This window comes from Apodemus sylvaticus, chromosome 4 (genome assembly GCF_947179515.1).
Source record: "Apodemus sylvaticus chromosome 4, mApoSyl1.1, whole genome shotgun sequence".
Lineage (NCBI taxonomy): Eukaryota > Metazoa > Chordata > Mammalia > Rodentia > Muridae > Apodemus > Apodemus sylvaticus.
Genome location: NC_067475.1, coordinates 84,683,950 through 84,756,038, shown reverse-complemented (window position 1 = coordinate 84,756,038; position 72,089 = coordinate 84,683,950). Strand labels below are relative to the sequence as shown.

General features: G+C 38.6%; 2 protein-coding genes across 3 annotated transcripts in view; both read right to left on the bottom strand.

Moving 5' to 3' along the window:
• Window positions 1-13,561: 13,561 nt before the first annotated feature.
• Rbm46 (RNA binding motif protein 46) lies at window positions 13,562-43,510 on the bottom strand. Of its 2 annotated transcripts, none has more exons than XM_052180291.1 (4): window positions 43,360-43,510; window positions 42,120-42,587; window positions 40,834-41,616; window positions 13,562-13,761 (listed from the first exon to the last, which is right to left on the bottom strand). In XM_052180291.1, exons 1-4 carry the CDS (start codon window positions 43,508-43,510, stop codon window positions 13,562-13,564), a joined length of 1,602 nt encoding a protein of 533 aa, XP_052036251.1. The 2 variants fall into 2 exon arrangements, with proteins under 2 accessions (XP_052036251.1, XP_052036252.1); XM_052180292.1 differs by lacking the exon at window positions 13,562-13,761 and adding an exon at window positions 18,178-18,233.
• A 24,563-nt stretch (window positions 43,511-68,073) lies between these two features.
• Lrat (lecithin retinol acyltransferase) overlaps window positions 68,074-72,089 on the bottom strand; it is a 6,868-nt gene continuing 2,852 nt past the window's right edge. Inside the window, exon 2 of the mRNA XM_052180296.1 lies at window positions 68,074-68,606. Within this exon, the coding sequence (XP_052036256.1) occupies window positions 68,451-68,606 (156 nt within the window). The 3' untranslated portion in view covers window positions 68,074-68,450. The remainder of the gene's footprint in view (window positions 68,607-72,089) is intronic.

The following is a 72,089-nucleotide window of genomic DNA, read 5'->3' as shown; positions in this document are numbered from 1 at the left end:
GTATGGGGGGGTGATTGTCCAGTCTCAGGAGGATTGGCTGCTTCTTTGCTATCCAGGATTTGTAGATCCATTTGAGGTTAGGTCAGGAGAACAGGTCCAGTAAAAGCTGTCTGCATCTGGAGAAGCTAAGAGGAGATTGGAGCATCTGAAGGTTGCTTCTCTGGAGCTGTCCTGGATATGGCAAGGGCCTGGACTTAACAAGATGTTGGAACACATTAGTATGGGTAGGGAATAAGACAAAGTACATTTGGGAGAAAGGAAAATTTTTCTTAAGATGTACAACTGAAACCCAGAGGAATCCCACCCTTTGGAAAGGTAGTAAAGTGGGAACTTGGGCAGATGTACTTATCTGGATGGAGCCTACTTGGTCCATGAGCAGTAGATCTGGGTAGGTTTCCTGTAGCTAATAAGTTTATTAAAGAGATAACAACATGAGTTAACCACATGAACAGTCTTTAAGATGAGCCTTTATGGATCAGAAGAAATAGAATTGAAGGTTGGGACAGTGACAGAGCAAGAAGAAGAAATATGAAACATTTAATGGAAGCAGAGTTTAGGTAAGGAGATAACTGTCTAGTTGTCAATGTAGTCAGAAGTCTGAGGAATAAACAATAACTTAGCAGTTATATTATTAAAGAATGACAGATTCCAGTAGCCAGCAGTTCTTTGTGGTCTCTGGTCTCCATGGCGGCTTTGGCTGTCAGTCTGGCTTTCAAGCACAGAAGATGCATGGCTTTTTCTCTGTGGAATGGATAGCCATGACATGAGAAATGGCTTACCTTTGTTTAGCTAAGTCATTTGACTCAAGGTATCTGCTGCACTCTTTCAGGCAGCATCCTGTGGCGGTGTCCATCTTTCTTCTGAGACCTCCTGGGAGAAGCTGTCAGGCCTTTGGGAATTCTGTCTGTCTTAAATCTAATAACAAACTTCTGACAAGATTGAGCGCAAGATAGAAGAGCAATAGTTAAGAAAGAATAGGAATGAGAATCTTAAGTAGCTTTGACAGGTTGCATAGGTAGAGGAAAGTATATTGCCTTGGTTAGTAAAGATGCTAGAATCAGAGTAAGAAATCTGGCAGCAATAGATTAAATTGTGGTGACAGAAAATGATTTTGTCTAGGCAGATTTAAGCTCGTTAATATCAACTTGAGCACACAGGCTATAGGAACAAATGAGTTAAGGGTGTGGGAACACAGAATAGGTGAGGTTCAGATTCTTTATCATTTACCAGACTGTTAATTTTAAAAATATACAGTCGAAGACAAGTAGTGCCCACTGGGTAGGGGAGGGAGTTGTTGACTGCAAACTCAGCATCCTGAAGAGTGCAGTAACAACTAAAAGGCAGCTAAGTCAAAGAGCCCAGACCGTGGTGAGGGCCTTTAGGAGCTGAGGCTTTAAAAGCCAGAGGAAGTGTCCCGCCTGGTCCAGGATTTGGTCTGCGACTGTAAAAGTCAATGAGGAGGGGGAAATTCAGGATTACTTCTGGATTAGGATACACCTGAGGGTGGGTCTAGATGTCCTAAGCAGATGTGTGGGCTAGGCATGAGAGGAAACCCTTCGTTCCAAAAGAGGTTGGCCAGACTTCATTTGAAAGCTAAGGGTTATTTACTATTATGGTTAATGTTTATTTAAATTTCTAATCTGGTAGAGGGAAGAACCTGACAGGTAGCACACATACTTGTGGAAGCCAGTGTAATTGACTGTCATGTTGAACATTTTGAACCTCTTGGCTGTGGGACCCAGTCTCCCAACCTTGTTTCTCCTGTCTGGTGTGGCTGCAAGACCAGTCATGGCCTGCTGTATTAACAGCAGAGAACATTGAGAGTGATGGGAGGGAGACCGCACAGTGAAGAAAAGGGAAGACAGGGTGGTAGGAAGAAGTGGTAGAGCTGTGAGAGAATCGGGTACTAGAATTGGTGGAGCATCTCAGTAGCAAGTGTGGACCTGGGCATGGGTGTGGGCTGTGGCTAGGCTTTGGCAGATAATGGCCCGAGAAATCTGCCCTGTAGCCAGTGGAGTGGGACCTTATGGTGGTGGGGGTGGGGCACAGCAACGGGAAAGGAGTGCAGGCTTGTTGTGGCTGAGAGTGGTGGACTCTGAGAGCGGAGGTAGTGGGACCACATGGCATCGCTCGGCGGGGATGGAGGATGGAGCGTAGCCGATTCTGAGAGCCTGGAGAGACCGCGCCATGGGTAACAGTTGTGCCGCCAAAACCCACGGCGGCTCTGATGGTAGAGGTTGTCAGCTGTAGCAGGGACGGTTAGTGATCAAGATCGCGCAGGCGCAAGGTGGGACTTCCTGCCAGCAGTAGAAGTAGGAAGTTAGGTAGCTTGCACTTGCTGGAAAGTAGCTTGTTTCGTATCTTAGCAATGGGCGGGAAGGGGGAGCAGTTGTGGCGAGGGAGGGGGTCTGGCGCAGGCTGCGAGGGTGGCGGCTGCTCTGGCAACCGCAGCCAAGACCGGGCACCTGGTAGCGCGTGGCCAGCTCTCCATGAGCCCCATGGCCGACAAGCTGGCGCGGAAAACAAGGGGAACTAGTAGAATAAACGCTGCTGTCCAGCAGCATGGGTCCAACCTCTGTGAGGCTGTGGTTTGGCTTGTTTTGTATCCTAGCAATAAGACGCAGGGGTGAATTAGATAGCCGCGCCCGGTGGCACTTGCTGCTTGGGAGATTGCCACCGCCACCAAGTTCCACCAGGAAGGAGGGACGGAACAGTGGCGGTCCTGCGGGGAAACACGGGAAGTGCAGCACCATTCAATCCATGAGAGACTATTGCTCTGACCAGTGGGGGGTGTAAGACTTACCCATCCAATCTTTGCTTGGTGAAGGAGGCTTAATCAAGTATATCCCATGGTGTTTCTCATCTCGGGTTTCGGCACCAAGATGAGGGGGCTTAAAACGGGAGAGTATAGGGGGTTAGGGGAGTGTGGCTAGGCGGCGTGGGGGAAGGTGTCCAGGCGGGCCCTTGCCTGGGCACCTCTGCCCCGGAGGGACCACACACACACACACACAGGCATAGTATAGAATAGAGTTTATTCAGAGTAGGGGATGGGAGTTAGTGGTAGAGAGAGGCAGAGAGAGAGGGAGAAAGAGTGAGAGAATAGAGAGAGTGGAGTGGAGGGGGGAAGAGCCCAAGGGGCAGAGATGTGAGAGAATGTGGGAGAGTGGAGAGCAAAAGAGAGTGAGGAGGGGCAAGTAGCCCCTCTTATAGTGGGCCAGATCTCTGGGGTGGGGCATACCTGGCTATTGCCAGGTAGGTATGGGGTGGAGCTTAGACAAAACCTCAACAGAAAGAGGACAAACACACACATCAGACCTCCTTCCTTTCATCTGTACCACATATTCACAAACTATTTTGTCTCTACCGTTTCTGGGCTTTATTTTGCAATTTTGCTTCTATCAAATTCATACTATCAGAAGGTAAGCAAGAGACCAAAAGAACACATGCTTGACAAACCACCACTCAGGATTAAAGTCAACCGACACCAGAGATTAAAAAGCCACAGCAAGGTTTGTCTTTTGCAAATTCAATTTCCAACTGGGATGGACACAGCCAGCCAGCGAAGGCCCCATGATGCCAACTTTATTCCTTATTAGGTTGCATCGAAATTATATAATGAAAATCACTGAGGAAAATGCTCATGTGACCAAGAGCTTTTTTTTTTTTTATGTGTGCCTTAGGATACCATAGCAACCATCAAAAAGGACCAAACAACAACAAAATTTTAAGTTGGCCCATGAAATACAGGTGTGAAATGTTCCTTAGGATAAATGAGGGAGGCTGAGGAATTAAGAAAGCACTTGCTGTTCTTCCAGAGGACCCAAGTTTGACACCCACATCTAAAGCTCACAACTACTCCTAACTCCTGCTCCAGGGGGTCCACGGCCCTGTTTTGGCCCCCACAGGCACCTGCACAAATGTGTACAAAGCCACACGTAGTCAGGCACATAATGAAAAACAAAAATAATATTAAGAATTAAAATAAAACTTTAAACAAAACGGGGAGAGAAAATGGCACAGATTCATTACAGTTCCAAAGGACCAAGAACTGGGAAGCTATGGAGTGATTTTCAATACAACCCTGAGGCTAAAACAATAAATGCTAATGTACTATTCAAAGAGAACCAAACAGAGAAGTGAGGGCTGCTTTACTCTACCCTTTTTATTCTACTCATAGTCTACTAGAGCACTCTTTGCACACTAGAAAGGAAGATACAGCCTCTTGAGTTACCCTCCCTAATACATACCACATAATGCCTAACCAAGCAGCTGGCCACTACAGTCCAGTAGAATTGATACCTGGGGATAATTATCACCCTGTAGATCCCTGTGGACAGTGCCAATCATTTCTATGGCCTTAAAAGCCCGTTGGATGTGAGATGGTTGCTGACTTGACTTGCCTCCTGTCAGTTCCTATCCCAAGAAACCACAGTCAGGTTGCTATGCTGCATGAAATCCTAAGCATGAGTTGCATGTTGTTACAAAGCCCATAGTTTTCTTCTCACTTAATTGCAGACATGCTGAGGTATCTAAATGCTAAACTTATGTATAAAGAAAATGCTTTTATTTTTGTTTTGTTTCAGGGCTGCCTGCCATGGTTTGGCTGAGAAATTCCTAATGGAGGAAGGGTCTATGGAAGGCTTGTGCTTGAGTTAGAGGGAAAGAAAACATCGGCTTTCCAACTGTGTGACACTTGCCTCAAATCTCTGGAGTTTGAGATCTTCCTCTGTGAGGAAGAAAGCTAATTCTAGTTAGTTCAATCACATTACTCTCTTACATTATCTTGCTAACAGTAGCACCAGGCAGCAGCACATCTTTCAAATTAGCATTTCAACAGCCTTGACAACTGAAGTCCCAGAGAGTAACTTACTGAGAGTCACAGCTTCTGTTGCCCACTGAGGTGACTATGAATAGGTTCATGAAGGGCCCTGAGATTTACAACAGCTAACTGGTGAGTTTCTGGCACTACCAGATGAAGTCAGCTTTGATAGCTTCTCTTTCATTTCCTTATAGTGATCACAAAACTTCTATTTCCTGTATAAAATGACTTACTGTGCATGTACACATTGGCTTCTCTTTTTTGTGACCTACACAGGCTTTTTACACTTAATTATCATCAAACTGAGGTTATTAGCATATGTAAGACCCACTATTACTTTATTCAAAACAAGATAAAACACTAAATCAATTTTACTGATATGTTAGTTGTAAAGATAGCCTTATTGTGAGAAAATGGACTGAATGGACATTTTCAAACAAAGAACTACAAACAGCCAATAAACACATGAAAATACGTTTCATGTCTACACTCAACAGAGCAACAATGAAATCAAAATTATGAGAATCCATCTTATTATAGCCGGATTGGCTACCAACCGAAAGTAATAGATGCTATAGCTGCATAAAAAGACAGGAAGCCAACTCTCATTTACTATAGATAGAATGTAAGATAGTTAAGCCATTGTGAAAACTCAGTATAAAGTTTACACACAGAGAGAAGTTAAAACTGAAAAACAGAACTACAACACTGGCTATAGCTCAACAGTTCCCGAGTCCACACTGAGAATAAGATCACCTGACTATAAAGATGTTTTGGGTTTTTTTTGACTATTTCATGGAAAAACATTTATTTGATCTATTCTTTATTTACATTTCAAATGATTTCCCCTTTTCTGGGTCCCCACTCCCCGCAAGTCCCATAAGCCCTCTTCTCTCCCCCTGTTCCTCCATCTATTCCTTTCCACTTCCCTGTTCTGGAATTCCCCTATACTGTTGCATTGAGTCTTTCCAGAACCAGGGGCCACTCCTCCATTCTTTTTGGACATCATTTAATATGTGGATTATGTCTTGGGTATTCAAAGTTTCTAGGCTAATATCCACTTATCAGTGAGTGCATACCATGATTGATCTTTTGAGACTGGGTTACCTCACTTAGTATGATGTTCTCCAGCTCCATCCATTTGTCTAAGAATTTCATGAATTCATTGTTTCTAATGGCTGAATAGTACTCCATTGTGTAAATATACCACATTTTTTGTATCCATTCCTCCACTGAGGGACACCTGGGTTCTTTCCAGCTTCTGGATACTACAAATAGGGCTGCTATGAACATAGTTGAGCATGTGTCCTTATTGCATGCTGGGGAATCCTCTGGGTATATGCCCAGGAGTGGTATAGCAGGGTCCTCCGGAAGTGTCATGCCCAGTTTTCTGAGGAACCTCCAGACTGATTTCCAAAGTGGTTGCACTGTAAAGATGTTCTAATGGCACGTGTTAAGTACCAACGGGAAGGTGGCTGGATGCAGAAAATGTGCCATATAGCTTTATATACACTATAGAATTTTTTTTTTTGGTCAGAGGGGAAGTATTTGGATCTATAGATCTCATATTAAGTGAAACAACCCAACCTCCCAAAGATAAATGTTTATGTCTTCTCCTCTTTGTGAAATATAGGGTTTGGGAACAAGATGGAAATGAAAACAAAAATTAATGGAATGGAAACTGGAAAGCTGGTGAGCTTCATGTGCTTGTAATCCAAGCATGTGGAAAATGAGAGAGCCAGGATCAAGAGTTCACAGTTAGCCTCAGCCACGGAGCTCTGTGCCAGCCTAAGCTACACAAGACCATGTCAACCAACCAAGCAAACACACACACACACACACACACACACACCTGCGTACAAACACACACAAACAAGATTAATGGGGTAAATATGAACATTAAGTAACTACATATATGTAATAGCCAGGTATGCCCCGCCCCAGAGATCTGGCCCACTATAAGAGGGGCTACTTGTTCCTCCTCTCCCTCTTTGCTCTCCCGCTCTCCCACACTCTCTCACCTCTCTGCCCCTGGGGCTCTCCCCCCTCCACGTAGTCACGGCCAGCCTCCACTCTCTCTACTTTCTCTGTCTCTGTCTCTCTCTCCCTTTCTCTCTACCTCTCTCTACCACTAACTCCCATCCCCTACTCTGAATAAACTCTATTCTATACCATGTCTGTGTGTGTGTGTGGTCCCTCAGGGGCAGAGGTGCCCAGGCAAGGGCCTGCCTGGACACCTTCCCCCACGCCGCCTAGCCACACTCACCTAACCCCCTATACTCCCCGCTTTTAAGCCCTTTCACTTAGTGCTGAAAGTCCTTTCAAATATACACTAGTTTAAAAAAATCTGAGGAAGCAGGATAACCCAGTGCACAAAAGCACTGGCTGCTCTTCTAGAGAACCCGGGTTTAGTTCCCAGCAATCACATGGCAGATAACAATCATCTATAATTCCAGTCATGGATCCTGGCCTCCCAGGGCATCACAAGCAACATAAAGTTAAAAAGAAAAAAAAAAAAAAAAAAAAAAAAAAACCTTCCTGGGCTCACAAGATGGTATGTGAGGCAAAGACACTTGCTCCCAAGTCTGCCCACCTATATTTGATAACCTGAAATCACATGACAGAAAAAGAGAAGCTCCCACAAACTGTCTTGGCATCTCCTTAACACAATATGAGTGTTTTTAAATTTAAGCATCCTTATTTGGGAGGCACCTGAAACAGAGAGAGAAGGGGAACTGACTTCTGAGCCACTCTCTTTTTATGGCAATGCTTTATGTCCTTGCTTTCCCTGAAGTCTAGAAAGTTAGATATATGGGCAGTCCAGCTGTGAGTGTGACCTAGGGTATGGCAGAGCCGCTGGCAGACACTTTAAACCTGCCTGTTCCTCTCAAACTGCATAGGACATCAATAAAATTAAAAAAAATATTAAGTTTTCTCCTGCTACGAAAACACCATATGCCATTACCAACGATCCCGTAAATATGTTGGAAATTTAATTCATGCAAACTTAAGAATTCTGTAAAACTTCCCAGCACTGTCTTTACAGGCTGCCTTCTCCATAGAGGTGGGGGAGAAAGCAGGAACATAAGGAGAGAGGGAGGAAAGGGAGGAAGGATCTGGCCTTTATTTCTTTTACAGAGTTTTTCAAAAATACATTCTGAAGCCTAAAGACTACCCTTAGTAATAGATAGGAAAATCTAACACAAATCAGTTTTCCTTATTTATGGACATTTTTCACAGTAATGGACTTTTACCTGAAAAGACCTATGTACTGCGTTGCTTCCAATAGCTACTTTTTCAAATGTTACTTGTTTGCCTTGTTTCACTCAAGTTGAAGAATCTTGCCAAAAGCCAATTTTTATTAAATTAGAAAGGGGGGAAAATCAATGCTGGGCACAAAGTAATCATGCATATCTTGTAAAGGGCTTGCAATTCTACCCTGCTCAGACTTCAGAGACCTCAGGAGCCCTAGGGAACTTGAATTTTCTCTGAAGCCCACTAGACAGTAAATACTTACCTTGGGGTTTGAATCACTGATTAAATTAGTAAATTGTTCTTAAACACTTCCTAGGCATTATGGGTTATGCCCAGTGACTGAAGGTGGAATCTAGCAAGCAAGCCAGGTGCAGTAGTACATACCTTTCATCCCAGCACTCAGGAAGCAGATCTCAGTCTGTGGCTAGCCTTGTCTACATAGTTCCAGGCCAGCCAGAGCTACACAGTGAGATCCTGTTAAAAGAACAACAAAACTGGGATTTGGGGGCAAGATGATTTTTGCTTTGAACGAAGATGGGATTGCATGTTAACAGCTGCAACCTCATTCAGTAGAATGAGTCAGACAGTAAAACAGACATACAAATGGTGACCTGAGATAGCAACTCCAACTTGCAATCACAGAGGACTTTAGAGAGATTGGTATCTAAGCAGAATATCAAGACAGAATTCTAAGAAAGGATGAGAAAGAAAACGACCCTCCAGGTTGCAGACAGCCTTGCGTGGTCTGGATCACAGAACTTCACATCCTTTCCCCCCAAATTGCTTTTGCCATAGTGTTTGTCCCAGCAACAGAAAGTAGAGTACAGCTTTTCAAAGCTGAGACCTCAGTTCCACCACGGTACCCACTTAGAGACCCATTGGAAGTTACATCCTGAAGAAACTCCAAGAAAGCTTGACCTCTGGACATTTGGGTAAAACTGGGAGAGGATTTCCTAATGTTAATTCTCAAAAGCTTACCTTTGTCTGAGAAACAGATTTAAGGGCCACAGTATGCAGCAGTATCTGTGTGGCAGCAGCAGCACTTCAGGTGTCTGCTAGCCCTATCCCCACAGCCAGCTCACAGCCTCCCATGACTGGGCCACCAACCACTCAGTCCTTTTGCACATTTCATCTTGGTCCTGGCACCTAGACATCATCTTCCTAGCAAATTCAGACCATTCTCTGAGATCCTATCATGGTATTAAAACTTCTATTACTGAAGAGTGTCCATGGACCAACCTATTAGACTAGCCTCCTTGATCAAGGCCATTTAAAAACTTGCCACATTCATCCTCTTTGAAATTCAAGGGTAAGCCTAGAACTGAAGACTTGGAGGGTGTACTGGCTGGTTTTGTGTGTCAACCTGACACAGGCTGGAGTTATCACAGAGAAAGGAGCTTCAGTTGGGGAAGTGCTTCCACGAGATCCTGCTGTGGGGCATTTTCTCAATTAGTGATCAAGGGGGAAGGACCTATCTGCTTGTGGGTAGTACCATCCCTGGGCTGGTGGTCTTGGGTTCTATAAGAAAGCAAGCTGAGCAAGCCAGGGGAAGCAAGCCAGTAAGAGACATCCCTCCATGGCCTCTGCATCAGCTCCTGCTTCCTGACTTACTTGAGTTCCAGTCCTGGCTTCCTTTGGTGATGAACAGCAGCATAGAAGCTCAATAAACCCTTTCTTCTCCAACTTGTTTTGTAGTCATGATGTTTGTGCAGGAATAGAAACCCTAACTAAGACAGAGGGAAATATACAAAGGTGGGATTGGTTGGAGGGCCATGCTGTTGAGTCTCCCAAGAGCTGACTCTACAGTCTTCTGAGAGTAAGCTACTAATAGGGAGAAAAGCTTTGGCGATGAAGGGTGTGTGGGGAGGTATCCATGTCATGTCTGAGAAGGTCCCATTCTTCTGAAACCATGGTTTAAGTAAACTGTTAGCTTTTCTTCCCTGAGTCCATTGGTCCTAGCTAGATTTTTATTAACTTAACCAAAACTGGAAGCATTTGGGAAGAGGGAACTTTAATAAGGAAAAGGCTCCCAACAGACTGTCCTGTGGGCAAGCCTATAGGGTATTTTCTTTATTAATGATTGATGTGGTGGGCCCAGCCCATGGTGGCGGTGGGGCCAGCATTGACTCCTGGGCAGGTTGCCCTGGGTTGTACAAGAGAGCAAGCTGAGCAAGACAGTAAGCAGCTTTCCTCACATGGCCTCTACTTCAACCCTGCTTCTAGGCTCCTGCCTTGAATTCCAGCTCTTACATTGATGATGGACTGTGTTGTACAAGTGTACAAACTCGTCCTTCCCCAAGTGGCTTTAGGTCCTGTTTTTTTTTTTTTTTTTTTTATGCAGCGATAAAAACTGTCATTAAAACAGGATTTCTGTCAGAAAGGAATTACAGAATGAGAAGTTTGTGCTGTACCACATTTAAGATCTGTTGTAGCAATATGGTGCATAAGCATACAGCACACACTTCCAGAGCCCCCTGTATAAGACATGGCAGGAGGTGTCTAGAGAAAAAGCACCTTCTGGCCCTATGAGTCTGGTTTACATACTGTTTTTAATATGGTGTGGGCAGGGCTGGGTTCCTTTTCCCGTTCTTGAATAGGACATTTAACCAGCTACATCATTTCATGCGACAGTAGGGAGTTGACTGACTGAGCAAGACTTGGAACTTTGAAATTCCCAGAAGCCAGCTGAGACAGCAGGAAATCTGTGTGCAGCAATTGTTCATTTCCAACTCCCTCCAAAGAACTTCCCTATTATGGGGACTGAGCCAATCATCCTCATCTCCTCTCTCTCCCACTCCTTCACTCCAGTTGTTGAGATGAACAGCTTTGCTCTACTCACCACTCAACCATGTTACACTCAAGCCTACAGCACAAGCCCAAATGACCATGGATTTGCATTGGAAACTCTGAAAACATGAGTCAAAAGACACATTCCCATTTTAAATTTCTCAAGTATTTTATCAAGGCAACAAAAATTCTAACAGATTATGTTAATGAGGATTGCTATAAAAATAAGTGGCTTGTGAGATAAGACACAGAGTTACCTTGGTTACAGGTAAGTTGAGTTTTAGATACCCAGGGGACATTTGAATTAGAAACTAGCTTTTTGTTCAGCTTGTCAATATTATAGTTAATATTTGCATTTTGATACAAGCTATAGCTCTTTCTTGCCACATGTGGTCTTTTAAAATTGGCTTTACCAGCCTTTTATTATGGCTTCTAAACTTTGAATCATTGTTGTTAATGGCCTTATTCATTCTAAAAAGTACTAAAAGTTGTGGGTTTTCATCCCAAACCTCATCAGCACTTTACAAAAAAGCTGCATACAATATTTCATAAAGGTCGTCATTCAGACAGCTTCTCAGTCCCCTGTAGCATGTCTAAGATCTATCAACAGTTTGTAACCTATTAAAAAGGCTTTCACTTGGGGCAAAGGTCATATATAATTAACCTTTTTTACAGAAATTAAGGCAGCATGCAATTAATTACATTCACTAGCCTAGTGTAGCCTAGTGGAGTCTCATGCAATATGAACAAGATTACTACTCATCCATACCACTGCACAAATCAATGTTTAACGTAAATGCTGTAATTGTGACTAAGGGGGAAGTAATGAAAGTTGTGCAAAAAACCAAATACTAAAATAATACAAATATATCCCCCAAATATCAACTACTCTGTGACTTCTTAACACTTGCCAAAGTTTTAGCTTTAATATTATAAGAATTGATATCAAAGCTTACACACTTAACATGTCACCATGGGTCTTCAAATATTGTGTGAGTGATAGTTCTCTAAACTGCTGGGTTCACCCCAGAGTGAAAAAAATCTGTGAGAATATGTATAATGACATATTTGAGCTATTACTAACATTTCTATGAAAAACTAAACATCTCTTCTTCCCATGGGTGGTCTCAGGGCAAATGAAAGCATTCCCTGCATGTTTTGTTTTCTGAGTGGATAATTTGCAACCCAGAGCCCAGCATTTGACGTGTGCTGTGAGCAGTCCGCAGTGTTAAGGTGCCGCCCATGCCCATCTCAGTGATAAAGTCTGAATCAGTGCACACAGCGAACAAAGGCAGCACATGTGCTTCATGGGGAATATGTTTTCTTTAGCAGTGAGAAAGCTGGCTTTCACTTACTCTTACTCTTATAACACTCCGAGAGATATTTCAAATTAGGCTGATAGGAAAATTAGTTTCAACTATTTTAAATTCTATGCATGCAAATCCTGCCTCTAGTGCTTATACAAAGGTAATAATTTGAAATATAAACTATCTTGCCAGGCAGTGGTAGTTCATGCTTTTAATCCTAGTACTTGGGAGGCAAAGGCAGGTGAAAGGCAGGAGTTCAAGGCCAGCCTAGTCTACAGAGTAAGTTCCAGGACAGTCATACAGAGAAACCCTATCTCGAAAAACAAAACAAAAAATCTGTATCAACTATGAAAAATATCACTATAACTATCCATGTTCTAATAAACTGATGAGGTCAAAATGGTCTAAATTCATTCATTATTCTTTAGTAAGAAAGTGTAATTCTTTGAATCTACCAACAAAACATTTGTACTGGCACTTGAAAGTGATTTTGTCTTTACAAAACTTTTTCTCTTTATATCTGACACTTTGATCTCATGAAAATGGCAAACCTAAGACACTGCAACTGTTGTTAACCTGGCAAACAAAAAGATGTTCTCAAAGATGAGAGGTGTTTGTGTGTGTGTGAATTTTAATAAAAACAAAACACACATTAGTAGTGCCATATATTTAATGTTGAAGAATTTGAAGTATAAAAATTAAACAACACATGATTTCAACATTTAAAAAACATTAACACTTCGTATGTAAACAATGTAATGAATATCAAAACATAAATGAATTATAACTATAAAAACCTTAAATATATTAACAGCAAAGTTATAATTTATTTCTGAAACAAATATTAACTAAAATATTTGCTTACTTTCAAGGACCACAATGGTAGACTGATTTTTCATTACTACTGCCAAAAATTTGCATCTTAATCTTTTTTGTCTCATCATTTCTTTCTACATAATAGTTAGATGCTTCTGGTTACATAACTGTTTCAAACTCCACTATAGATAGCGATCCTTGGTAATCTAATCTAGTAAAACCACTGTCTTTAAGTACTTCAATATTTGTAAAATGCTGTTTTACAAAGTTGTTATACAAAAAAACAAACTACTGGAATCCTTTCAAGCTTGGGAATTAGAAATCCCCAAATTAAAAAAAAAAAAAACAAAAACAAAAACAAAAAAAAACAGTAGTAGCTTGCTATCACTGAATAACTTTTAATTGCATTTCTGAAAATCCTACCAATTTTGTCATTCTGAATTATAGCTGTTTTTTAATATGTTAAAATATTTGCTTTTTAAAGTCAAATGTGCAAACCCAATTCTAAAATACAACAGTAGTTTAATTTTCATGCCTTATACAAAGAAAGGTTTATACTACTATATCCAGACTTTCTTCAGAAGAATGAGGCCTGATTGGAGATATATAGTCGTTGTCCAACATGGCTGCCATTAGCAAGTGATATTGTTGGTGACAAGGGATAACTTGGATAAGAATAAGGCCTTGACGTGTAAGGAAGCACGCTGGGAGTCCCAGAAGAGAGGGTAGCGCTAACAGGGGAAAGACTATTTATTGAGCTGCGACGGAAATTGTAGTCTGTAAATAAATATATGAACAATTATGCTGCACATCTTTGTGGACACAAATTTAATTCAAAAGACAAACATTCAAATGACAATCACGTTTTAACATAATGTTCTAACATTTAAATACCTGATGATACTGTAATGGTGGTGGATTACTATTGCTGCAGTGCAAACACCAGCAGTTACATTACATCAAGTCAGGGTTCTTTCCTTAACCAACAATACTGTTTGAAAGGTCTTACTACAGTGCATTTTTGGATACCTTTTTCTTTTTAACACAGAAAAGGAGAACCTCTGATTTCTCTTTAATCAACAAAAAAAGTTTCTTAAAGTGGATCTGACACAAAGGGTAGATCATGAAGAAAAAGATAAAAGAACAGTGAATTCAGTTTCTTTTCTTTTTTTTCCTTTTTTTAACCATATTAGGTATCAAACCAGCATAAGCATTTGCCCCTGGACTTCTGGTATAAACTAACTGTCCAAAATTTCATTATTTAAATGCTGGTACAAACATTCATACAACCAAACATCAATTTAACATTAGAGTCTCACTGGTACCATAAAACAGTAAAATGAATCATCTCTACCAAAAGAACGTCAAAAACCATTATCAACTTAATAGTATAGAAAATTATCCAAAATTAACCAAATTATTAAAACAATTATATTTGAAATATTAATTTCAAACAAACGTTCATCTTATGTACCAATAATTTCCTGCTTCCTTAATTGTAGTAATTCTGTATGTGTGTGTTTTGACCAAATTTGTAGATCCTGTACTTTCCAAAAACTCAACTATGCTCTTTACTACAGCAGAAGTCAAAGTGGTGACTGTGTCTGTAAAATGATCATTTTAAAAAGTTGTGCTATTGTTGGAATGGAAGAAATGGAATAAGATCATTTAATATACAGGTCAAGCTTTCACCCTCCAATATCATTCACTATGAGGTCTACAACACATGAGCATTAACTTAATGTTATCATGAAACTTAATGTTTAACGAACAGGAATGAGACCAACTGCAGGAGAATAAGCTCAAGCAACATCAGAAAGGACCTATTTAAGAAAAAATAAAAAAGTGAAAATCAGTTGTAAGTAGGTTTCATTGCTAGCATTGTAAAACTCTAAATTTAAATGAATGGTACCACAAGGTCAATAAAGCAGATTGTTGTAAGAAAATATAAACGTGTTTTGAAATATCCAAAGCAATGTTCAAAATATTTCAGGTATTTTGAAATGAGAAGTTACTTTGAAATCATTTGCTTTTCTAACGTGAGCTTTATTTCTTCTTTTAAAGATTCTGCTTTACCCAAGGGTTAAATATTACAATATTAACTGAAACATTAGTCTACTATATATTAATGAAGACTTTAAAAAGTTCTGATTCTTTCCTGCTGAAGATTATCATGCAAATACAGTCCCTTAGCAGCCACAGACTCACTAATGTAGTAATCAACAACAGGATTTAGAAGTGACTTCAGCAGATAGGAAATATACTTTTCAAATAGATATCATGCTTTCTTTGAGTTTACATCCATTCAAGAGGTAACGGAGGCTACTTGTAAAATGTGAGCTCAGAAGATATTTCCAGGAGAAGATTTAAAAGCAAGCTCAATAGCTGGCTATGAGCATAACGCTTAGTGCTTCTGGCAGTCTTCTACCATATAGATTTATACAAACACACATTACCTGCTATAGTCTCACTTAAAAAAGTACATTATACCAAATTAAAAGTTTACTCAAAATATTATTCGTGTAAGATGATATGAGACCACTACTAGGGAAATAGGGCAAGAGAAAGCCTTCAGTTAGATGCTTGTTATGATTTCACAAGCACTTCATAAGTGAACCCCTATCCTTAAAACCACTATGAACATAAGTATTTTCAGAAAAGCATCTGGGTGATTAGAAAACACAACACATGTCAAATAAGATATTAAGTCAAATTTAAAGACAAACTGTATAGCTGAATAAACCTAGGAGTAGGTATACATTCCTTATATGCAATTTACATATAGAAAAGAGAAAACACAAGAAAAATGAACAAATGAGTTAAAGTTCCAAGCATGTTCATATTCAACCCTACCCTGTCCCAATTTTTCCTCTTCAAGTACATCCTCAACTCTTCAGCTCCCCTATTTCAGACCCAAACTGATCTGTATACCCTTTATAATGAGTGCTAGAGAGCCAACATCAGAGTTTAAATTTTATACTTTATGTAATCCATGTCTGGATACTTAAAAAAGGTTCTATTTACAAACAGTAGAACACATATGCCTTCATTTAATTTTGATAATTAAATTCTGTAGACCAGCCTAGCCTCAAACTCAAAAATCTGTCTGTCTCTGCCTCCCAAGTGCTGAGATTAAAGGCATGCACCACCACTGCCGGGCTCTAATAAACTTTTTGAAAACCTAATTCCAAATCAAAAACTTAGAACAGGCTTTAAAAAGTCTTTAAGTCAGATTATTTCAATTCATATGAATGACAAAAACAACAGTTGATTTAGATAAGACAGATTCATAAGTTCATAGGTAAATTAAAAAAAAAAAAACAGTTAAATCTTATAGATCTCCTAATTCCTAGGAAAGTACTGTTTACATTTGGCCAAGCTTTTAGAGCAATCTTAGCAGAATATTTGAAAGAAAGCATCTCAAAAAGTCTCCAAAGGTCTCCATTTTTAATGGGCAGGAGAACAAAAGTCAAATCAATGTACTATTCTCTTAAGCAGACTGGATATGACTTGAACTTAATCTATTTCCACAACTTCCATTCTCAATGCATGCAGCATCTCATATCCTTCTGTACCAAACTTTTTTGTAATTTCATTTGCAATCAACCATGAGATGTTTTAATATGATAGTGATTTCTTCCCTTCTCTCTCTCTTTCTCTCGCCTCTCCCTCCCCCTCTATCTCCCTGGGCAGTGTGTCCTGTATCCCAGGCTGTCCTTTCACTTGCTGTTTACTCAAGGATGGGCTGATTTTGATTCCTTTCCCTCCTCTTCCCCACTACTGGGAAATTGTAAGATAACATGACCAATAAAAGTCTCTAGAGAAAAAACTTAGCACAAAAACAAAAGGATGAAGGAGGGCCACATGTAAAGAAATTATGCAAGTCAAGCAGGATGGCGCATGCCTTTAATTCCAGCACTTGGGAGGCAGAGGCAGGCAGATTTCTAAGTTCGAGGCCAGTCTGGTCTACAGAGTGAGTTCCAGGACAGCCAGGGTTATGAGAAACCCTGTCTCAAACAACAACAAAAAAGGAATAAAGAAAAGAAGAGCAAAGAAAAGAAAAGAAGGGAAAAGAAAAGAAAAGAAAATTATGCACTGACACCAAAATTAGTCCAGCTGCTTTCCTTTCAAAGAAGCAAGAAGACCAAATAAATCATATTGTAAGTTGTCTATTTTTTCTGTGTACTAAAAGATCCTAACAGCAGACCCCTTCTAATGCTAGTTCTTAACCAAGGGGACAGCAGCCTCTGAGAGCAAAAAAGCGTGACTGGTGCAACACCAGTCTACACTTCAGGTCAGGCAAAAGCTGTAGCTCACAACCAGTCTTCCTAAGTCAAGCTTTAAAACTAAGATTAAAAGAAGGTAGCTCTAAAAATCACACTGTGTGTTTAAAATTTAGTAAATATTAAGAACTTTAGTTTAGAAGCTACAGTTGTGTTAAAATCTGTGAGGATAAATTTACAGTCTAATATTTAAGTGTCAAGAGCAATAAACATTTCTCATAGGCATTAATAATGTTAGATAATACTTGTTTAGTGCTTAGTATATGCCAAAATAACCACACAAGATCAGTTACAAATGAAACCCTTCTAAAACCACTGCAAGCACTCTCATTATTCCCTTTAATAATAGTGAATTAAGGCACACAATGGTGAAATAACCTACAGGAACACAGATTACAGAGGCTGATTCCTTTACATGTAAAACAAGAAGTTTTGGTAAATCATACACTAACATAAAGGTCCCCCATCTAAATTTTTTTCTTGTAGCTTGGTGAGAAAACTAAACAGTAAATTATTATAGAAATAATTTAGAGTCAAAATATTGTTTTAATAATGTATAAAATAGTGTCACTCTCAGCTTAGTTTCAGAAACACCAAATAATCAAAACATAGCATTCACTCCATATCTGATTTAAACTATTTAAAATCCTAGTGGTTCATTTTAGATATCAGAACATTGTCTTGCTCAAAGGTTTGAGAACATCTGAATTACAAAAAGCCATTTAACTTTAAAACTTTTTTCCTTAATGAGTCTATTCCTAGTAAAGCTATTAGTATAGCTAATAAAGTACAGGGTTTAAGTAGATAATTCTATGCATTTCCCCATATAGTCACGAGAGGGTTGGCTTAAAACTGCCTTTCTGAGAACTAAATATACCACAATATTCCTAAGAGATGTTTTCTTACCTGCTTATTTCCTCCAAATTCTTCTACACAGGTCCAGGCTGAAGAGACTGTGTTCCCTGTCTGTAAGCAGTGAAGACAGAAAAGAATTGAGTCTTTAGATTGATGTTATCCCTATCTTGGAAGTGCATGGAATCCTTGATAACTTTAAACCTTTTTGATTGGTTAAATAAGAAAAAACTGGAGAAAAGGGAACAATTGGTAAATAGGTATCATATCTGGACTCTGAAAAGATGGACAAAGAGAACAGTATTCTGATATCCAAATGAAAATCATGAGTTAGTATATCATCAGAAAAAACATTTCTAGCTCAATTAAGTTCTTACTCATCAGTGTATTTGAAAATGCTCCCCTACAAAGATAAAGGATTTTTGAAAAATAAGTAAGGCTGCATGATTTCAGGAAAGATGAGAAACCTAAGCAAACTCAAGCATTATATTTTGTTGGTATAGTTACTTATACATGAAGTATCACTTCCTTCCTGTGTTCAGAAGAGATAGATGACCAAAATAATATTAAACTTCAAAAACCTACTTGGCACGTCAATTTCCCAAGGAAACTACTAAAAGCACACGCAGCCCCAGTGTCACATCCACTCATTATGGCTGTCGTTTCATACACCTGGAACCTTCCCATCAACAATATACATCCAACTCCATGCTAAGAGACTTGTACAAGTATGCACAAGTAAAACATCTCTTTGTCTCCAAAAACACTGAAGAGTTTTAAATAATACTTTGAGTACATTATAAAAATGTCATAATAACTGTTTACCACAGGATGAACTAGATTAGGTAACATTAATCAATTTTGTCTTAAAACACAAAACACCTATCTAAAATCAATGACAACAGCTAAGAGGGTAACAAATTATAGAGCCATGATCTTAAGGGACATTGAAAATCTAAAGAAATACACTTTTCTTTGAGAAATGTCCTTGTCCCTATAACAACTGGTCAATTCTCAAAAGGGAGATGACAAACAGCAAGAAATGCTAATACACAGAAAAAAGACTGCAGCTCAGAGGTAACAAAATGAGAGGAGCTGCCCTGGTACCACTGACCTCAAGTAGAGCAGCAGACTGCACTGCATAGAAGGAGACAGCAAACTGAAGAGAACTGAACTGACAGCGCCTTCATGCCAGTTAGGAATAAGGACATTTTGTGATGTGATAAAGCGCTTCCATGATAAGGAAATCACTCCTCTCTGAATAAAGGCAGTATCAGGCAGACTTAAAATTCCCTATAATTTTTCATTTGCAGTATCTGGCATTCAATAAAAACTAATAATACTAGAAAATAAACTAGATCACCTAAAGCCAACAGGTATAGCAGTCAACAAAAACAGATCTCTAGATAGTTAGACAATACATTTTCAAACCTGGATGTAAAAATATTTATGTCTTGACAGTGGCACAAAAACTCACATGTAAAAAAAGTGAAAAAATACTGGACCCAGAAATAACCTCATTAACAGAGGTGCTTCCTAGTGTGTATCTGAGGAAAGACGGGTGAAGAAAAACTGAAAATCTATGTCATAGTATAAAACTAAACTTCTTCCATTACATATTCAAATATGTAATGCAGCTGAAATGTCTAAACTAGGGGAAACATGTCAAGATATAGGGATAGCAAGTGACTTTCTAAATAGCTTGGGACAGAATAGCCAAAACCGTCAAGTGAGGACTGAAGTTGAGATAGCCAGCACACACACATCAAAGCCGGAAAGGATGTAATCCCAGAGCTCAGAAACAGAAGACAGGATCCTCAGGACAAACTGGCAGAGCAAGAAGACAGAGTGGAGAACAAGAGGCCCTGCCTTAGAAAATAAAGTAGAGACAATTGAGGAAGACACCAGATATCAACCTCTGGCCTCCACATGCACACACAAGCACACACACACCAGTGAAAATATACATACACACATGCAGAGCACACATGCAAATATACTAATAAAAATAAATGACAACTAAAAAATAGCTATACCTGATTTGCTCAAGAATTTGAAGATTAAAAATTTAAAGGTTGTAGAAGCTGGAAATACTAAATTGAGATAGGTATAATGACCCAGATCTGTAATCCCAGCTTGAAGGAGACAGACTAGGCTACGCAGCAAAGCATGATCAAAAAAAAAAGTAAATAAAGTCAAATATATTTCCAAAGCTGAAAAATCTAAATCAATGTTTCTTATCTACATGCTAAGAAATAAATACACAGACTAAATTTACAACAGGGTGGATAGTACTGAAGTATCAGATGTTAAGTAGAATGAATCAAGCAAAGGAGAAATGGAGAAATGTTAGTGTTTGAAGAAAGTACTAGACATTAATAAGAAAGGTAATAAAACCTATTAATGTAACAACAATAATCTTTCAAATACCAAGTATATAAAACACAAAGCTGAAATGATTTTATCAGAATATTTTCAGATGGAAATTTTACTTTCAAGGTTTAAAAACAAAATTGATTACTGTCGCCTGGTTCATCATATGATAGCACTAAGATGACAAAATGTGTACACTTAGTTTACATGAACAAATAGCTAGTAAAAAATAAAAAGCAGAAACACTGAAGAAACATCATCTCCCATTTACATAAAAAATGTTCATAATATATAATTGTGACAAAATACAAAATCACAGATTGTAAAAGATTTTCAAAGCTAGACAACACATAAAGTAAGATCCCAAGTCCTTTCTGCCACCCATCGTCCCTGACCACTGAGTCCTCAAATCTACCTGCAATGCCTGATGGACCGCCATTATCTCACAACCTCTCTGCCCACCTTCATTAGGCCTGCTGATCCATAGCCACACAGCCCACAATTGCCCATCAGAGGCCTGTAACACCAGTATCATCATGATTAGACTCCCTCCCAATACCTACTACAACAGGAGCATCCAGGGACTGAAGCCATCCAGATGGCTAAAGACCCTCAAAAGAACAAAATCAACAAAAGCCAGGGCAGTGTGACACCATCAGAGCACAGCTACCCTACTACAGCACTCCCTGGATATCCTAACGCAACCAAAGCTCAAGAAATGACCTTAAAGTCAGTCTTATAAAGATGATACAGGCTTTTAAAGAAGAAATGAATAAATCTCTGAAAGAAATAACAGCAAAATAAAGAGGTGAAGAAAATAAATAAAACCATTCAAGCTCTGAAGATGGAAATAGAAGCAATACAGGAAAACACAAACTGAGGAAACCTTGAGATGGAAAACCTAGGGAACAACAGATGCAAGCATTACCAACAGAATACGAGAGACAAAAGACAAAAGGAATCTCAGGCATAGAAGATAAAAAAATGATACATCAGTCAAAGAAACTGTTTAATCTACCAATATCCTGACACAAAACATCCAGGAAATCTGGGATACCATGAAAAGACCTAATCTAAGAATAATAGGAAAAACAGAAGGTGAAGAGTCCCAGCTTCAAGAACCAGAAAATATTCTCAACAAAATCATAGAAGAAAAATTTCCCAACCTAAAGAAAGAGATGCCTATAAACATACAAGAAGCATACAGAACAGTAACTACACTGGACCAAAAAAGAAAATCCTCCCACCATACAATAATCTAAACACAAAATCTATAGAACAAAGAAAGATTAAAGTGGCAAGATAAAAAGGTCAGATAACATACAAAGGCAGCCCTATCAGAATTACACCCTAAATTCTCAACAGAGACTAAAAGCTAGAAGGGCCTGGAAAGATATCTTGCAAACTCTAGAAAACCACAGATGCCAACCTAAATTACTATACCCAGAAAAACTCTCAACTATCATAGATAAATTACAGTATTTCAAGGCAAATTCAAGTTCAAACAATATGCACAAATCCAGCCCTATGAAAAATACTAGAAGGAGAACTCCAACTCAAAGAGTGTAACTATATCCAAAAAAATCAACAATAATTCCATGCCAGCAAAAACAAGGGAAACACACACAAATATAAACACAAACATTAACACAAACACACACACACACACATCCCACCACCACCACCAACAACAAAACTACATATCTCTTTAAATCAATGGACTCAATTCCCCAATAAAAAGACACAGGTTAACAGCATGGATACAAAAACAGGACCCATCACTCTGCTTCATATAAAAAAACACACCTTAGCACTAAAGATAGACATTGACCTCAGAGTAAAGGGCTAGAAAAAACGTTTTCCAAGAAAACAAACCCAAGAAGCAAGCTAAAGTAGCCATTTTAATATCTAATAAGAGAGTTTCAACCAAAATTAATTAAAAGAGATAGGGAAAGACATTTCATACTCAAAGAAAAAAATCTACCAAGATGATATCTCAATTCTGAACATCTCTGCCCCAAACACAAAGGCACTGACATTTGTAACAGAAATATTGTTAAAGATTAAGTTGCATATTGATTCCCACACATGAATCAAGGGAGACTTCAACACCCCATTCTTACCAAATGACATGTCATCCAGGCAAATGGACCTAGCAGACATCTATAGAATATTCACCCAAATACAAAAGAATATGCTTTCTTCTCTGCCCCTCATGGATCCTTCTCCAAAATTGACCATATAGTTGGTCATGAAGAAATCCTCAACAAATACAAGAAAATAATTATTTCTAGACAGATACCACTTACCAAAGTTAAATCAAGATGGGGTAAAACATTTAAACAGTCCTACAACTGTTAAGGAAATAAAAGTAGACATTAAATGTAAACCAAAAAAACTTCAGGACCAGATGCTTTTAGTGCAGATATTCAAAGAAGAGCTAATACCAATACACTTCAATTCCACAAAACAGAAACAGAAAGAACATGCCAAATCTGTTCTAAGAAGCCAGTTACCCTGATAGCTAAATCAAGGACTCAACAAGGAGAATTTCAGACCAATTTCTCTGATGAACATTGATAAAAAACTATCAATAAAATACTCACAGAACACATTAAAAACATTATTCACCATGATTAAGTAGGCTTCATCCCAATGATGCAGGGATGGTTCAATATATAAAAATCCATCAACATAATCCACCATATAAACAAATTGAAAGAAAACAAACCATATGATCATCTCCTTAGATGCTGAAAAAAACCTTTGACAAAATCCAACAACCCTTCAAGTTTAGTCTTAGAGAAACCAGGAATGCCTAAACATACCTAAACATACTTGGACATAATAAAAACAATATACAGTAAGCTGTGGGACTGTGAAAGGCAGCCTGTTTTCTGAACGAGCTAGGTTTAAACCTCAGAGCCCCACCAGCTAATGCTGGAAGGGACAGAAGATCAGTTTGCCATGCTCTCAGACACCAGGCTACTGACAGGAGGCCCATAATTCTGTGGCCCTCAGTCATGTAGGGCAATGCCCCAAGCTCCTGGTATTCTATCTGGACTCCACCCCCACAGTTACCTGGAAATAGCCAGGTAGGCCTGGCCCACTATAAAAGAGGCTGCTTGGTTATAAAATCAACTCAAGCAAATCAGTAGCCTTCCTATACTCAAAGGATAAGCAGGCTGAGAAAGAAATTAGGGAAATGACCCCCTTCACAATAGCCACAAACAGTATAAAGTACCTTGGGGTGACTCTTACCAAACATGTAAAAGATCTGTATGACAAGAACTTCAAGACTCTGAAGAAGGAAATGGAAGAAGACCTCAAAAAATGAAAAAATCTCCCATGCTCATGGATCGGCAGGATTAATATAGTTAAAATGGCCATTTTGCCAAAAGCAATATACAGATTCAATGCAATACCCATCAAAATCCCAATTCAATTCTTCATAGAGTTAAAGAGCAATTCTCAAATTCATCTGGAATACCAAAAACCCGAGGATAGCCAAAACTATTCTCAACGACAAAAGAAATTCTGGGGGAATCAGTATCCCTGACCACAGAGCAACAGTGTTAAAAACTGCATGGTATTGGTACAGTGACAGGCAGGAGGATCAATAGAATAGGATTGAAGATCCAGAAATGAACCCACACACCTATGGCCACTTGATCCTCGACAAAGGGGCTGAAAACATCCAGTGGAAGAAAGATAGCCTTTTCAACAAATGGTGCTGGTTCAACTGGAAGTCAGCATGCAGAAGAATGAGAATTGATCCATCCTTGTCTCCTTGTACTAAGCTCAACTCCAAATGGATCAAGGACCTCCACATAAAGCCAGACACTCTGAAGCTAACAGGAAAAGAAATTGGGGAAGACCCTGGAGGACATCAGTACAGGGGGAAAGTTCCTGAACAGAACACCAATAGCGTATGCTCTAAGAGCAAGAATTGACAAATGGGACCTCATAAAATTACAAAGTTTCTGTAAGGCAAAGAACACCATTAAAAGGACAATTCGGCAGCCAACAAATTGAGAAAAGATCTTCACCAACCCTACATCAGATAGAAGGCTAATATCCAATATATACAAAGAACTCAAAAAGTTAGACCCCAGAAAACCAAATAACCCTATTAAAAAATGGGGTACAGAGCTAAACAAAGAATTTTCACCGGAAGAAATTCAAATGGCTGAGAAGCATCTTAAAAAATGCTCAACTTCATTAGTCATTAGGGAAATGCAAATCAAAACAATCTTGAGATTTCACCTTACACCAGTCAGAATGGCTAAGATTAAAAATTCAGGAGACAGCAGGTGTTGGTGAGGATGTGGAGAAAGAGGAACACTCCTCCACTGCTGGTGGGGTTGAAAATTGGTACAACCACTCTGGAAATCAGTCTGGTGGTTCCTCAGAAAACTGGGCATGTCACTTCCAGAAGATCCGGCTATACCACTCCTGGGCATATACCCAGAGGATTCCCCAGAATGTAATAAGGATACGTGCTCCACTATGTTCATAGCAGCCCTATTTATAATAGCCAGAAGCTGGAAAGAACCCAGGTATCCCTCAACAGAAGAATGGATGCAAAAAAATGTGGTATATCTACACAATGGAGTACTATTCAGCCATTAGAAACAATGAATTCATGAAATTCTTAGACAAATGGATGGAGCTGGAAGACATCATACTAAGTGAGGTAACCCAGTCTCAAAAGATCAATCATGGTATGCACTCACTAATAAGTGGATAAGCCTAGAAAACGGGAATACCCAAAACATAATCCACACATCAAATGAGGTACAAAAAGAGCAGAGGAGTGGCCCCTGGTTCTGGAAAGACTCAGTGTAGCAGTATAGGGCAAAACCAGAACAGGGAAGTGGGAAGGGGTAGATGGGTGAACAGGGGGAGGGAAGGGGGTTTATGTGACTTTGGGGGAATGGGGGGGGCCAGAAAAGGGGAAATCATTTTGAAATGTAAATAAAAAATATATCGAATAAAAAAAAGGAGGCTACTTGCCCCTCCTCCTCTCTCTTATTCTTGCTCTCTTGCCCCTTGCTCCCCCTGTATACCTATTCCATTCCCCAACTCTTTTCACATGGCCAGCCTTTACTTTACACTCATCACAACTCTCCACCAACAACAAAAGCTGTAAAGCCATGGACTGCCTCTCCAGCAGGGAAACCTCTCTGTGCTTCCAGCCACTGGTCACCACCAAGCCAAGGACACTCATCCTCTAGAGAACCAGCCAGAGCTCCTCCTTTCCCTCTTTCCCCTTCAGTCCCGGGCTAGATCCAGCCTGGTGGGCCCCACTCTGTTCTCAGCTCCTGCCTAAAATCCAGCTGTGTCTGCGGTGTCCAATAGGTATCCAAGAGGTGTCCATGAGGCCCTGGGATCCATGAGCTTGGCCATGCCAGCTCCCCAGGAGCTGCATCTCTCCAGCCAGATGTAGGCCATCGCTTTTAACCCACAGTATGCCAATAGCCAACATCAAATAAAATGGAGAGGAACAAAGCAATTCAATTAAAATCAGTATAAGAAAAGTAAAAGGTATAAGAAAAGGCTTCCACTCTCTATTCAATACCTATTCAATAGAAGTTCAACTTAAAGTTCTAGCCAGAACAATAAGACAACTAAAGGAGATCAAGGAGATGCAAATTGGAAAGGAAGAAGTTAAAGCATTGCTATTTTTGGATGACATGATAATGAACATAAGACCCCAAAAATTCTACCAGAGAACTCCAACAGGAGATAAACATCCAACAGGAGATAAACACCTTCAGCAAAGTGCTGGATACAAAATTAACTCAAAGAAATCAGTAGCCCTTCTTAATACAAATCATGAAAGGGATGAGAAAGAAATTAGGGAAACAATACCAACCAACAAATAATTCAAAATATCCTGGTATAACCAAGCAAGTGGAAGATTTGTATGACAGGAACTTCAAGTCCCTGGAGAAGGAAATTGAGGAAGGTATGAGGAGATAGAAAGATCTCCCATGCTCATGGATTGGTAAGATTAACATAGTGAAAATGGCCATCTGACCAAAAGCAATCTATAGATTCAATGCAATTCCCATCAAACTTCCACACAATTTTTATAGACTTTGAAAGAACCATTCTCAACTTCATATGAAACAACAACAACAAAAAAAATCCAGGATATCAAAACAATCTAAAACAATAAAAGAACTTCAGAGGGGATCACCATCCCTGACCTCAAGCTGTGTCATAGAGCAATAGTAATAAAAACTGGTATTGGTATAGAAACAGACCCATTGATCAGTGGAATAGAATCAAAGACCCAGAAATAAACCCACACACCCATGGACACTTGACTTTTGATAAAGAAGCCAAAAAACATACAATGGAAAAAAGAAAGTATCTTCAACAAATTGTGCTAACTGGATGTTTATGTGTAGAAGAATGTAAGTAGATCCCTATCACCCTGAACAAAATTCAAGTCCAAGTGGATCAAGGACAACAACATAAAGCCAGATTCACTAAATCTCAGAAGAGAAAGTAAGAAATACCCTCAAATGCATTGGTACAGGAGATAATTACCTGAATAGAACACCAGTGGCTCAGGCTTTAAGATCAACAATTAACAAAAGGACCTTATGAAACTGAAAAGCTTCTGTAAGGCAAAGAACACTGTAATTAGGACAAAATGGCAGCTTACAGATTGAGAAAAGATCTTTACCAACCATGCATGTAACAGAGGGCTAATATCCAGAATTTATAAAGAACTCAACAAACACCAACAATCTAAATAATCCAATTTAAAAATAAGGTAAAGAGCTAAACAGAATTCTCAAAAGGCTGAAAAACATTTAAAGAAATTAAAGAAATGTTCAAATTCCCTAGTCATTAGAGAAGTACAAACAAAACAACTCTGAGACCCCATCTTATACGGGTCAGAATGGCTAAGATCAAAAACCCAAGTGACAGCACATGCTGGCAAGGATGTGTAGAAAAGAGAACACTCCTCCATTGCTGATGGAAAATTTATACAACCACTTTGGAAGTCAATTTGGTGGTTTCTAAGAAAACTGGAAATAGTTCTACCTCAAGATCCAGGTATACATAACTCATGGGCATATACCCAAAAGATGCCCTACTATACCTATACCACAGGGCCACAGGCTTAACTATGTTTATAGCAGCTTTATTTGTAATAGTCAAAAACTGGAAACAACTTAGATGTTCCTCAACTGAACAATGGATAAAGAAATATGGTACATAAACACAATGGAATACTATTCAGTTATCAAAAACAAAGATACCATGAATTTTGCAGAAAAATGCACTGGAACTTGATAGTATCATCTTGAATAAGGTAATCCAGCACTAAAAGGACATGGTATATACTCACTTATAATAAGTGGCTATTAGCCATAAAATTCAGGATACTCATGCTACACTCTACAAGCACAAAGAAGGTAAACAGGAAGAATGGCCCAAGCAAGAATGCTTGAGTCTCACTTAGAATGGGGGATAAAATAGTAGGAGGCAGATGGCGGGAAGGAACTGGGTGGGAGAGGGGATGAAAGGGGTAATGGTGGGGGAGGTTCAGGTTCAGGTGTAGGGAGAGACAGGGAAGATGGTCAAATGGTCATGAAAATGAACTCTGCAGCTGACAGGATTTGGGGCAGTGAGAGGCAACTCAAGGATGTACCAGAGGCCTATGAATAAGGGAGGGTCTCATGAATCAATAGGGTCGACTAGTCTGGCCTAAGTGGGAGAAGAAGCGCCTAACCCAGGATAGACTTGATGTGGGGAGACACTGGGGAGATGCATTCTCTTAGAGAAGGGAAGGAGAATGGAAGAGGGACTGTGGGAGAGCAGAACCAGGAGTGGGGACTAGGACTGGGATGGAAAGTAAATAATTATAAAGAGAGATCTCAACTATAAAAGTTATTTAAACTCTAATGGCTATTTTCCATGTAGGTATGGAATGGAAACACTATACAGAAACCACTTTCTCTACATAACACCCTTTATATCTACTCAACTGGAGTTTTATAGTTTGGTTTACTTCTGTAATTTCAATGAGAAAACTACTGGAATTTAAATTTAAATCTCCATGAATTACAACTATGCTTTTAGCATAAAAAAGATAATGACAAGTCTTATATTATCATTTAAAGGAAGACCAAAAACTATGGAGTATCTCAATTTAGTGTCAAGTAGTAGACTATGATTTACATGTGTACTAGTCCAATCTAAATCACAGTTTATTGGGGTCATTTCTTACTTGAAAGTAGCAATTGTTAATGAGTGTATTCTGAAAAATATTTTAAAGAGTTTTTCAGTTACCAAAAGACTAGTGAAAAGAAAAGGAATGTCAAAAATTTGAGAGTGGAAGAAATAACAGTCAAAAGCAGGAACTGGACCTGTACTTTGTAGAATCAGAATCACTAAATGTGTTACTTTTAATTTTGTGTTATGTAACAGAAAGATAAACTTAGTAGAAATATTACTACTAATATTAGAATCTTATCTCTGGTTTTGTTCCTCTAGAGTTCAAGCACAAATTTATATATATATATATATATATATATATATCATACACACACTCTCTCACACAGACAGTATACAAGAAGCTCTCAATTATTTCTTCAGTTTAAACAAATGTTAATGTTGTTAATATCCCAATTATATTTAGTTGCTTTCTATTATAATAAAGAGTATGATCTAAAGCAACTTGGGAAGAAAAGGGTTAATTTCAGCTTATAGTATCAATCACAGTCCATCATGAAGGGAAGTCAGGAAAAGAACTCACAAGGCAGAAACAGAGAAGCAGGAACTGAGACAAGACCACAGAGGAATGCTGCTTATTGACTTGCTCTTCAAAGTTTGTTCAGCCTATTTCTCATATAGCTAAGGACCACCTGTCCAGGGATGGCACTACACAGTGGGCTCATCCCTCCTTCAGTAATCATTTATCAAGAAGTGTCCCTGGGAAGTGCCCACTGGCTAATGAAATGGAAGCATTTTCTCAATTGAGGTTCCCTCTTCCCAAATAACCCCAGCTTGTGTCAATTTGACCAAAATAAAAATAAAAAAAAAAATAAATAAAAACCTAAGCACACATGCACACACATGCTGCATGCACACAGCCAGGCTCACACACATTTATTATAAATTACATACTAAATGACTATATTACTCTAGACCGCATTTGTTGACCTATCCAAAACATGTTTTCTGAGATGCTTTAAAAACTATTAAAACCATAATCCCGCATTCATCCATTACACAAATTATATATGTCCATTTTATATTTAATATATACTATCTAAACCCTTATGTCTCAATATGTGTTCAAGATTGCTAATAACTAAAACATCCATTTTATGATCATTTTGAAAATTATATCCTTATAAAATTTCTACTTCAATGGAATATATACACCTTACCCAGTACTAACCACAACTCACAATCATTCATAATTTAAATATTCCTGTGTCTGCCTACGATATCATGGTTATTTCTTTTCCAATTCTTTCTTCTTTCTACCAAAGCACAACCAAAAATTTATTTTCTTCAGACTCTTTTAATCCTGTAACATATGTATCACTTTAAATTATTTGAAAAGCACTACTACAAAGGAGTAATAAATGACACAGCATTCACCTATACCAGGAAAGGAATAGAAACAACCAATTGTCCATGCACAGAATTTGACTTTATAAACCTTTATGGACCAAAACTGTTTAATAGTAAACAGGAAGGCATGATACTTCATGACTATAAATCTAACACTCAGAAGTAGAGGCAGGAAGATTACAAGTTTGAGGCTAGCCTGGGATACAAAATGAGTTTAAAGGCCAGCATGAACTGTACAGCAAGACCATGTTAAAAAAAAAATACACTGCCTAATAGTAAATAAAGAGCAACATAAAATTCCTACATTAAACTGTAGCCTAATATTATAATACAGAACTTTAAACACCAAGGCTAGCTTGTAATCAAAGTATTCTTAAAATGTCCCAACATACAATGATTCACTTTGGATTGAGTCAAATGTCCTAAGCCCACGGTGGTGGTGTGAGTAAGAATGGCCCTATAGGCTCATAGCTTGGAATGCTCAGTTACCATGGAGTGGAACTATTTGAAAGGATTAGGAGGTATGGCTTTGTTGAAAGAAGTTTGTATCTGAGAGTAAGTTTTGAGTTTTTCAAAGGCCCACAACAGTCTCAAGTGTTTTCTCTGCCTCCGCCAGTAGATTAGAAAGGAGCTCTCAGCTACTTCTGCGTGCTGCCATGCTCTCCACCATGGTAAGAATGCACTAAATCTCTAAAACCGAAGGCAAGCCTCAAATTAAATGCTTTCATTTATAAGAGTTGTCCTGGTCACAAGTGTCTCTTCATAGCAATAGAACAGTGATATAGCAGAAGTTTCTTGCAAGGAGTGGTGTATTGCTCAGAAAGGCCTATCATGCTGTTTGTTAGAGGAATATGGAAGACCTTGGAATTTTGGAGTGGATGCTTTAAATGGGGCTTAAGGGGCCATCCTAGTAACAAGATGAGAGACAGTCCTGAGAGAAACTTGAACTGTGGGAGCCCAGTTAAAGAAGTTTCAGAGGGGAAGATTATTAGTAAGTGGACTAGAGACCATTCTTGTGATATTTTTGCAAAGAATATATCTACTTTTGCCCTTGTACTAAAAACTTGCCTGAGGCATAATAGAAGCATTTTGGATTAATGGCTTTGGCAGAGAGATTTCAAGATAGCCTACTACTGACTGTTATCACTCAGTTATTAGAGGTCACTCCTATACATGTTTATAATGAACAGGAGCAAACTGGACAAAGAGAGGTACAAAATGTACAGTTTGAGGAGAAAGGGAGCACCAGAAAGTGTAACACATAAGACAGGAATTCCAGTGCTCACGGAGATAATACTGATAGTAAATGGAACAAAGTGTCCCTGGGCCAGACTCTGCCCAGCTAAGCTACCAACTAGTAATAAGGGATTAAAGACAAGCATAAGCAGTGAAAGAATACAGCAACAGAGAGCTGATGCAAAAGTAATTGAACAAAGAGGCCAAGCTCCAGACCAAGCAAACAGCAGAGCTTGAAAGCTTTGTCCATGAGATTCTGAACTTAAGAGTTAAGAATACAAGAAAATGGAAAGATAAATAAAAATTAATTGATTAATTAATTAATTACAACAAAAATACAAGACAAGGATTGTAGAAATCCCCCCTCTAGTGTGCACATGTGCCTGTGTACATACAGATGAGCCAAACTAGATCTTTTGGAGCTGTTACAGGTGCTTCTTATGACTGCACAAACACTCTTTTAAGATCTGAGCCATCTCTCCATCACCTGACAAGACTAAAAATGAGAAACGTAACAGATATCTACCTACACAGTATTTCAGAACGAGAACTAAGAACAAGTATACTAAGCGTATCACAAGCAAAAAAAAAAAAAAAACGACAGAGGAAGATCTTTTTATATGAAAAACCCCTATGAACTAGGAGTGCTTTAGAGAACATATATAATCATATTTTTGCTTAAGACTCTCCTCTTTCCCATTAAATTTTAAAGAAAAACATATTTTCCCCATGTTCTGGAATCATCACTGTGTTCATACATGTTACACCTAAATTTCATACAATGAAATCCATCAATTTTTTTCCTCCCTAGGTAAGATCCCATTAAGTTCACAGACATTTCTCTGCTCTAATTTCTAATTTTGTAATATATTGCAAATTTTTAGTGCCATACACAATTCCAATCCTGTCTACTATAGGTTCATAATGACTCACCTGAACCTTGAAAATTCTGTGTTCCCAATTTTTAATAAATCTAGTAAGTAAAGAAATTGATCCCTCTTCAATATCTGCCCCAAAAAAGGAATTGAGGTGAGTAGAAGGAAGGGAAGCTATCCACATATATGATACATATGCCAGCTGTATAACATTCATGGTTTTAATAGTTTGTACCAGTGAACAAGCAGAGGTGAATATGTACTGCTAAAATAAATAAGAAAAAATAAGCTAACAGGCTCACATACTTACAATAATCTACAAGCAAAACAGAATTATCAAAAAATTGTTAAAAGAAATATATATAACACACTTAAAATATGATAAAGGACAATCAAAACTATAAGATAAGAAAAGTAAAAATAACAATGGAACAGCTCCTATAGTTAAAAAAAGCTAGAATTCGCTACCCTGGATTTACTTTTGTTTTGTTTTGTTTTGTTTTTGCTAATTAATGGTTAGTTGTCAACTACTGTTGTTTCTTCCCCAAAAACTATGTATTTCTTAAAATGTTATTTGCTTTCAATTATCATTAAGTATTGACCTGCATGTGTGTGCCATGTGCCTAGTGCCTGGACAGGGCAGAAGGGAACTGATCTCCTGGGACTGGAGAGACAGATGGCTGAGCCTCTATGGAGGAAACGAACCCAGGTCCTCTGCAAAACTAGTATTTCTCCACTGAGAGAGCACCCAAGTCCCAAGTTACATTATTTTAAACACACAACAAAAGGCTGGTTCCATGAACAATTACCAACTAGGCAATATAATTACAACAGTTAATCTTTTGCAATAACTGTGAGCCTACACACTTTTTCTGGGCAGCAGAGAACTGTGCAGTAGACAGGATTACTAAGAATGGGGGCTACAACTAAGCTATATACCCAGCCCCAGTCTAATGAGTGATTTTAAGAATTTAATTTTTCAAGTTATGTGTATATGCACAGACTTTCAAGGTGCAATGACCTTGAAAGTCAAGAAGGTGATGAGGGATCCCTTGGACTTGCTGTAAGTCGCCTGACAAGGGTTCTGAGGTTAACACCCTGGAAGCCTCTGGAGAGCAGCAAGCACTCTCACTCCGAGCCATCTCTCCTGCTGCCATCCTACACACTTTCTCATCTAAATTACAGAGAGAATTGTATGCAAATCATTATATTATCGGTGTGTTATCAATACAAGGAGTACTGAGTCAAATCAATACATAATATGTTATAGTTACCCAGCAAATTATTTCCACAAAATGTGAACTACAGCTTATATAAAAATCCAGTGCAATTGTTAAGAGTGCAAGTATCACTTTCTAGGTGACAAAAGCTCACATGTAATTAAAACAAGTCTACCCAACAATTACACTTAAAGAGCATTTCCTGGTAAACACAACTCTACATCTATAGACAAGCCTGTCACTCTTGAAGTAGTGCTGACAGAGCTTGGATAGAAAGCACCTCTACAGAGCGGATGAGCTCTAGGACTGATGGTACACTACACACTAGCTATTAGGACTCCATCTGATTCTAAACAAATTTCTATAAGCAAAGGTATATTGAATAATTTTAGAATATTAGAAGCACAAAATGATTACGTTCATATTCCTGACATTTTGGGGGTAAAGGCAAAAGGACCAGATATTTAAAGCCAACCTTAACTAAATAGCGGTTGGAGGCAAGCTGGCACTTCATAAACTCTTTCTCAACAAGAAGAAAAAAAAAATCTTGTTAGTAAAAACCCTTACTGTGGACATCTGTCTCTAGTAACTAGTCCATTGACATTATATTGCCTCAACATAAACTGTTTCTGCATATTAAATAATAAGTAAGCAGAAATGACAGCCTGAAGAAAGCTATTTTTCATGCCTAATACTAGTATGTGAGGCACAATATCAAAAAGAAAACAAAGGAGCTTAAAATAAAAGTAACATTTTTTAAAAAACCCCTCATTTTAAAGCTCCTTAAATCATGAATTTTTGGAGACATCATGTGGCAGAACTATGAATTGCTGTTGGTATCCACCATGCTTTGTAATCTATTTGAATATTTAATATGACGGAAAATTTTAAACTATTGTATCAGCTAAATGGCAAAATTAGAAAATCAATGATCAATACAAAGGTAACTACTGTTGAAAATAAATATATTAAAGCAATAATTTTAGAAATGTTAGACAGATGTTGGAGGCACAGAGGTCTTGTGTATACAGACAATAAGGACTAGGGGGAAACAGAAATGGTACCTGCTATTTGCCCAGAAGGCTGCGAGTGGGCATGGTTTACAGTTTAGTGACATTTGCACTGTCTGTATGGTCAGCATCCTCACCCAGATCCTTATTATCTGTAATTTTGCTTATAAATTAAGTTAGCTTAATCTTTTATGATATTATTTCTTAGTATCTTTGCATGGTGTGTGTACAGTGTGTGTGTGTGTGTGTGTGTGTGTCTGTCTGTCTGTCTGCAACCACCATGGCCATAAGAATAACTGACTGTAGGAGGCAAGAAGGTGGTTCTGTTCAAAACTTTGCCAATTTATAGAACCTATCTTTTTGGAAGATGTCACATGTAAAAGATGTCACACATTTCACAGAATTTCAATTATGTGTATATTAGGTCTGTACATATTATTGCAGTGACCTTGAAAGTCAGAATAAAGTCTTAAACTTTACTGTGCAGACAGGACTGAATTCATTATCACCAGGGAAATTTTCACCTAAAATAAACTACTCTGGGTCAGACTCCTGAAGTTTTAGTCAATACAAGTTACTTAGTCATTCTGAACTATTCTGAATGTTTATTCTGATGGCCATGGTGGTTACACACACACACACACACACACACTGTACGAAGATACTAAGAAATTACACCATAAAAGATTAAGCTAATTTAATTTATAAGCAAAATCACAGGAAACCACTTTAAGCAGTTAATAAATATAACTACACAATAAATTAGCCCTGACATACTTTAATACTAGTTTTCTATATATTGTTACAAAAATGTTTCTAAACTTCTACATAATTGTTTTATAATCTTGGTTTGACTATAATTTACAGGAAGTTGGGCAGTGGGGGTACACACCTTTAATCCAAGCACTTGGGAAGCAGAGGTAGGTAGATCTTTGTGAGTTCAACACTAGCCTAGTCTACAGAACAGCCAGGGCTACAAAGAAGGCCTTTCTCAGATAGATAAGACAGACAGATGGACGGGCAGATGGATGGTCAAATAGACAGAAAGACAGGGGGACAGGCAGTTGGGAAGCCAGGCCAGGTTGGTGGAAATTTCAGAGTGGTAAATAACCAAAAGGCTGCACCGTCACAAATGAGTTGGATGACTAACTCGCTTTTTCATACTGTTATTCAGCTATGAAAAAAATGACTCACATACAAGCAAGCATACAAGAGGCAAAGGCAGGAAGATTTCCATGAGTCTGAAGCAAGCCTGGTCTACATAGTATGTTCCAGGTCAGCCAGAGGTACACAGTTGAGACCCTATCTTTAAAAAAGAAAAAGAGGCATGCAAAAGCTTTGAATTGAATAGAGAAATAATACACCGATAAAGGGCTAACTCTTAGGAAAATAAAGCTCCTGATTTTAAGTTATCAGAACCCAAATATGTATGGTGGCAGATATAAATATACTTGTTTTTCTGCACAGATATTTGAAAGTGCCCTTTAATAACTTAAATAAAACTATAAATTTGTGAGATAAAAAGAATCCTTAGAAATCCAGGTATGGTGGCACACTCCTTTAATCCAAGGACTCTGGAGAGGCAGAAGTATCTCTTGTGAATTTCAGACCCGTCTGGTCTTCATATCAAGTTTTAGGCTAACAAGAGCTACAGAGTCTTAAAAAAACTTCTGAGAGCCCATCAAATAACCCTGACATTTTGAAGTCTAAACGCCACATCACTCATACCATATCTATATTCAGTGTTGACGCTGGGTGAAACTACAGGAGTTTTGTGCTTTGGTTCTAGTCCTCCATAAAGCTGCTTCATTCATATTAACTGCAGAGCATTTGTGGCCCACTAATTAAAATAAGTGCTATCAAGGTAAGAATTGTGATGATTAAGGTCCCTCAAAAAACTAGTCCCTCTTTAAGGGCCAAAGACACATAGTTGAGTTAATGGAATTTTGGTCTTATCATTTGGTCATGTGAAAATGAATTGTGTAAAATGTTAAAACTGATGGCTGCTTCTCATTTAACAAGGTGAATTTTAAAGCAAATTCAACTATTTTATTCTTTTAAGTATCAACTTGAGATAGTATGAAAGATCTCTACTTAAATCTAGGAGTATATTCTGAAAGAATTTTCCTTTATTTACAATGACAGCTTCCACTGTATTATAACCATTATTTTTATATTTAGCTTAAATATATCTATTAGAATTACTTTTAATAAAAACTAATTTCAAAACAATTTATTGACAAATTCTCTAAGTCTAAAAGCCTGCATATGTTTTATACTTTGCCCATCAATCTGGAAATAATAGCTCATGAGAAAAAAAGCACCAATTATCTTTCAGGTCAAAACTTACAATAGTAATACTTTTTCCTCAGCATCTAACTAAAGTTTTGTGGCATAGAATATTTTCAAAATTCTATCCAACAATATAAAATATTTATAAAATTCCATTCAACAATTAGAAAAATAATAAACCCTATGTGTCTCTTCAAATCAGATACAAGATACATTACATATCAGACCAAACGTTAAGTCTAGAACCTAATCTATAGCCTGCATTTGACCCATTAAATTCACTGACTTCAGGAGGCTGAACCAGATACAAATTAGAAATTTGTAGAAACTTTTGTTAATTTGTAGAATTCTACAAATTAGAATTAGCTAGACAAATTCCTTGTGCAGAAGAAAAGGCAAGTATATACTGTAAACTGTTTCAAAAATAAAAACGAAGGAAAGTTCAAGTAATTGATGTCACATCTCTGAATTGTCTCAAGTCTTAAAATCTTCCAGAGATCACCAAAACAAACCTTCCCAGAGATACCTCAAGAATCTTTCCAGCAGAGAATCTCAACCTGTTTTTAAAAACATCAAGTGGTCACACAAGAAATCAAATCTGCCCCTGGTGTCAGAAAGCACCAACCACTGAAACAAGGGGCCACACTGGCCTGGAGGGAGTGGTTAGTACACTGCCTCGAAGGTCATTCAGAGCAACACGTATGAAGCCTCTCTGTCCTTCCTCTCCTTTTCTAGCAAAAAACAGAAACAAAAACAAAACAAAAATAATCAAACAAACAAAAAAAAACCCATTTAAGTGTGAACAGAGTCACACTTAGAAAGAACTGATAGTCAATTATCTCACATGTCTCCACTGACCAAATGTTAAGATTAGAACCTAATCTATAGCCTGCATTTGACCCATTAAATTCACTGACTTCAGGAGGCTGAACCAGAAAGAAATCAAGTTTAAAGGCTAGTATGAACCAATACAGCAAGTTCCTATCTCAGAAACCCACATACATAAATAGGTAAACTTACAAAATATATCCTTATTTTACATGAGATGAAATTTAAGTATTTTTAATTTTTAAAAGTAAGCATCGTATTTTTAATAAGTAAATGAATGCTATCCCACTGGTGAGGGAGGTGAGAAAAGTTCTGATATGCACATAGTTCTAACTTTAAAGTGAGAATAAAAGTTAGCGATTAATCCTCCCCCAACCCCAATTTGGCCCTCTTTCTACCAAAGGTATTTTCATCAGAAGAGAGCTTGCTTTTGTTAAAACAAAACCTATATTTTTAACTGCTAAGGTTCTTCCAATCAAGTCACTTGAAGTGAATAGCATGGCTTCTAATACTCATTTAGATGTCTACTATCCCTAAAGACCTGAATTGATTTTGTTTTTGTTTCAAAACAATTGGTCATTTAAACACATAACATCATTTATTCCTATACAAGCTTTCAAACTTGAAAAAATGGAGACAGCAAGTCCAAGATTATATGGGAACTATATGTATATTAACAGCACATCCTTGAAGAGATGGAAAATGAACAGTTAAATGATTGATTATATCACATACAAGATTGCCAAATCTCACCTGGTCAGACTGGGTTTAGCTTGGTGGTAAATAGATAGTTTAGCGATGTCATGTTAAAAACCCACCAAGATAAAACTGGATAATGATGACTGAAAAAAAACCCACCAAATTGGCAAGTTTAAAGGAATATCAAAACAAATTCTAAGAAAAATTAATATAGCCAAAGAAAATAAAGTAACTCATACTATCTACAAAATTAAAATTTCTGAAGTGCTTTTTAAAAATAAAGTCAAAATGTATTGATATATTAAAACCTCTACCTGAGTCACTCTTAAGAATCAGTAATAACCGCTCAAACCTCAAGAAAGTAAAAAGTAGTGCTTGGTAGACTGAGAAGAAGAGTATGAGGCACACTTCACCCACTATCACCTCCTAGAGCACATCGCTGCCACCAACTAGCCTCAGCTGGGGTATAACCCTTCACCTTTTACCTAAGGAAAAGCCGTGCTAGGCAGAAAGGCCCCGCCCTGTAAGCACTGCCATTAAGGACCCAGCATTACTAAAGGAAGAGCAGCAAGACCACTGTAACTTAACTTCCACTTGGTACACAGCACCTCCTGTCTACATACATTTCCTGACCCTGCTTGAAGATCTTTAAAGGCCTTACATACGCTTTCTGACCAAAGCTTCCTGGATTCCTGATCTAGATTTTCCACTTCCATTCTCAAGCATGCCTTGCTTGCCTGAACAGAATTGTCAACAGCCTCCATTTAGACTCTAGTCACGCACAGTAGTATTGTTGTACTGTGTTCCCTGTTTACACCCTCAGACCTGGTTACTGTGCCCCAATAAGCTCTAGGGTTTACAATAATTTTTTGAAAGCCTGATGATTTAACATAGCATTCATCTGCTAAAGCTACATCTCAGTCCAATTTTTAAAATAAATACTAATCATGTTCTATCAAATCCTCTCCCTTAACAGAAACAAGAAAAAAATACATAAAATACAAACTTCCATTTTTTTAACTAAAAGTTCTGATACAACACTAATAAAATCCAAACTATGTGATTTAAGCAATCTACATGCACACTATAGCAGGGGTCTAATCTGTGGCATGTGGAATGCATATACATCAGGGTTGCTATGAATATAGCCAAACATAAAACTGTAAATGTACTCTAAACCGTTGAGATCTATCTTGAAAATGTTTCTCAATTGTGCAGCTCTCAAGTGTAAACATTGTGTATGACAATACTGTCAAATGTGAAAGGTTGGACACATCTGCCAGAGTACTGGCTAATTTTATGTCAACCTGACACAAACTAGACTCATTAAGGAAAAATGACTCTCAGTTGAGAAACTGTCCCACCAAACTGGCCTGTGGGCAAGCTTATGGCAAATTTTCTTAATATGATTGCTGTGAGAGGGCTCACCTAACTGTGGATAGTGCCACACCTGGGCTGGCAGCCGTAGGTGCTGTAAGAAAGCAAACTGAACAAGCCATGCAGACAGAGCCAATAAACACCATTCCTTCAAGTCCTCTTGCCTCCTGATTCCTATACTGACTTCTTTAATGATAGACTGCATTATGGAAGTGTAAGCTATATAAACCTTTCCCTTCCAGATTGCTTTTGGTTATGATATTTTATCAGAGCAATAAAAACCATAACCACACAACTATTTTATCACTAAACAAATTAGGAATACTCTATCTTTTTTTTAGATCAGTAATAGTGAAATATAACCATATGATTAAATTTTTAAAAATCTCCAGAGGGGAGTTAAAAGGCTATTAAAGAGCTTCTGATTCCATGACTCTGTGTGAAATCTTATCCTTATGAGGCAACTGGATGGGCAAACTCTTGTCTATTTAAAAATATGCTATAAATTTAATAATAATTAGGACAACCCTAAAGGGTTATAATGGGTTTTTCTTTAGAGTATCAAGCAAGCATATTTTATACATCCTAATTCTCAAGCCATCCCACCAACATGTATGAACATGCAGTTGTTTAAAAACATGTACTTTGAAGAAAATTGGCATCAATATCTCTTAATGATGCTTTTGCCATTCATGAGTCATAACTACAAATTTCCAGATTGGTGAGCATAAAGTTATGTCTACACATTACCCGCATCAAACAGCTAAGATTTTGTGAATCTCTAGCCCTTTCCATCAAAAAACTCATTGTGTAGACTTCACCAAAGATGTAAGGACAGAATTTAAAACTGTCCTTAATTAAAATTTGTAAAATAACAAATTCTGTAACATATATCAGACTTTTTATCAAATAAGGATTAGCCATTAAAAATAAAATAATGAAAGAGCCTAAACCTTATAACCAAAACTAAACTTCTTTCTAAGTAGTACTTAAAAAGCAATATTAGGAAAATTACACAGGAGCCAAGTCTCAGGAAAATTATGAGTTTTGAACTTGTGGTCCCTCTGCTCTGGTCTCAGAGAACTGAAATAAAATCTGAAGACTCTCCATGAATGTTCAGAGTTCTAATCAAGGACTGTCTATCTATCTACCTCAGTATTCTCTAACCCAACACATCAAATACTTCTAAACTTACCCAAATGAAGCAGTGTAAACTGAGCTGCCAGTTCCTTGGCATCCTCCAGCGTTGTGCAGAGCTTATCTGGCATGAAGTAACTCTGGGATCCATTTGCAATCGCAGGAATAACTATCTTATACACCAACAGTACTTTTCCATCCTGACTGGTTGTTGAATATAAATAATATTCTGGTGGTGCCCAATTATTTTTGTTGCAGTAATAATCCAAATGCATCACTGCAGAATTAAAATGATTGGATTTTAAAGAATACATACTAATTGGGGTAAGCTTTGTTCCAGGAAAAAAAGGATAAGTACATCTTTCAATCTCAGGGGGGCTTGGACTATGCTGACCATTGAGACGCGTGGGGAGAGTTGGTGGCTTGCCTAGACTTTTGGAGTGACTCTCTTCCTTGTTAGCATACACAAGTAGGTTTTCAGAATTGGGGCTGATCTGGCCATTAAGATGTTGTCGCCAAGTATTTTCCTTATTTACTGGCTTTGCCAGGGTTACCTCAATACTGGCTCCATCAATGCATTTTCCATTCATAACAGACATAGCAGCCACTGCATCTTCTCGGTTGAAAAAGTGAACAAATGCATAATCTCTAAGTTTCTTTACTCGTTCCACGGCACCAGGCTTGAATTTATTGAATTCTGCCTTAATTGTTTCCTCTGTAGTTGAGATCATTAGATTTCTTACATAGAGAACTTTAACTCTCTGCATGGTTTCCTCATCAACTTCTTTCTCTGGATCAGCCCAATCTACCTGTATGGTGTGGCCCCAGAGTTGAAATGTTCCTGAAAAAAAATTGCATCAATTAATTTGACGGTAACTAGAGCCAAGAATACAAGTCTAAAGAGCGGCATATAATAATTTCTCCAAGTAAACAGAAACTCCAAGATATATTAATAAATCTGATTAACCACTTGTGCCTATTCACACCAAAGTTTTTATTAAAGCAAATCTAATCAGAACTTAAGACAGACTTTAAGAATTGGTAAGACAAGACTTTAAAGATTAAATAATGCTCTCTGGATTTTTACTAAACATAATTAACAAAGTTATATACACATTAAAGTGTCAAAGTATAGACACATTCAGTAATTAACAAATGTAATTCATTTTGCAGGAACAATTTCTTGTACCATATAGTCATTTAATTTAATTCCTCAACTAAACAATTCTTTATTCCTTTTCATGTGGCAAGCTATAGCTTACTAATAATGTTCTAAACGTTACTGATGCTTTTTCTGATTAATAGTGATATTAATATGCCCCTCCTTTGGGAGGCAGACCTTACCTGGAATCAGCTTTCTCCTTGCCATAGCCGCAGCTCTGTGGGACTCATACTCAACAAAGGCAAAACCACGGTTCTTGGTTTTGTCAGTTGCACTTGGATAGACAATCACATCTACAACACCTTCTGTAACCTTCTTCATTTCATCCAAAATTTCTTCCTTTTTCTTTTCTTTGGGAATTGCTCCAATAAATAATCTGCAATTATCCAAGCTTACACACACACCAATAAACTTCCCTGGTCGAATCTCATAATTGTTAAGAATCCTGATGGCTAATTGGGCTTCTTCTTTAGTAGTATACATGACAAAAGCATAACCTCTATTTTCACCACTAAATTCCATCATCAGTCGAAATTCATATATCTTCCCAGCTCTTTCAAATACAGGAACCAATTCATCTTCATACATATCACGAGGTATTTTTCCAACAAAAACTTCACAACCTCTAGGGGGAGGTGGACCTTCCCAACCTGAAAAATGAGATTAAACACAACTAAAAAATAAATTCTACAAAGCTATATTCATAACTTAATCACTTACTCACCCAACAAATTGTCTACAAACAGTATTCTAAGTATTGAAGTACAAACCAAATGAAGTGCCTTCTCTTTGGAAGCTTACTGTAACAAAACTTTAAGAGACAATGTAAATGATAAAATTCTGTGAGAAAAAAACAGCTAATAAGAGGTGTTACTATTAGTAAAATAGGTAAATCTCTGAACACAAAGTTTATGCAATGACCTAAGTGAAACAAAGAGTTTAAGTACATTGATTATCAAAGAGAGGAGAAATCAAGAGAAAACTACAATACAGATGCCTTCCTGCCTAAGTGTACTACATGGAGGGGAACAGCAGCGTGGGATGCAGCAACTGAGGAAACTAGAAGGCAGAATTCTGAGTCATCATTTTGAGAGTCTGAGCAAAGGGAATGCATTCTTAGAATGGTAAGGTACCACGCCTATTTGAATCTGGCTATAAAAGTACTATGCCTCTACTCACTGCTCCTTCAAATCCCCCCCCCATGACTTTTCCCCAATGCTCTGAATCATGATTTATTTCTCAATCCAAACCAAGTAATTTCTCAAACACTTCTTAAATAAGAGCAACATTTTAAATAAATACATTATCTCTTTTAAAACCATACATTCTGGCTGGGACTGGTTGGGATGCTTGTGGGGATTACACCTCATCTAAATGAGTACATCAAAGACTTCATTTAAACATGTATAAGCAATTCCCCACCTGGAGGCGGACCACCAAATTTCCTTTGCCCATTTTCTTGGACCATGTTGTAGCCAGTCTTTTCCATCAGAGCCAGCAATGCAGCTTCATTCTGAGTGCCAGTGCGTACTTTACTGCATCCATTTGTTCCCTCAGTGTTTTCTTCATTCATGGCTGCAATTCCTAAAACAAAGACAAATAACTGTAAGCTCACAGCACAGCTCCGGGAGTCTAGGGAGCATTTCTTTGGATTGCATGAAGTCAGACAGTTGTGGCTAACAGGTATGGTAACTAACCTTCACTACTACTCTTTAAGGTCTGCCAAAGCAGTTTCTAGCTTCACTATAACAAAAACTAGAAAACTGTTTTTCAAGTTATCTTCTATTAATTAGTACCATTAGGTAATCTAAGTAGGAGAAAGGAAGGAAAAGGAAAACAGAATGAAGAATGAGAAATCAAAAGTGAGAGTTAGGTAAAAAGAAACCCACAATGCAGCAAAATACACTTCCGTCAATAAATCCAAGGTTACCACCAATCTACACAGCCAGGATTTTAAATAATTCTGTCATATGGGCCAACTTTATCTTTTCTGTGAGTACAAATACCACACTTGTCAGATACACATGACCTTCATGTTCTCAGCAATCTTCAAGAGTTTCAACAATTACCAGAAACAAAGCCTTCATGTCTGCCCATTTGTATCTACCAGAAGTTACCCAAGTGAATACAAACACATAATTACCAGTTACCTGAGAAGAAACAGCATCTAATGTGACATCCGATTTGCCTCAGCTTAAGAGACTTTTATTAACTGGATGAATAGGAACATTCTTCAGCGACCTATATGAAATGTATACATGCATGTGTAGGATTTCACATGTGGTGCTGAGCATGCTCATGTAAATCTATGGATATGGAAACTGATAATCAACCTCGGGTGTGACTCCTCTGTCACTGGAATTATAAGTATATGTCACCATGTCCAGTTTTTTGTTTTTGTTTTTTCTTTAAACGAGGATCAAACGTGGGTCCTCATACTTACATAACAAGTACTTTTCCAACTGACTTAACTCCCTACTATATTTTACTTTCTAAAATTACCATATTTGTATTTCCTAATGATCAACATTGTAGTTGTCTCTCACACAGTATTATTATAAATAATTACAAAACTTAAAATCATATTATGGAGAGTATACTAAAAATTTTTTGGCTGCAAATATAATTTTCCTAATTATAAAATGGTAACCAGGCCACTATTGGTATAGCATTGTTAGAATTCCATTTAGTCCTTGGCCACCTGGCCATGACCAATCTTGTGAAATCTTAGAAGCTAAGCAGAGTTGTGCCTGGTTAGTATTTTAAGATGAAAGAAATAAAAATTTTAAGCCAGTACACTTCAATTTAAGCCTTTCTTCCTATACAACTTTGATGACTTCATTTACACATTATTCATTTAAACAGACCTACAAACAGAAGTTCTCACAAGACTTCTTTTTTAGACAGGGTTTCTCTGTATAGGCCTGGCCATCCTGGAAGGAGGTCATTCTGTAGACCAGACTGGCCTCAAACTCAGAAATCTGTCTACATCTACCTCCCAAGTGCTGGGATTAAAGGCTTGTGCCATCACTACCCAGCAAGTCTTTTTTTTTTAAGGTGGACTAACACAGTATGTAAAAGGGCTACTACAAATTTCCATAAGGATCAAATAAGTGCCTTGGTAAATATTAGAATGGCTGTGCATTTATCTTTTAGGTGCTCATAGTGTTGACATAGGTTGCACTATTTTTCTGAAACAACTTTCATTTCTCAAAGTGGTATAGGTGTGATACAACAAATACAAACTCAGAAACTGACTGCAAGCACTGGAGCACAGGTTCACAGTGGGTTCTGGAGAGGATGGGACTGGAGAGGATGTCACCAGTTTGCTCTAGACCAGAAGTCACATTATATATACTGCATATCAGATATTTATAATTCATTAATAGTAGCAAAATTACAGTTTCAAAGTAGCAACAAAACAATTTTATGGTTGGAGTCACTACATCATGAGGATTACATGTTGGAGTCACAGCATTAGGAAGGTTGAAAACCACTGGTCTAGAGAAACAGCGACTGTCATCCAGTACTACAGAGGTAAGCATGGATCTATAGCAAGATGGCTTGGGTTCATAACCTTTCTTTGCACTAACTAGCTATATAATAGAGTAAATTATTAGTTATACTGTACCTCAGTTTCTTCATCTGTAATATGCTGATAACCCTTTATTCACACAAATATTTTATGAAGATTAAAAGGAAATGTTTGACAAAATCAGCTGATGACTAAGTAAAAGGAGTAGGACTCTTTCTTGTCTTAAAACAATTATTCAGAAATTCTAATCTTATGCATATATTGGAATAATTCTTATCAACACATATATGCAAATAACTATGGAAACCAGTTATTTAGTTTATCTTTACAATAACTGGCTTCAAAGCAAAACTGCAATGCTAGATAAACAGGCAAAGAATAATAATGTTTACTTTTGTATGTTTATTATAAATGCAAAGGTATTAATAAGTATCTATAATCCCTACAACTAATAAAAGCTATATGTCTTTATAAGAAAAAGAAAGAAAGAAGGAAGGAACGAATGAACGAGGAAGGAAGGAAGGAAGAAATCCAACACAACTCTACTGTCCAAGACCCCAGAGCCAATTCAAAACCAGGTCACCTTGATCTCAGATTCTCACCCTTGCCAAGAAAATTATTCTAACATACAATATCTTGTGTACTGAATAATAGAAGTCACTGAGTACCAACTGTGTCCCTTATTTCTGGTATATAACAGTAAATTATCACCAAAACCTCTTGTAGCTTATACACTAGTTCAGAAAACAATCTATTCATAAATCATATAATGTACAAGAAGGACAATGTAACAGGGTGTCAGGATAGGAGTATGTGGCAGTTGAAGGTTGACAGAAGACGGGTGTGATGGTTAATACCTGTAAGTGGTGATCCCTTTGGGGACTGAATGACCCTTTCACAGGAGTTGACTGAGATCACTGGAAAATACAGGTTTACATTACAATTCATAACAGTATAAAATTGCACTTAAGAAATAGCAACAAAAACAATGTTATGTCTCAGGATCTCTATAAGAAACTGTATTAAGGGGTCAAATCATTAGGAAGGTTGAGAACCACTGTTCTAGAACCACTGATGGGACAAATCTCTGTACACATTGTGAAGATTTCTCTACATTAATCTCTGGGCACACCTATGAGGGATTTTCTTAATTATGTTAACTGGTTGATTATGAAGTGGGAGGTTCTGCCTATATGAGGGATGTCCTTCCAATGGTGGCCCAAATATCAGAAGCTCTTAAGAAAGAGCTTTTGCCTTATGCCAGACTGCATTCACATCCTGTCCTCAAGATCCTCTACACTGACGCTATCTGTCACTGCTGCACTGCCCATTGACACTGGAACTCAGCTTCCTGGCCTTCCAACATGGACCAAAGATGAGCAGGTCTCCAGGACTCCTCCAGGTGTTCCTCACCAGACTGGGACTGCTGAGTCATAGAGTCATGTGGACTGAGAAGCTATCAGGTTCTTGGCCTCTGCAGTGTGAAGTTAGCCACTGCTGGACCACCAGACTGTATCAAGTAAGCCAACATGATAAATATCCTTTGGATCTATATTCATTCTACTGGTTCTGCTCCTCTAGAGAACAATGTACGGGCCTCATGGGGAAGAGAAACAAGGAAGCTTTCATCTAAGAATCAAATAACCTACCCATGCACCTATAGGTAAGAACACCACACAGAAAGAGACAGAGTGGGGGAAGAACACATGACAGTAGGGGAAAGTGCTCAGGACAGTAACAACCACCAAGGCACATTTTGCCTTTTAAGTTGGGTAACTGAGTGATTTCATATGGAATTAAATGAGAATCACTAAACATTATGAGCACAGAAATAATTTGATTGCCCCGACTTATGGACTACTACTATGTAGGTGAAGGGATGAAGGTGACAGAAAAATCTGAGGTGCAACATGTATGAATCAGTCTTATTTAAAGGCACATCCTACAGAATTTTCAGACTTCATGGAATGAGAGTCAAAATCCAGGGTAACCACAAACTCTGAGCTGGAGCACTAAAAGAGGAACACTGACCAGATTTTATGGATGGGTATAGCCCAGTTTTGGACATATTAAATTTGAGTATCTATTAAACGATCAATCCAAAGGCTAACAAATGTTTAAAAGATAAAGTTGAAGCCCCCAGAAGTAGTATGAGTTATATTCAAGTATAGTTTCTGTTTATTATGTGAAAAGGGCAATATCTCCTCAACTCCAGCAAACTGTTAACATGAGGAAAGGTACCTTTCCCCACTATGGTGGGTAGTACCAATTGTCACCTTGTCAGTATCCAGAGTCACCTGAAAAACCAATCTCTGGATGTGCCTCTGGAGGGATAATCTGGATTGTGTTAACTGACTTGGATCCTGGGCTGTATGAAGTATGGAAAATTCACCTCTTCTCTGCTTCCTGACTATAGATGCAACATAACAAACCACTTCAAACTGCTGCCTCGTTCATTCCCTGAAAGATGGACTGTATTACTGATATGTGAGCCAAATAACTCTCCCTTAAGATATTGACAGCATACTCTATTACAGCAACAGGGAAAAAAACCTAAGCTACACAAAACTAGCAAATGTTCTGATTTTTTAAAAAGAAGTCATAAATTCAGACTTTTAATGTGAAATTTCTCAAATTTAAAAACTGTAAATTATAAAACATTAATAGACCTCTATAGACCAAACAAAACAGCCACAACTTTCCTATGTCCCCATCTCTGAGCTGTTAGCACTTTCCCTAGTACCTTCAGCAGGCACTAAAACATTATTTCTTGAAGATCCCAACAAAAAACTTTAGAAAAAACTAAAAACACTTCATTATAGTTATACTTCAATCCAGAAACTTTTTATAACAATATTTGGCAACTTCTATGAAATACAAAACAGGCATGTACTTGGTAACCCAAGAATATAAGCTACAGATAAAACTGTCCAAGTATACAAAGATATGCACAAATTCAATGATCACTGTATATAAAAGCAATAACTTACAAGTAACTATCAACAGATTACACAAACTGGGTTAAAAATCATCATATAACTATACAATGGCATGTTGGCTGGGCACTAAAAAATGACATGCCTAGAGCAAGAGACATGCTCAGTGGTTAAGAGTACTTGTTGCTATTCAAGTGGACCGGAGTGTTCTCAGCACCTACATGTTGATTCAAAATAATCTATAATTACAGTTCCAAAGAATCAGATGCTTTCTTCTGACTTCTCTGGGTATTCATGTGATATACATACATACACATACATATTGGCCAAATATGAATTTAATTTTAAATAATTTTCAAAAAATACCATGTCTTTGTGTGTACTGAATATAGAAAAACTTCAAAGAGCACTATAGCAAACAAGGCATTCACTACATTGTACATTATACATACTAACAATTATAAATGTTTGGTGTTTAGCTAAGCATGTATACACTCAGATTTTTTTTTACATGGGCATATAAAAATTATGGGGCAATTTACAAGAAACTTTAAAAACTGCCATTGGTGAAAATACACCTTTTCTTCTCACTTGTGTGTAGATTCTCTTTATGTTTGTTTTGAGACAGGATCTTGCTACCTCTGCAACCCAGGCTTGCTACCTTGTTAACCCACAGCAACCCTCCCAAGTGCTGGGCTTGCAAGCACACCTCACCATGCCTAGCTTCCTAATGCTCCTTAAAGCCAAACTCCAACACATGAGTTTCCCTTCCCAACTTCATTTCTTCTGTACCCAAAGTAGTGCATGCTCACTTGTGACTTCTCAGATGTGCCACTCTCCTCTGTCATCCTTGAGCATCCTCTACTTCCTTTGACTTGCTTACTATTAATTCTCTCCAAGACAACGCTCCAACTCAAAATGATGTACTCCTCAGAGTGTTGTGATAACCAATCCCCTCCTCTTCTACCTCTACACTTTCCCTCCCTCAGGCCCACCAGACCTCAAGGCACAGTCTTTATTTCCCTAGCACCACATAGTGCCCTGATACATGAGGCACATTCAGTAAAGAAACTGTAGAGGCATTATGATTTCACATGACTTGGATGATATCCCATTTACTCCTTTTAATACTCCCATGAGATAAATAATATTCTTACTAATTTAAAATCACTGAGACAAACATGGGTAAAATTATAAACTGTGAGACATGCGCCCACATTTGTCTATGAAAATGTCCCCTCAATTCAACATCCCTACCCACTTGCATCCTATCCATCAAACTGCCTACTTTGCCAACTTTCCTTAAGACATTACTCTTCATATTTAAAAAATGATTCAGGGAGACAGCTCAATCAGAAAACTGTTTGAACCTGGGTTCCATCTCCAGAACCCATATTTTAAAAAAAAAAAAAAATGTGATCGATCTCTGAGGCTGACTAACCAAACAGCTCAAGTTACCAACCCAGACTCAAAATAAGTCAATAATGGCCATTGCCTGAGGAAACAACACAGAGAAAATAGCATGCACCTGTCCAAATAACATCAGAAAACACTTTTAAAATCTCCTAGTCTGGCCTGATCTGATGGCATTAACTTTAATCCCAGCACTCTGGTACTCCGGAGGCAAAGGCAGGCAGGTCTCTTTAAGTATCAAGGCAGTTTGGTCTACCTGGGGAGTTCCAGCCAGGGAAATACAAAGTGAGCTCCTGTTTGCAAAATTAAGTTAAAAAAAAATTAAAAAGCAAACAAAAACTAAAACCAAAACAAACAAAAAAGGCCATCTAGTCTGAGCAACAGGGTCTTCCTCAACATGGTTCTGTCTTGACACAGAATACCCCCCATGAACGTAATTTGAATCTGAATATTCTTCTTTAAATGACTATAGAAATTCTGCAAAGGAGGCATCTTGTTACTTAGCCCAGGTGTCCTTGAACTGCCGCAGTCCCTCAGCCACTGCCGGGATTGTCCACACAAGGATGCTACATTCCAAAGGCTCACCGAGGGCTTCACCACTGCTCTCACCATTCCCTTTGCTTGTTTCAGAGTTAACAGACACCATCTCATTTCTGCTTATCGTATTTAGGTTCCTCTATCTTAAACAAGAAGCAGAAAAGATCTTGAGCCTGTATTAGCACCAAATGTGTGCCCTTCCCTATAATTCAGGGATATAAACTGTCTATGGCCTGGAACTCCAGCTCCAGTCTATCTGATGCCTCTGAGCTCCTACGGCAACTGTACTCCTATGCACACACACCATCCACAAACATTACACACTATATATGTGTCTATATCTTTCAGATTTGTATTGTCTTTCAAAAAGAATGCAGTGAAAAAAACAGACAAGTAAATAACTTTTTTCAAGACATACAGGAAAAAATTACTAAAGGACTTTGTATTATTTGCATTCTAACTCAAACTAAAACATCATCTGCATTATCACAAAAATTTATCAGACTATAAAGGTGAACATTATAAAAAGTTTGTTTTTAAATTATGTGTAGTTTAATAATTTAAGACACAAAACCCCTTTTCTACAAAGCACATTATTTTTTCATGATTTGTATCTTGTGAATGTTAAAGTCCAGATTTGTTACTTTAAGTGTTACTGAGCTGGCTAATGCCAATTTTGTGCAATATTTATTTTAGCAACATAGGGTATTTCAGACAACATGTCTGAAAAATAAGAAAATGTGGTCCTATGCATCTAAAATATTTTATAAATACAAGTTTAGAGATGGATCGGTACAATTTCGTTTTCTATTCTAAATAATGACTGATTGCAAAGGTGAATTGTCTAAAACTTTTAGTACTAGGTATTCCATGCATGTAGAACCGACTTAAATTTAGGATGATAAAAAGAAACAAATTATTTAGAAAAATTATTTGTAGTCATGATATGCAGTGGGTTACTGTGCCTGAGAACTTAAGTTCCACCTCTGAACCCAGCCCGGAGATAAGCAACTCCTGAAAGCTGTCCCAATTTTCATGCAAGCCCCTGCACTCACACTTGGAAAAACTGTTTTAAATACTAAACACAAAAGCTACGTACTATTTGAATTTATGAGAGATATCTATAAATGCTTTCCTAACTAAAGACACTAGCAATAGTGTCATTTGAAGTCTTATTAATTTGAACACAGAAATCACATTTTCCCTCTTTTTACCTTCCCAACCATCAGATACTAAAGTAACAGCATTCAAATTTTAAATTTACATAAAATACTTATTTGCAATCCTTTCTTAACTTATGTCTTAAGTTTTCCACCAGCAAATAATAATAATAATGACCACTTAAAGCATAACTTCACCCCATAGTTGGTTTTAATATTTCTTACCTTATAAGAATGTTTGCACCTCACATGAGCTGTTTTATAATTTTGGCATTAATTTTAAAGTTCATGAGGCTGATATGAAAATTAGCACTTAAAATGTGGCCACGGGCAGGAAATAAGGCATCACTTGGTATTTTGCAAATACAGTGCTAACAAGATCTAGTGGCACATTTGGTTGGTGGTTTAAATGTTTTAAAATAGTGTCCTTAAAAACAAATCTACCTATTACAGCGCTAAGTAAACTTAATCCCGAAAAGACTACAAAAGACGTTTCTGGAACACCTCACTGCCCTGACTCTTGAAATGAGAATTGTTATTTAAATTAGCCTATTTCCACACGCATATTCATACGTGATGGGATGTTACCACCTTTATGGTACCTATGGTGCTTCCTGGTTTTAACTTAATTCCAGAAAGCTAAATGGGATGCATTTTCAGAGTCCACTAGGGTCCCCTCTCATAAATTCACCAGGAAGGCAGTGCGCCCTGCAGGAGGCCAGGAGCCTCCAGCACCCACCCGGCCAGCCCCTGCACCAGCTCCGTGGTCCTCCCGCACCCCAGGCTGCACTGCGAGCGTTATCCGGCCCGTCGGGCAGTTGGTTCCCGACAACCACTCACGCAGATCCCCTCTGCAGCCCGACCGGTTCCCGGTCCGGGCGGCGGAAAGTTCGAGGCCCGGCCCGCTAGGAACTCCGGGTGGCGCGGTGTGCGGACGCAACGGCGGCGGGAGGCCAGCGAGGTCGGAAGCGGCGGCCAGGAGCCCGAGGCCTCGGAGCTTCTGTCGACCGGGCGGCCGCGCAGGGAGCCCGAGGCCCCGGTGCCACTGTCGACGGTGCCACTGTCGACGGTGCCACTGTCGACGGGGCGGCCGCGCAAGGAGCCCGAGACCCCTGGAGCCGCTGCCGACGGGGCGGCCGCGCAGGCCAGCCCGCGGACGCCGCCCGACGGTGGCGCCCCGGACCCAGCGCGAGGGCACCCCCGGCTGCGGCCGTTGGCAGCGGTTTGCCGGTCACCCCCGCCGCCCCCGTTCCCGCCTCACCCCGTCGGGTCTTCAAAGGCCAGACCTAAAATCCCTGGACCAACGAGCACAAACCGCCGCCGGAGCTTTGGATCGGCGCTGCGGGCGGAAGCAGTGTCCAGAGGAGTCCGCGGGGCCAGACAGGGCAGGGCGTGGCCAGTGGCGCTCGTGCAGTCCTCGCGCCTCGGGGCCTCGGGCTCTTCGCCTCAGCCTAGCGTGCCTCACGTGGAGTATCCCCGATCTCGACCAATCAGCGGCCACCGGTGGGGGCCAGGAGGCGGGACTGAGACTTGAAGCCCGAGAAGGCACTTGCGACAGGCGAAAGGGACTTGGAGTGGCACGCTCGCTGGCCAATCAGGAGGAGAAAACCCAGTCTGGGCGAGTGAAGTTTGGCGCGTGGAAGACTTGAAGGCGTTACTAAAGAAGTTACAATGTGAACTTGCGTGCTTGCCGGGTAAGGGAGAGATGTAAGTAAGTTGAGAAAGTTCTTTGTCTTGTTGGATGGAGTTTGCAAATCTTGAACTCCTCATTTGATGCAGAACAGTCATTGGGACTTTTGTAAACGAGGATGGAAGCTCCTTAATTTCTGATTCCCCTTAAAACAGATTTGGGGAGACTGGGATGATAAATAACATTAACACAGTTTTAGCCCTGTTATGTTCCTACGTGCCAAAAGCAATTCCAGGGCATCTTCGTTGGTTCTCACAGTTTTTAACCAAGTTATAGCATGTTTTACCGACAGTGAAACAGACACACAGGTGTTCACACAACATGTGCATCGAGCTGCTCATGATTCGTACTGTCCCGAAAGGTGTGCCCAAGGAGAACGCTATGCACGATACTAGGAGCATAGTATACAGTTGGTAACTCGGAAAGCATTCATTCTTAAACTCTGCTCTACGCAGTATATTCCAAGCAAGTTGAAAGCCTGAGCCATATCTAATATACTTGTTTGGCTTTGTTTTTTTAAGATTTTTTTAACCTCAAAAACTGAAAGAGGAAGGTTTGTTAAACACTGTTTTGGGTTTTTTTTTTTCCTCCAAGAAAGGTTCGTCACGTTTTTTTGTTTTCACCTCTATGCCTTGTCCTTTACAACAATGAATTTTACCGACTTGATTTTACAGACTAGCTGATTTTAAGCGTTGTCCGTAGAAACCCGTAAGAGCCAGTAGGTGGCAATTGCGAGGCGTGAAAGCGGTCTTGGAGGTAGCCTGGGGGACTACTTAACAATTCCTGTGTGTTCTCTTTTACACCGCACCCATAGCATAAAGGAAACCAAGTAAACAAGAGTTTCATAAAGGTCATTAGAGTGAGGCCTTAGAAACTTGCTTTAGAAAGACAATGTTAAAGACTCAAGTTACATAGTATGTCCTTTCCCTCAAAGTCTTAAACTGAGCAAACTTTATTAGCAGTTGTATTTTTCATTGACTGCTATAAAAGACTTGTGTCATCTACAACCAAAAAAAAAAAAAAAAAGGAATATCCTTTATTTCTTAAGTTTCCAAGAAGAGAACATCTGACACTCTGAAACCTTTTTGCTATGAGAATTCTTTAAGAATAGACTCCAGCTCTTACCTTTCTTATTCTCTCTCTCTCTCAGCCTCTCTCTTGACCCCTCTTGGGCTCTCCTCCCCCCTCTCTCCACGTGGTCATGGCTGGCCTCTGCTTCTCCATTCTCTCCCTCTCTCTGCCTTTCTCTGCCTCTACTACCCCATAACTCCCATCCCATGCCCTGAATAAACTCTATTCTATACTAAAAAAAAAAAAAGAAAGAAAGAAAGAAAGAAAAAAGAATAGACTCCAAAGTAGAAATTTTAGAAGTTCTATGGGGAAAGATGATCCAAAGGAAGAAAGATGTGAAATGTAGGTGTTCTTTTGACTGGAAAGAAGACAGAAGCAGGATAAGCCTTTACTGAAGGAGAAAACAGAAGAAAGATCTGTCAGCAGCACAGAGGGAAATTATGCTAACTATGGGCATGGAGAGAACAGGTTAAACCGTAGAAGGGGTGTGCAGGGGAAATAGTTCAGCATTCAAGAACCAACGCCTGCTGTTCTTCCAGAGGGCCCACATTCAATTCCAATGGTTTTAACTGTCTGTAACTCCACTTCTAGGAGACAGGCCACCTCTGGCCCCTGGACATACACACACACACACACAAACACACACACACACCTATACATAATTTAAAATTAATAAATATCTTAAAATGGAAGGAATGTGTAAAATAGTTGGTTAGAATAGCTTGGATGTATGTAAGTCTACTTTCCCCATATGAAATACAAGCTTTGGGATTGTTTAGAAGTTAGTTTCATAGATGTCCTATAACATACAAACCCCCAAAGCTTAGAAAAGTAATGGGAAGTCCTTATACAATGTTTTATTTCCAGGTTAGGCCTGATAGAATTAAACGTGAATTTTCTTTATAAAGGTCAGTGTGTTTCTAGAGATTCCTCTATCCGTATCTGGTCTTCATGACAAAGATCCAAAAACATGACTACTAATTGTGTGTTTCTCGACGTCTTAGCAGTAGTCCTGCACAGGAAACAGCCCTGCTTTGCTCTGGTTACTCTTCAGTCAAGAGGATACCCTCTCAAATGTGTATGTTTTGTTTTGTTTTGTTTTTTTATGATGGCATTACAGTTATAATTCCAGCACACTGGTCCGCTCTCTGTTGGTGATGTGAGACTTTCTACAACAGAATGATGAAATGTCTAGACATTCCCATCACTGAACCAGGAGCCATTATCAAGAGGATTCTAAGAGAAGGTAGGTGCTTCAGCCGATGGCTTTTCTCATGACAGAAATGAGGCATCTAATGTCCTATCTGTATTGCCCTAGGATCGACAATCTTGCTTTTATGGCAGCAAAACAGAAATCAAGGTCTTAGTATATAGATCAATGACAAGGTATTAAAGCCATGGCCAGAGCCTCAGTAAACATCAGTACAAATTGAAGAGAGTTCTGATGAAGGCAAACTTCTCTGGTTTGTATTAGCTACTAGTTAGTGTCAGGAACATGTTGCAAAGACTTCTCACTGTGATAAACAGATGAAAGGGGCTCGGACCCAATATGCTCTTTGGAGTCATGCCTCCAGCTAGCCCTTCTTTAGCTAGACTCACCTCCAACCACAGCACAGCACTGCCACCAAACACTGAACAGATGAGCCTGCTACTTGCTTCTCATTCATACTCAAACCACAATGACCTTCTATAATAAGTATTATCAGAAAGAAAAATAAACCCTAATGTGCAGGAGGAACTAAGCCTGAAACTGCTGCTCGGAAGACAGAGACCTGCAGTCTCTAGATTAACCTACTGAGCACATCTACGTGGTCCGCTGACCAGCACAGCATACTAGGAAACTCACGATCTTCACTGGAAGTTAGGAACACCTACTTATCCTCAAGAAAGCGAAAACTGACATCATTTGCCAATGGTTCCACCCAATCAGGAGCCTGACACAAAGCAGGATCCTCCTATTTTATCAGAAAGAATTCCCCCAAGGAAAACCCAATAAAAGAGCCAGGTAACATGAAAAAGTATGGTAGTACAATATAACTAAATTAACGTGAAACACACGAAAATTAGTGGGTTGGATAAATAATTAATAAATACCCAAACTTTTTTCTCAGTAGATTTTACTCCTATAGATCTAGAAATAATTTTTGATAACATCTCCCTTATTAGATAGTGGTATCATAGAAGAAAACCAAAATACAGTGGCAGGTGTTCTGGGCATTTAAGTGGAACCAGCAGGCCATCAGGATCAGCTTTCTAGCAAAACCCTGTGCTTTGGTAAACTAACCTTTGAGCCACACCCCCATCCCCACCCCCAAGAGTGCTAGTTTCTGCTGAGCCAAAACTGGCAGTTTTCTGAAACCCTGCTATTCACCTCTGCTAACTTTCCATATAAAGTTCTCCTTGGGTTTGACTTCCAGATGCTTGCTATTATACCCAGTCCCCTTTTACAGGGCTGCTTGGTGTCCTCAGCATCTTCATAGTCCTGACTACATGACGTAACTGCCTACCCACTTGCAACTCTAGGTTTTAAATAGAGCTGTCACATTTCACATCTGAGTGAGTCTGCCTCCCAGGTTGCAGACCTAGTCACTTCCTAATAATTGTAGTTTTCTTTGTCCCGAATAATGTTGATTGCATTCATGCATGACAGTAAATACAAAGGAAAACACAAGACAAAACTGACTTTTTAAGATGATAGTGGTGACAGGAAAGGGTAAGGTCAGCATCCTGAACACTGTGCTGCCTGGGTGGTGGCTGCTGCGGAAATGTGGAGAGCAGGTAGATGCCTGGAAAGGAGTGGCACTTCAGACCGACGTGAGAGTGCGGGTTTGAAACTGTGGGTTGTGGATGAGAGATGAGACGAAGAGTTCCTGTGCAGTGTACAGCCCAGAGCGCAACTGTCCTGCTTATTATTCTCACAAACGTTAGTCCTGTCAGGCAGAATACTGTTGTTGTCCCTTGTGGCTGCCGAGGGCTAGTGACTCACTTCCCCTTTACAGTGACCAAAGGTTCAGTATGTGTTCTGCAGTTAGATGCCCAATATGAATTTGTTGTACATAGATGACTAGTTAAGAGTACTTGTTACTCTTGGAAACTATCTGGTTCAATTCCCAGCACCTCTCCGATGTCTCACAGCCATCTTATAATCATGTTAAAAATCTTTCCTATTTGTTTATAGACATGAAAATTTGGTACATTTTAAATTTTAGTGTGTGTGTGTGTGTGTGTGTGTGTGTGTGTGTGTGTGTGTGTGTGTGAAATGAATGTATAAAGTGTATCAGAATGCAGAGTGGAAGATAGGTGAGTACTTGAAAAGCTTCAAAATGTGCAATTTTATTAGTGAGAAAACTAAGACAAGTGTAATACAAAGTACAGTCATCAACATCAGGCTTGCAGCTGCAGGGGTTTGGGGTCAGTTTGGTCTTGTGTTATCTGTTTTCCAAGTTAATACTATCAATACTATCGTCACAGACTGAGGAAAGGCACAGGGGCTGTATCCAGCAGGTGGCGGCACTCTGCAAAATGTCTTTAGGGTGTGATGTTGGCTTGTTTTGTCTGCTTGCTAGTACCCTTCAGGCTGGCATTTACAAGATGCCAAGAAGACCCCAATGATGCAGAGTTCTTGTCTTCCCAAGAATATACTGGCCTATGTGGCCTTCCAGCAAGACTATCCCAAATACTCAATATACCTGTCTCCCACTCTGCCTTCTGACATGTTTTCTATGTGCAGGCATGTTTTATCTGTAAAGCCTTTCCCTGCACAGCTGACTGTGACCTCTCTGCCTTGACTTCCCAGGAGCTGCAGCATATTGAATGGCTTGCTCCACGGTGCTAAAGTTTTGGGGACTTTATCTAGCTACAGGAGAATAATGTGACCTTCTGCCTTTATGGAGTGGGCCTTACTGCTATATCTTTATTTGCATTTCTTTTATTTCTTTCTCACTCTAGGGAAGACTTGAAATACTTCGTTGAGTATGAGTGGAAATGGCGAATACCCTTGTCTTGTTTATGATTAGAGATGTTTTCATTTATTTTTCCCCTTTTAATGTAATGTTGGCTATAGGCGTGTCATCTCTAGTCTTTAGGGCATTGTGATCTGCTTCTTTTAGTGCTAGTTTTAAGACTTTATCACGAAGGAATATTGAACTTTGTCAAAAGCCATTTCAGCTTCCAATTAAGATGACCCTGTGATTGCTGTCCTTGAGTCTATATTCTGTCTTGCATTTGTTGATCTTTATATATTGAACCATGCTTGCTTTCCTAGGATAAAGCCAGCTTGGTCATTTTAATGTGTTATAGAGTTCAGTTTGCAAATATTTATTAAGAATTTTAACATCCATGCTGATTACTGAGATTAACCGATAATTTTCTTACAACCATATGCATATTTTGTTTATTTTGTTTGGTTTTTCTTTTTTATTATCCTTATACAGTTTTATCATCAAGACAATATTAAATTCATAAAGTAAGTTTAGTAGCCTTCTTTCCCTTTCCCTTTCCATTATATGGATGGCTTCAGGATAGATGGTATTAGCTTTACTTTAAAACTGTGGTTTAGTGGTGAATCCATCAGGGCCCAGGATTCTCCAGCCATGAAGCTTTTTCTTTCCACACCAGTTGCCTAACTCCTTAGAGATACTATTTTTAGATACTATTAGGTTGTGTATATCCTCTTCATTAAAATTTGGGAGGTCATATAAGTCTAGAAATTTATCATGCTCATTTTAATATTCTAATTTATTTGAGAATCAAGTTTTGAAAGTATGCCCTAATGATCCCTGAATTTCTTTGGTATCAGTTAAACTCTCTCCCTTTTCTTCTATAATGTTATTAATTTTGGTCTTCTTTCTCATTGAGTAAATTGGCTAAGGTTTATCAGACTTATTCCAAGAACCAACTCTACATGTTTCATTAGTTGTTAAGAATTTGAAGAACATTATTTAATTCTCTGGTTGTTAATGTAGGTATTTGTCCCTGTGGCTGCCTCCTTGGGGGCTGTTCTCCTGTAGCCATGTGTTTCTGTGTGCTGTGTTTACATGTTACTAATCTAGGAACGTTAGTTCTATCTCCCGGGTTTTTCAATGGTTCATTCATCCCTCAGGGTTCTGTTCAATCTCCAGTATCTGTATATTTTCTGGAGCACCGCTATAATATCAAATCTTATTACCCTATGATTAGATAGAGTAAAAGAAGATCTTTCTTTTTTTGGTCTTTGTTAAGACTTACTTTATATCCAAAAACATTTTGGAGAAAATCTCATAGAAAATTAATGTTCAGAAAAGAATATCAGTTCTGCAGTTGTTGAATGGAATATTCTTTAGATATTTACTTCGTTCATTTGGCAAATATTGTCACTTAACTACTGCTTATTCTTATCTATATGAATAAGAATAAGATATTGAATGACTCATCATATTATGTTGAAGTCAGGTTTTTTCCAGCAGTGTTTATTTTATAAACATGGATGTGGTGATATTCGAAGTGTTTGGAATTATTATATTGTCAGGTGAGTTTCTCTCTCTCTCTCTCTCTCTCTCTCTCTCTCTCTCTCTCTCTCTCTCTCTCTCTCTCGCTCTCTCTCTCGGGTTAGTTTCTCTTATTCTAAGAGTTTTCCTACAAGTTTATCATAAACCAGCTTCATAGGCCACAGGATAGAAAAGTTATATACAGCCTTTTAGGAAACAGTCAAGGAGCAGAAGAGGACCAACCTCAGTCTAAAGCAGTGCTTCTCAACCTGTGGGTCAAGATGCCTTTGGATTGCATATCAGACATGTTGTATATCAGATTCATTAAGATTCAAAACTAGCAAATTGCCTTAGGAAAAAGCAAAGAAATAATTTTATGGTTGGGGATTTGTATTAAAGGAATTGTATTAGAGGGGTACAGCATTAGGAAGGAGAAGAACCACTGATCTAGTGCCTTGGAGGGCACATTCTCCAGGGAGGGTGCCCTGAAAGGAAAACCAGACAATCCAGTTTCATGAACAGCATAACTTTTAATATAAAATCTCTAATTTTTGTTTTAAGTCTTCTTTGTGAAATAACTGTATCTTCTTGCTTTCAAAATCCACTTGCTTGAAGTATTTTTTCCTTTTTTAATTATTATTTATTTACATCCCAAATGTTGCCCTCCCTTCAGATTCCCCCTCACAGAGTTCTCCCCCATCCCCTACCCACTCTCCTTTGCCTCTGAGATGGTGCCTCCCTCCCAACGTTCCCCCTCCCTGAGGCATCCAGTCTCTACAGGATTAGGCACATCTCTCCCACTGAGGCCAGACAAGGCAGTCCTCTGCTACATATGTGCCAGGGACCTCAGACCAGCCTGTGTATGCTTTTGGTTGGTGGCTTAGTCTCTGGGAGCTTCCAGGGTCCATGTTAGTTGACACTGTTGGTCTTCCTTTGAGGTTACCATCCTCTTCAGTTCCTTCAATCCTTCCCCTAACTCTTCTATGGGGGTCATCCTGAGTGAGGTAACTCAGACCCAAAAGGATATGCATGGCATGTACTCACTGATAAGTGAATATGAACCAAAAAGTACAAAGTATCCATGATAACCCCCACAGACCCTAAGAAGTTAAACAAGAAGGAAGACCCAAGTGAAGTCCCACTTAGAAGGAGGAAATAATCATGGGAGGCAGAGGGAGGGAGGGACCTGGGTGCGAGAGGGGGCAGAGGGGAAGAGGAGGGCAGAATCATGTATAGGGGGAGACCAGGAGGAAAGTCCAGAGAGAGAATACATGGAAATACAGTTGCTGGAGGAGGGCGTGGGGGGACATGGAGAAAGTCCCAGAGACCTGGGATGGGGTAGGCTCTCAGGTCTCAATGAGGGTAACTTTAGCCAAAATGCCTAGCAGTGGGGAGATGGAACCTGAAGAGAACACCTCCAGTAGTTCGACAGGACCCCAGTGGGTTCATGGGGATGCCAACCTACCTTCAAAAGTTTTGACCCAAAATTGTTCCTGCCTGAAAGAAATACACGGTTAAAATGGACAAAATGGAGCAGAGACTGAATGAATGGCTGACCAGTGACCTGCACAACTTGGGTTCTATCCGATGGGCTGGGTACCAACCCCTGACACTATTACTGATGCTATGTAGTGCTTGAACACAGGAGCCAAGCAAGGCTGTCCTCTGAGAGACTCTACCCACAGCTGACTCAGACAGATGCAGATGCTCACAGCCAAGTATTGGGCCCTAAGACTTTGCTTTTCTTTGCTATTGAGTTGTGTTTCTTGTAGGCAAGAAGTAGATGGGGAGCTATTTTTAATCCACTCTGCTAGTTTATTTTATCATTGAAGAATTGAGATCATTGAGAGTTATGTTGGGTTTTTTTTTAATGTTTGATACATTTCCAATCCTCATTTGCTCTTTTTCTCATTGTCTCTTCTTTTTCATGACTTCCTGGTGTGTGTGTGTGTGTGTGTGTGTGTGTGTGTGTGTGTGTGTGTGTTTCAGTGTGTAGAATTGCTTCTGGTATCTTTTATAGTGCTAGCTTAGTGGTCATGAAAGCTTTCAGTTTGTGATTACTGTAGAATGTTTTTATTTTTCTTTCAGTTGAGAAGGATAATTTTGCTACATCTTCCCCTGGATTAGGAAAATATTCTGCCTATTTCTCTTGGTTTGTTTGGGTTTTGTTTTTGATTTTCTGCCATTTGCTTTTGTTTTGAGTCAAGGCCTTTTCATGTAGCTCTGGCTGGCCTGGATTCCCTTTATAGAGTAGACCAGTCTTAGACATGCAGAGATCCACTTACCTCTGCCTCCTGAGTGCTGTGACTAAAGGCATGTGCTACTACTCAGCTTTGGCTATGATTTTGTTGAGTATGTTTTCTTTGTCTGTAGTTTGTATGTTTCTTCCTTCTGTGCCCATGAATTGTAAGCTTTGTCTGTTAATGGTGCACCCTAAATCTTTCATGTCTTGCTATATTCCTTATTAATTAATCTTTTTTTGTCTGACTATGCTAACTTATCTTTCCTTTCTTAAAGCCCTATGAGTGGGGTTTTCTGATCTTTTTTTTTAATTTAATTTAATTTTCAGATTTTCAATTCAAAAGTTACTGTCACTTTCTACTTTGTTAAACATTCTTACATTAATTACTTCTTTTCATTTCCTTGTCTGGAATTTCATTTACTCTCACTAGAAAATTTAACTGTGGAATCAGTCATTGTGAATGAGTACATTGCCTTCATTTTTTATGTCTTCTTTTCTGTATTCTAAGCACAGAATACTAACTGTAGAAGCAACCTCAACTGGAGGATAAACCTACTAAGAAAATACTCTGTAGGGGAAGAGAAATAAATGCAAAAAGACCGTTTTCTCAAAGGTCTCAGATGGGGGCTAGAATATAGATCAGTGATTGAGTGTATCCCTAGAACAAGTCCTGTGTTCTATCCTCATAACATGTGCAGGTACACACACACATTAAAGTACTCACCTCTCTTCCACTCTGCATTTTGACACATTTTATATACTTATTTTACATACGCACACATGTATGCACACACGCACTCATGTATACTTTTAAGAAAAGATACCTATATTGCATGGTTCCACTGTAGGTGGTCAGAAGAACAAATACTAACAATATGGAGAGATGTGACTACTCTCTTCAAGAACATAGTCAACAGTGGCCACTCTTGATGGTCTAGTGAAGCATCTCAACAGAGGACCAGGGCTTTAAACGTTCTGTAAATCCTATTCCAATGTTTTAAAGGTCACACTTTACATATTTTTACCCCAGCATGTCTTATGCCTTAAATTCCTTTTTTTTTTCAGAAATAGTTACTATGAAATGTATTGTTTTCATAAATCTCCATCCAGAATATTTATGTGAAATTTAAAAAGAATTTGCAGTCAAGTTCCCTGACAGTCATCTGTGTGTGATATGCCAGAGATGAAATAAAGAGATGTGTGTGGGGAAGGGCTTCAGGAAAAGCTTGGAAAGAACGGGCATCTCGGTGTTGACTGAGCATGTAGCAAGTGCTCCCTTTTGGTTTTCACCCAGCAGTGAGACACTTCACCACCCACATTAGGTGTCTAGACCGACAGAGACACCTAAGAGACCCAGTCCTTGTGCCTGACCAAATCCTCGGAGCAGCTTCAGGCTAAGCCATGCTCACTGGACAAGAGCTGTTGATGTGACATTTGCTGACATCAAATAAGCTACTTAATCAGTACTCAGAGTGTTGGGCTTTGCTCCTATTGGTGGTTTAAAACCTGTTTCTGTGGTATTCTTTCTCATTAGACCCAAAAGCTGTAGAACTACGATTCTAACTCATGTCATTACTTACTAGCCGTGTGTTTTAAGGCTAGCCATGGAATCCCACCCCACCCAACTGAGACCCCATCTCACCTTACTTGCAGCTAGATACAGCCCCAGGGTGCTTTGGTAGCATTAGAAATCTGGTTGCATAACTTTAATGAGTTACAGTGGTTAATTTTTTCTGATGGATGAAGGATTTGTTTGTTTGTTGTTCCTCATAATTAAGGTAGGCTTAAAGATGTGGGTAGCAAAGATCCTATCAGTCCACAGGAAGATTCACATAAACTTTTTATTTTGACTATATAAAGCTATATTAATAATAGAAATATTCTTAAGGCTACTGAGTTCAAAAAAATATTTTCTGTCTACACTTAGATATTTAAAATTGAAAGACAAGAAAATGATATGTAGAACTGATTTTATTCAAAACACATGTGTATTAATATAAACTTAGTTTAACTAAAAAAATCTAAGTTCATTTAAAAACCCAGATATATTACATAAAATAAAAACTCTTCCCATATGCTTTCTATTAATAAAAGACTTTGCTGTTACAGTAACTCCATGTTCCTGAAAAGCAGCTTTTAGTCTTGGACATGAACAATATGAAATAGCAAACAGAGAAGATAGAAATAGGTTCTGACAAAATTAAAACAGCCAATCCAAACTCCCTTACATGTCCTTAGAAAGGAGCATGGCTAACGGAGTAAATATTAGGAGTGTATGCACACTTGTAAAGTTAATTTATTTTGCAGTAATCAACTCTTTCTCAGGAAAAGCAGGCTACGTGATATTCCCCAATATTCTATCAGAGTTGTTCATCAGTCGATCTAAGTGCTTTAAGTTGTTTGGCACTTCTTTGACACATTGCTTTTTAGACTTGCAACTGTAGACCCTTATTTGATTTTGGGTCATCAGGCTTTGCTGAAGGTATACTTCCCCAGTAAGCCATCGCACCAGCTACACCAGTGATTCTCAACCTGTGCGCCGAGACCCTTTTGGGCATCTAACACGTCTTTCATGGTGGTTACTTATTAGGTATCCTGCATATCAGATATTTGCATTATGGCTCATAACAGTAGCAAAATACAGCTGGGAAGAAATGGAGATAATTTTATGGTTGGGGGGTCACCACAACATGAGGGTCTGCATTAAAGGGTCACAACACTAGGGAGGTTGAGAACCACTGATCTAGACCCTTATCTGACAGAGTAAAGACCTTAGCTAAACCTTTCAGGTCTCTTTATCTTGCCCCAATCCCATCCTTCTGCTTTATTCTTGGAAGTTGCCTTTCTATACTCCAATTCTTCACTGCCTATCTGTGAAGTCCAAACTTCTTAATCTATGAAAGACTTACACCATCTCAGCATTGCTTTGTGTTTCACCACCCTTGCTCTGCAGCCCCTAAACCACTTGCATTTGCCTGGCATAGAATACCTCACAGCTATTCATGATGCAGGTTTTAGGCAATTTCCATTCATACCCCATGCCATTCCCATGTATTGACTGTCCTGTCCAAAACCTGTCCGATCATTGAAGTCTCAATAACCCTGCCTCATTTTGGTTTCAGCAGCTGAAATCAGTCCCTTCTCTTTGTGTGCCTCCAGTTAGCTCCATTCAGGTGTCAATCACTCAAACCCCAGTGCAACTATGCCTATTAGACCAGATATTTTAGCCCACGTCTCATATCTCTTTTCATTCCATACACAGCCTACTCCCTGACAGCTGCTCTGGCCTTCATCCATGCAAAGAAATCAAGAGATGAAAAACATCATCAGACATGACTTAGCTATCACTGTACAAGACAGAACAGAAATACTATAATATCATGAATTTTGGATCAAAAATACGAGCTTTGGCTGATAAAGTCTAGAGAAATTCATGACCTGTTTCCTCGGGAAACCAATGATTGGCCCAAACTTTCTTCCATAACAGACATCTTTATTTCTATCTTGTTAACCAACTAATCAAATGCAAAAAAATAGATTCTCTTATCTACAAGTTCAACAATTGTGGTGTTGTGTAACATTTACCAAATAGAACTTTCCTTCTTTTCCTCTCTTCCCAAGGACAGCAGAATGATGTCAGTGTAACAAAATTACCTCAGAGTTGTCAGCTTCCTGGTTGTTATTGCCTCCTTCAAGTAAAAAGCCCAACTCCTGAAGCAGAATGGCTTGCTCTTTTCTTTGTATTTCCCACCACACTATATACATGCTGTTATAGCTGGAGAAAAGTAATCTTAGGCCAGGAGTGGTGAGCACACCTTTAACCCCAGCACTTGGAAAGCAGGAGCACACAGCTCTCTATGAGTGAATTCATTCTAGGCAAATATCTATTGAGTGAGACCCTATCTCAAATGTGTAAAATAATACCAGAACATGAAGTTGCAGCACTTCAATTCTTAGCACAGAAGGAGCATCCAATGAATGACAAATGAGTCTTGATCTAATAATGATATGAAGAGAGTCAAAATTATGTTAATTCTAACCCCAATAATTCCCATAGTATGTAAGTGAACACAGATTTAATTTCAAAGAGTATTTTCTACTACCTACAATACTGATGTGTCCAGGGGAGGGGGGCTATAATGAATTCATGTAGACAACTCCCATGGAGAAGAGGAAAAAGACCCTAACACAATGCCTGTCAGATGCACAGATACTTCAGGTAATTTAGGTGGTTGGAACAGGCTCAAAGAACACCTATATTCTTTGATCTTTCAATTCAGTGTTTTACTGATATAAAACATTTAAACAATTAAATGTTTAAATATTAATCAAAGTTTAATTATAATTAAACTGCAACTAAATGTGTTGTAGGAAAACACTGGGTAATAAGACCTCAATTAAACTAAAATTAAACTAAAATCTGTTCTTTAGTTTGTTCAATCTGTAATCTGTTCTTTAGTTTGTTCAATCTGTAATCTGTTCTTTAGTTTGTTCAATCTGTAATCTGTTCTTTAGTTTGTTCAATCTGTAATCTGTTCTTTAGTTTGTTCAATCTGTAATCTGTTCTTTAGTTTGTTCAATCTGTAATCTGTTCTTTAGTTTGTTCAATCTGTAATCTGTTCTTTAGTTTGTTCAATCTGTAATCTGTTCTTTAGTTTGTTCCAGTTGGATTACTGTCTAAAACGAACCCTCCTTTCTGCTATAAGAGTCACTGTTGTGTAATTCTTTTGTTGTTTTGAGATTGGATCTCAGAAAGCCCAAACTGGTCTTGAACTACCTATGTAATACAAGCTTGCCTTGGACCCCTCTGAGCAATGCAAACCAGTCTTAAGCCCCCTGTGTGAGCAGGCCCCCAAGGGTTGGGATTACATGCTTGGCTATTCTGGGATTTTTTTTTTAAGTTTTAATTTTGCATGTGTTTATGTTTTACCTATGTGTATGTTATACCTGTGTGCTATGTACATGGAGGCCAGAAGAGGGTGTTTAATCTTCTGGAATCAGTTACAGAAGGTTGTGAGCCACCAGGAGCTGCTGGCAACTAATCCTGGTCCTCTCTCTTCAAGAGTAGCAATAGCTCTTAAGTGTTGAGTCACCTCTTCAGTGCCTATTTTGTAACTTTTAACAGTTGACAGGCAACAGACAGTGTTGTCCTCCAGTCTACATGAGCCCAGACCTCTCTGTCTGCTGCTCCAGCTTTCTAAACATAGGTGTAGCATGGACTACCTCTGATAAAACACTTCTGTACCTGAAATGGAATTCCAGCCTGGGTCATTTTTACTGACAGTCTTGAAGGCATGTTTTTAGCACTGACAGGTCTCCCCTCTGACCCAGTAGAGTGAGTGAACACGCCCTCAATGCTTTGCATTACTAGTTTTCTCAAAATAATTTTTTGGCTCTATTTAAGCTTTATATACTACTGTGATACACCTCTTTTATCTTTATAAATGATACTTTAAGTGGAAAATTGACTGTAAAACAAATATGGCTTTTTTTAAACAAAAAGAAAACATGAGTAAATTTAGCTTTAAAAGTAACTATCCAGTGACATACATACACACACATATATATATATATATATATATATATATATATATATATATATATACACATACATACACATACAGATCCAAGGGCACAGAAAAAGACACACTGGACTTGATTTTATGTTCACTTTTGTAGCTTCTCATTAATAAATGACACTAGTATAATAAAGCAACCAGAAATATAGTTTACCTATCAATCTATGCAAGTTCAGATATTGGTGTATTTCTATAACACATATGTACACCTAATACCAGAATTATTTCAATTCTATATCCAAAAAGAAAAACACAATATCAGGCTATTCAAAATAGCTATATAAATAGCTACTGTCACTATTGTTACATTTCTATACTTTCTGACCAGTTACTCTCAGTAAGCTCAAAACACTGGTCTCAAAACATGAAAATAATATTCTTGACTTACTTTAGATGATATTAGTATATAAAGAAAGGCAAAGAGAATGTGAGCTTTGGTTTCTTTTTAACTAATTTTCAAACATATATTCATCTAAATGAGAGAAAACTTTAACTTTAATGTCAGACATTAAATAAGAATACATTACAATAAAGTTAGTGATCTCAACTGAGAAGCCTAACAGCAGAATGAATACAGGTGGAAAAGAATGACCTACACCGTCTCCCGTGGCTGTCACCTCGGGCCACATCTCAGGGCTGCTGATGTGGCAGGCTGTTGTACTTCCAGGGACTCCCCGCACCCTGCAGCAGAACTGCCTGAGGGCTCAGAAAGATGGCTCAGCTTACATAGCAAGCACTTTGTATGATTCTTAATCACTAATTTTTTTATCTGGAACACAGTGTTGTGGGCCACATTTTAACAACAATGCTTATAATGTTTTGTGCTCTATAAATATAAACACATTTCCATACAAAATACATACACATACACATGTGGATTGGGAGCTAGCCAGACATCATCCACAAGCAGAATGGGATACAGATTGCAGGAAGGGTCATGTATGATGCCAGGCCCGTGTAGACTATAGATGCTAATCCCAAGACAGCTGAAGCAAGAGAGCTTCTCTGGTCACGAATGATTATCTTCACAATGTCATAAAACTGGAAAACAAGAGTTAAGATTGTTAGGAACCATGGACAAATGAACCACATATACCACAGACTCATAAAAGTTACTCAGTATTAAAGATTAAAAACAACATTAAATTAATACTAATTTACATATTCTAACCTAACCTAAGAAGAATGTTTCTAAACTCAAGTTTAAAACAAAAAACAAAAATTAGCCAATTCTTCTACTTTACTACTCTAAAATTTGATTATACCAATCATATTTTTATATAAATCTTAAAGTATAAAGATGAAGTCACAATGAGCTGCCATATCCTCTCTCTCATCAGTTAGGCATCACATAATGTGTCCTGGAAATAAAGGCATTAAATATGTTTCCCACCCCCTAATGGATGTATTCTACTGTGTCACTTTCTCATATAAAAAGAAATCTTGCTTAGAAATGGTATCATATGTTTAGGTGTCCTGACTGTCATATTTGTTGTGCAACATCAAATAAGGCATTTAACTAGTCTAGACATTCTTCTTCATTGGAATACTAGGTTAGCCCTGGAGATAAACTAAATCTTTCAAGTAAAAGAATAGTGTTTGGCCTGGAGAGATGGCTCAGCTGTTAATAGCACTGACTGCTCTTCCAGAGGTCCTGAGTTCAAAAAAAGTGTTCTATGTATTGCATAAATATAAGATATTACAGTGATTATTAACACTGCTATATTTCTTGACAGTTATCTTTGTCATTGATAGAATTTAACAACTGTCATTTTCATGTGAGTTTTGCTATTCAGACTAGACTCAAGATCTTTTTCTAGACTATTGCAGTGTATATGCGGTAAGGTCTTGCTTCACTGCTCAGCTTGATTCAGAACTCTAGGGCTTAATGAAATCTCCTGAGCTGGGAAGGTTTCTAAAATCTATACTTTATAAGATTTATTTTAATTTTTAATTATGTGGGGGGGGCACATACACTCATGTGCACATGCCCATGGAAACCAGAGCATTAGAAATACCCACTACACACACACACACACACACACACACACACACACACACACACACACACATCTTTACAGGCATTGTGATCTGCCCAAGGTGGGTGCTGAGAATCAAACTTGGGTCCTCTGCAAGAGTTGTATGAACTCTTAACTGCTAACCATCCTGAAAAAAATCCAGCCCTGGTTTTTAAATTCTTTGTTTTCCTTGCTTTGAGACAAGGTTTCACTATATTATCTCTGGTTGTCTGGAACTTTCTATATTAATTAGCCTGGCTTTGAACTACAAGTACCTTCTGCCTCAGCCACTAGGGGGCTGAGGTCAAAAGATGTGCACCACTGTGCCTGGCTGAATTTCTAAATTATTGATGAATACAGTAAACAAGTTTAATACTTTCAAGGACTCTGGGGACTTCTCAGTTGAGAACTAACTCAACTGAGAAGAGTAGTCCTATAGGATGCTATTACTGATGTACATGTATTCTATGCACAAGTAAATAGCCTAGTGATACATGTGAAATGTCATTAAACCAAGTTTGACTGTGTGTGTTTTAGTCCACTATGTAAATGTAAGGTCATCTCTATTCATAGTTTTACATAATATTACATTAACATATTATGTAAATTTGCATAATTTTACATTTACATACTATCTAAAGAAAAGTATGATAGCCTATTAGCCATCCAAGTATTCTTTGTAGAACAAACATCTAATCTCTTTCTACTGAACTAACAAGATATAGAGCATAATATAAATGAAGTGTAGTAAGGCATACCTATAATCCTGGCACTTGGGAGATGGAGGTAGAGATATCAGAAGTTCAAGGTCATTCTTGCCTATCTAGAGGTAAACCTAGGCCACAGACCCGTTTTCTCTCTCTTCTGTGTGTAGATATACATGCATATGTAATGAATAAGCACCTCTGTCTTTGTCTTTGTTTCTCCCTCTATGTCTTCCTCACTTTCTTCCTTTCTCTCTCTCCCTCCCTTCTCTCAGTCCCCTACTATCTATCCACTTGGCCGTTAGCCCTGGCCGGGAAGGCTGGAAATATAGATCAGTGGTAAGATTTGCCTAGACCCTGTTTTGTTTTGTTTTGTTTCGTTTTGTTTTGTTTTTTCTTTTGTTTTGTTTAGGTAGAGAGTAGGAAATATATAGTAAGTGTCAAGAAGTTTACTTTTGTAAACAGTGAGTCGCTTGAAAAGCAATTCTCTGCATTCATTCTGGTAATAACAAGTCAGACAATACCATTAGTAGAAAAAGCATAACAGTAAAAGTTAAAAACAAAGGGACTTGAATTTTACAGTATAGTGATGCTTTGTGTCAATATAAAATGCCTCGCCTCAACTTTATGATTTCTAAGCATGTATAAAAGCAGTGCTGGAAGAGGGGAGGAAAAAGAAAGAGTAGAAAGAGTGGGAAGAGGAAATGCTGTCTCCTGGTCACAGCATAGCCAGGGACTCTCAGCAGCTATGGTTCCCTGCACTGGAGCTGCTCTCACTGATCCAGGACATCACTCCTGCCTGGAATAGGAGCAAATCTTACAGGGTCTTGGGAGGTCCTGCCCCTTCCTGAGGAGCCGATGGAAAGTTAATGGTACCTAAAGAGAGAGAGTCCACTTTTATTGGCTAGTTGCCCATGCGTCAGTGAATAAGCTCCAACCCATGCTCATACAAACCCTAACTGTTGTGGTGGTTTTAATAAGAATGCCCCTCATTGGACATGTTCATATATTTGAATGCTTAAAAATAGGTGTGACCTTGTTGGAATAGGTGTAGAAGCCATATTGGAGGAAGTATGTCCCTGAGGGTGGGCTTTGAGGTTTCAAAAGCCCAGGCCAGGCCCAGTGGCTTGCTCTTCCTCTGTTTGCAGATCTGATTGTAGAACTTTGAGCTACTTCTCCAGCAACATGTCTGCTTTCTTGCCACCATGCTCTGCTCCACAATCATCCTAATCTAACCTCTGAAAGTGTAAGCTACCCCAGTTAGGTGATTTTCTTTATAAGAGTTGCTGTGGTCACAGTATCTCTTCACAGCACTAGATTACTGACCAAGACACTAAACTCAGTGAGTCACATACACAACACATGTGAAACTAGAAGGGTAATTTGTTAAGTAGAAATGGGTCAGCTGAAGGAGGAAGGGAATTTTAGTAAGAGAAGTAGGTGATCAAAATACATTGTATATATATACAAAATTGTTGATAATTAAAAAAGAACAACTTGCAGAATAAAAGAGCATTCTCTCAAAGATGTAAAGGCTCTGGTTTAGTGAAGTTTTTAACTTATTTATTAGAGGTGTGTGTGTGTGTGTGTGTGTGTGTGTGTATGTCTGTGTGTGTGTGTGTGTGTGTGTTTGGGTGCACACACGTTCATGCACACACTCATATCAGTACCATAAGACTTGTGTGAATTCAAGAGGCCAACTTTTGGAAGTTGGTTTCCTCCTTCCACTGTGGGATTCAGAGACCAAACTGCAGTTATCAGATTTGAGCAGTAATCACCTGTACCCACTGACTCTTCTTACT

Coding starts and splice junctions, on each gene's coding strand:
- Rbm46 (XM_052180291.1), bottom strand. CDS start 43,510: ATGAATGAAGAAAACACTGAGGGAACAAATGGATGCAGTAAAGTACGC. Junction 42,588..43,359: donor ATTTGGTGGTCCGCCTCCAG/GTGGGGAATTGC, acceptor CTCATTTTTCAG/GTTGGGAAGGTCCACCTCCC. Junction 13,762..40,833: donor GTTTACACTGCTTCATTTGG/GTAAGTTTAGAA, acceptor ATTTATTTACAG/ACTACAATTTCCGTCGCAGC.